General features: G+C 44.1%; 2 protein-coding genes across 2 annotated transcripts; both read right to left on the bottom strand.

Moving 5' to 3' along the window:
- Positions 1–6,784: 6,784 nt before the first annotated feature.
- On the bottom strand, positions 6,785–22,389 carry LOC130127858 (upstream-binding factor 1-like protein 1). Its single transcript, XM_056297578.1, has 16 exons — positions 22,218–22,389; positions 19,820–19,995; positions 17,580–17,663; positions 15,451–15,606; positions 13,788–13,852; positions 13,532–13,643; positions 13,095–13,213; positions 12,259–12,397; positions 11,687–11,728; positions 11,539–11,568; positions 9,399–9,460; positions 8,650–8,839; positions 8,497–8,544; positions 8,325–8,396; positions 7,833–7,898; positions 6,785–7,750 (listed from the first exon to the last, which is right to left on the bottom strand). Exons 1-16 carry the CDS (start codon positions 22,234–22,236, stop codon positions 7,703–7,705), a joined length of 1,428 nt encoding a protein of 475 aa, XP_056153553.1. The 5' UTR covers positions 22,237–22,389; the 3' UTR covers positions 6,785–7,702.
- Positions 22,390–24,927: 2,538 nt separating this feature from the next.
- Positions 24,928–47,940, bottom strand: slc4a1b (solute carrier family 4 member 1b (Diego blood group)). The gene is made up of 18 exons (XM_056296881.1): positions 47,866–47,940; positions 42,509–42,555; positions 40,297–40,477; positions 38,502–38,637; positions 36,894–36,966; positions 35,865–35,907; positions 35,090–35,274; positions 32,835–33,045; positions 32,306–32,509; positions 30,749–30,897; positions 30,328–30,522; positions 29,849–30,097; positions 29,557–29,646; positions 29,190–29,356; positions 28,453–28,694; positions 28,069–28,238; positions 27,573–27,746; positions 24,928–25,108 (listed from the first exon to the last, which is right to left on the bottom strand). The coding sequence occupies exons 1-18, from the start codon at positions 47,912–47,914 to the stop codon at positions 25,028–25,030; spliced, it is 2,646 nt and encodes an 881-aa protein (XP_056152856.1). The 5' UTR covers positions 47,915–47,940; the 3' UTR covers positions 24,928–25,027.
- Positions 47,941–57,096: the final 9,156 nt, after the last annotated feature.

The following is a 57,096-nucleotide window of genomic DNA, read 5'->3' as shown; positions in this document are numbered from 1 at the left end:
GGGGGAAAAATCATTTATCTAACAAGACTATTGCATAACACCTAGCTTCGGGGTAAAGGGTAAACGCGTCTAAGCGGTTTCTCCAGCTTTGTGTAGGGCTGTCATGTATCTTCATTACACTAATTCAGACTACATAACCGCAAGCAAGCAAACGTTTATATAACACTTTTAAAACCGTACAGTTACAAAGTGCTTTACACTCAATACAGTAAATAGTACCACACTTATGAGTTACAAAGAACGGTGTACTTAAATAAAACACATTAATGCTTTTTTCTTTTTTTAATATCACCTTTATTGAATTAATGATAATCACTGATTGGAGATCAGTTTTCCCACCTAAACTATTACATCACTGGTAATAGCTGCAGAAGCCACTACCATGGGGCGGCATGGCTCAGGGGTAGAGCGAGTTGTCTAGTAATGGGAGGGTCGCTGGTTTTCCCCCCGGCTTCTGCAGAGAGCGTGACGAGGTGTCCTTGAGCAAGATACTGAACCCTTAAACTGCTCCTGGTGAGCAGGTTAGCGCCTTGCATGGCAGCCTCCACCATCAGTGTATGAATGGGTACGTAAACGGGTGAATGTGAGGCACACACTGTAAAGTGCTTTGAGCGGTCGGTAGACCAGAAAAACGCAGTCCAATCCATTTACCATATTGTCTGAGCAGCTAGGTGACCCTCCTGCTTCAACAGCACAAGCTGTAGTTACAGCAGAATTTCCAAATGTCTTTCCCATTTCTCTATTTCAGGAAGTTTTTAATCTACTACTACCACTACTACTACTTTTGGCTGCTCCCGTTAGGAGACGCCACAGCCGATCATCAGTTTCCATTTTTTCCTGTCTTCTGCATCTTCCTCTGTCACACCAGCCACCTGCATGTCCTCCCTCACCAACCTCCTCTTTGGCCTTCCTCTTTTCCTCTTCCCTGGCAGCTCCATATTCAGCATCCTTCTCCCAATATACCCAGCATCTCTCCTCCACACATGTCCAAACCATCTCCATCTTTCCTCTCTTTCTTTGTCTCCAAACCGGCCAACCTGAGCTGTCCCTCTAATATACTCCTTCCTAATCCTGTCCTTCTTCATCACTCCCAGTGAAAATCTTAGCATCTTCAACTCTGCCACCTCCAGCTCCACCTCCTGTCTTTTCATCAGTGCCACTGTCTCCAAACCATATAACAAAGCTGGTCTCACAGCCATCCTGTAAACCTTCCCTTTAACTCTTGCTGATACCCTTTTGTCGCAAATCACTCCTGACACTCTTCTCCACCCACTCCAACCTGCCTGCACTCTCTTCTTCACCTCTCTCCTGCACCCCCCGTTACTTTGGACAGTTGACCCCAAGTATTTAAACTCATATGCCTTCGTCACCTCCACTCCTTGCATCCTGACCATTCCACTGTCCTCCCTCTCATTCACGCATAGGTATTCCGTCTTGCTCCTACTGACTTTCATTCCTCTTCTCTCCAGTGCATACCTCCACCTCTCCAGGCTCTCCTCCACCTGCACCCTACTCTCACTACAGATCACAATGTCATCCGCAAACATCATCGTCATGGAGACTCCTGCCTGATCTTGACCGTCAACCTGTCCACCACCATTGCAAACAAGAAAGGGCTCAGAGCCGATCCTTGATGTAATCCCACCTCCACCTTGAACCCATCTGTCATTCCAACCACCCACCTCACCACTGTCACACTTCCCTCATACATATCCTGCACCACTCCTACATACTTCTCTGCTACTCCCGACTTCCTCATACAATACCACACCTCCTCTCTCGGCACCCTGTCATATGCTTTCTCTAAATCCCCAAAGACACAATGTAACTCCTTCTGGCCTTCTCGATACTTCTCCATCAACATTCTCAAAGCAAACATCCCATCTGTGGTGCTCTTTCATGGCATGAAACCATACTGCTGCTCACTGATCATCACCTCTCCTCTTAACCTAGCTTCTATTGCGCTTTCCCATATCTTCATGCTGTGGCTGATCAACTTTATACCTCTGTAGTTGCTACAGTCCTGAGTCAGGACCTCCGTTTAATGGCTCATCTGAAGGACGGCATCTCCTACAGCACAGCGTCCCTGTCACTCTACTGGGGGCATTGGGATATGATATTTTGTAGTTTTTATTAGGACCACAGGGAAGACTGTCCCCTATTGGCCCACCAACACCACTTCTGGCAGCAACTCAGTTTTCCCCGGAGGTCTCTCATCCAAGTACTAGCCAAGCCCATACCTGCTTAGCTTCCGTCACTTGGCAGAGCCAGGGTACATGTTGGTACGGCTGCCAGCATAACACCAGGCGTTGCTTTGCAGCACTTGACCGAATAAACATCCCAAACAAACCGGGGCAGTAAAAGACGGCAAGTTTCAGGACACCATAGAGCAGTGGTTTCAGTAGGTCCTCATGGACTCACATTCTGCTGGGCCAGATAGTTCATTAGGCTCGCCTGCGGTTTCGGGTGTAAAGCCTCTCTGATTTTAAGCTGGAATAAGTGGAACAGGTTGAACGTAAGTGAAGGCCAGGACTGTGTCCGGAATCGTTCCCTCATTCACTATCCCCTAGACATGAAACACTCTATAGGGAAGAATGGAGATTTCAGAAACCAAGAATCACTGTTTTGCGGCTACTTCTCATCCAGTCATGTGGTGCTTAATAGTGAAAAGAGTGCACGAGCAGAGCAGGAAGTAGTAGTGCACGTGTTGGACTCTACATACTCATTTGCACTGTGGGAATCTTTGAGGGCACTATACAGTAGATCATTTTTACAGCTGGAATTTGGTCATTCAAAGTGGAGGAGGGTGCATATAGCACACTACATTAGCAAATAGGGAACCCAGCCACTGAGGATGCACAAGCCAGTGCATTCGTAGTGCCGGTCCCAAGCCCGGATAAATGGGGAGGGTTGCATCAGGATGGGCATCTGGCGTAGAACCTTGGCCAAGTAAAATATGTGAATCAGAAATCAAATATCCTTTTTTTTTTGGTGGCTTTGTTCTCTGTTTTTGGTGGTGTCGTTTTTGGGAAATTGGGGAAACTGCTGTGGGCTGGGGGAAACGGAATTTTGTTTATTTTGTGTAAGCAAGGTACTGGTGGCCAGCAGGGTGCTGGTGGAAACTATGCTGCTGTTGGGAGAAGGAGAGGGGGAAGGCATGTCCAGAGGCAGTGGGAAAGGAGGAAAGGTAGGAGTGTGGAGGTGAGAGTTGAAACTTTGAATGTTGGCATTAAGACTGGTAAAGGGAGAGAGGTGGCTGATATGATGGAGAGAAGGAAGGTTGGCATACTGTGTGTGCAAGAGACCAGGTGGAAGGGAAGTAAGGCCAGGAGCATCGGAGGTGGGTTCAAACACTTCTACCGTGGTGCGGATGGGAGGAGAAATGGGGTGGGGGTGATTCTGAAGGTAGAGTATGTCAAGAGTGTGGTGGAGGTGAAGAGGGTGTCGAAGGGTGACGAGTATGAAGCTGGAAATCGACGGTGTGATGAATAACTGATTATTTCGAACATGTTAAAATAACAAAAAATAAAATATGTAGGCAGGAATGCAAAAACAGATGGAAATGCCAGTGACCATATTTTTGCGAACGCTCCGTAACAACACGAGTAATAACTAGTCCATGTTCGAAAAGGGCGTAGGTTGAAGTTAAAGGACTTTTCTGGTCCTACCCCTTTTTTTGTACATTATAAATCAAGTCAAACCAAAACAAAACTTTCAAAACAAAACAAAAGTGAAAAAGGAGAAGAAAGACCAATGCATAGAGATCAAAATAAAAAAAAAAACAGCACAAGTTAAACAAGGCACCTTACACGTCATGTATCACTTCATGTATTTCCACTCCACCTCTTTGTTCCTCCATCCTATATCTGTTCATTATGTTCTTTTTAAAGAGTTGTTTTAACTTGTGCTGGTCGCTGCACTAGCATCTCCTCCAGCTGGTCGGGGCGCCTGTTTGGGGGGGGGGGGAGGACTGGGGGAGAATAGCATGATCCTCCCACGTGCTACGTCCCCCTGGTGAAACTCCTCACTGTCAGGTGAAAAGAAGCGGCTGGCGACTCCACATGTATAGGAGGAGGCATGTGGTAGTCTGCAGCCCTCCCCGGATCGGCAGAGGGGGTGAAGCAGTGACCGGGACCGCTCGAAAGAGTGGGGTAATTGTGTAAGTACAATTGGGAGAAAAGGGAGGAGGAGGAGGGGAAAATAAAAAAAAATAGTGCTTTCAGTTTGATAAATTGTGGGTTTGTAGGCTCTCTGTAAGTGGTTTTGTTTACAGTTCTTATGGATCTTTTTTTTTTTGGAGGATGAAAATTGGACCTGTGTTTGTTTTTTATGTGTTCCCCCACACTTCCACACAGTAGGCGATGTAGGGCAGTATGAAGGAACAATACAAGGTGTATAGTGCTGGTTGACGCAGGAGATCTTTGACTTTACATAATATTGCAATTGACTGATATTTTTCTTTTAATATACTTTACATGTGATTTCCAATATAATTTATTGTCTATTATTACTCCAAGAAATTTGATTTCTGACACTCTTTCGATGTCTAGTACATCGGTTATCGTGAGCTTCTTGTTTGAGTTTTTATGACCGATTCCCAAATATTATAAAATTTGTTTTGCGTAGATTTAGTGTTAGTTTATTTGAATCAAACCGACTCTTTAGTTTCCTCAATTCATTTCCTACTGCATCCATAAGTTGTTCCAAGTTGTCCCCACTAAAAAGTAAGTTTGTGTCATCTGCAAATAACATTATCTTTTAGTGTTTTGGAAACCTCACATATATTATTAATGTACAAAATAAACAACAATGGCCCCAAAACTGAGCCTTGAGGAACCCCACACTTAACCTTCATTAACTGTGATTTAAAATGATTAATTTGCATATATTGGTTCCCATTATTTAGGTAACTGGATAACCAAGAAAGAGTTACTCCTCTGATTCCATATTTCTAAGTGGTGGTCAACCGTATCGAATGCTTTTTTTTTTTTGATCTAAGAATACTCCTACAGCACATTCTTTATTTTCTATAGCAGTTGTTATCTCTTCCACAAAATCAATGAGTGCAAATGACGTGGTCCTGTTAGTTCTAAATCCACATTGTTGTTCACACAGTACAGCTTGAATCGAACATTTTTTCCAGTATTTTAGAGAATTGTGAAAGCAAAGAAACAGGTCTGTAATTTCAGCGTGTGTCCATCTCCAGCCTTGTATATGGGTAAGAATTTAGCCGTTTTCATTTTACATGGAAAAACACCAGTTTTCAGAGATTGATTGCATATACGTTTTATATATATATATATATATGTAAGAGATTTCACCACAAATTAAATCTTAAATCTTTTGACAATGTCAGTAATTTCTATTTCATCTGTTCCCTTTAAAAACAGAGATTCTTTTAGCTGTACATCTTTACTTGCCACGTCATTTCTACAGCCAGTGCTTGCAGTGTCCCCAGCCAAACCAGGGCTAACAACAACAAAATCACTGAACTCATTAGCAATTAAGGCCACATCGTTGATAGTTTTATTTTTGGTTAGGAAGTAATTTGGGTACCAGTTTTCCCCTTTAATTGTTTTGTATTTTTAATAATATCATTCAATACCTTCCATGTATTTTCATGTTGTTTTTATTGTCCTCTAGTAATTTGCTGTAGTAATCCCTTTTGCTGCTTCTCGTAATTTTTGTCAGTTTGTTTTTATGTTATATTTGTGTTCTAATTCTTTTGTTCTCTCTATATTATACATTTTTCTTCTTACATGTGTTTTATATTCCCTTAGTTAGCCATGGCTTTTCAGCAAATTTTTGTTTTATTACTTTCTTAACTGGAGGACAGTTTTTTTTTCATAAAGAGCGCTTCATCTACATCGTCCACATATACTTTATTCCAGTCTTGTACCATCAGATCGTTTTTAAAAGAATTGTCCCTTCTGTTTTTTATCTAATTATTTTGCGTGTTGTAACATCCTTATTTGCCCCTGTGCAGCTCTGAATGACTGCAAACACTGGCAGACGGTCACTTGTGTCATTTATTATTAGCCCACTTATTACTTTCCTATCAATGACATTAGTGAATTAATTATCAGTTAGTGTAGCACTGTGAGTTGTCATTCTGGTCGGACGTGTGATTGAGGGACACAGGCTCCTACTGTACACTGAATTAATGAATTCCGTAGTAGTACTGTGTTCAAGTGGGTTTAACAAACCAATATTGAAGTCCCCGCAAACAACAACCATTTTCTTATTATTTATGTTCTCAAACATTTGCAATAAGGTTTCCCTAAATGTATCGATACATGACCCTGGAGTTCTTGTATACACAGCTTATTAGCATGTTTTTTGGTTTCTCTAGTTCTGTTTCTACAGTAATGCATTCCATGATATTGTCTACTACTACTCGTGACATACTATTGACAGATCTACTATTACAGTTTTGGTCAACGTATAAAGCAACTCCTCCACCCTTGATGAATGAGCCGATGACGAATGTTGTCAGTGCACATGCTCCGCAAGACGGACGAGAAAGAAGAATTCAGGAGTGAGTTGGATGAAGTGGTGGAGAGCGTACCCAAGGAGGAGAGAGTGGTGATTGGCACGGACTTCAATGGGCACATTGGAGAAGGGAACAGAAGTGATGAGGAGGTGATGGGTAGGTATGGTGTCAAGGAGAGGAAGGTGGAAGGACAGATGGTGGTGGATTTTGCGTAAAGGATGGAAATGGCTTTATGCGTGCTCAATAATCCAGGTAAGAAAATCAAAGAAGGTTGAACTAGTTCATCTGGACACGTTTATTGAGAAAGAAACATTTCATCACTCATCTAATGCCCCTTTTCCACCACGTGGTACCAGCACAACTCGACTCAACTCGAGTCGCAGAGTGTCGTTTTCCATTACCGTAACAGTACCCCTTCAGTGTAACTGGTCTGCACTGATTTTGGTACCCGTGCCAGTTTTTTTGGAAGCTCGACAAAGGTGGTGCCAGAAAAGTGGTATCAGTTATCATAATGTCGACACTTTCCAGTAATGGAAAACGAAAAAAACTGAGTCGAGTTGAGGCAGTACCACGTCGTGGAAAAGGGGCATTAGTGACCCCTTAAGTCTCAACTGACTGCAGGTATCCCCATGCTTATAAACAAAACAGTTGTACAACGAACAAAACCAACGACCAGTTTCATATGCAAATAAGGGTGTGAAAATTAACTATAGTTACAACGGCCATGTGTACTATTCACAGAGGATTTGGCAATTTTTGCAATCACAACATTGTAAAATTTGCGACAGATGTACGAGAACGGAGTCAAAGAGGCCATCTAAGTGAAGAGGGAACGACCATCCCTGAACCGAGGGGGAGGGGGGCCTAAGAGCACATCTGCCGCCATTAATGGATGTGGTGAGGGAGGAAATGCAGGTGGTTGGCGCGACAGCGGAAAAGGCAGAGGACGGGAAGAGATGGAAACAGATGATCTGCTTTGGTGACCCCCTGACAGGAACAGCCAAAAGAAGACGATATAGCAAATAGGGGGCAATTTCGAACACAGCTCAGTAGTACTGGTGGTCCCCAAGGATCTGCTTGAAACCACTACAACAGCGTCACACCTGAGTCGTAAGCCCCGGATCACAGGCTTACTCTCAAAGGCGCTCCAAGACGGTCAAGAGTCCACATCTGAGCCGAAGGTGGCTCCGGAGCTTCCGTTGCAGTCCATCATCTCATACCCCAAAAAGTCATCTCAAACTCTTCTGACTCTTGCTCCTGCACAGCAACACACAATTATTCTTCACACTCAGGACAGATGTTTGCAAAATAAGAGGCGGGCTGTGTTCCTGCTACTAACCTCAGCTGAATCAGAATATTTCTCTTCGTTGCTGCTGATGTCCAGAATGTCTTCGTCTTCGGAATCCTGTGTGTGATGAACAGACATGGATTTTTATTCTGGAGCTTCTTTAAACCTCAAGAGGAATGTTGTGTGCAAAGACCCAGCAGTGCACCCCCCCCCCCAGTGTACACAGTGTTTATTCACACCATAACTTAGGGAATAAGTCATCCATTCAGTACTTACAATAGATAGAGTTGAACCGCAAACTAAAATCTCAAATGGAGTGATCAGGGAGCCAATCCAATTCCCTTTTTTAACATTTGTGATAGCTGGTTACAATCTAGCTAAGGCCAGGGGGGTGGTCTCTTCGGCTACAATGCATTTTACTTCAAACCTGAGGCGTCTTGCACAACCAAGACCGACTGTTAGCGGATATTCATCCTTGCAGATGATCGGTTGGGACTGTTATATCAAGACATTTATCATCCCGCTGTGCACGTGTCAACTTACAGATGTTCTGTGTGGCCTCTCTTCTTTTTTGAGACAATCTTTCTTTTTTTGAAGTTTAAGATATCTTGACTTCTGGAATGAGAAATGCATCACAAAATAAAAAAAAAAACTAAAACAAAAACCCAAATAAAACACCCTTCCAAAAATTAGGTACTTGAATGTGTATTCTTACTCGTTGGTTTTCCTTCACATAGCGTGCCTGCTCCTCAGCTGTAAGTGCCTGAAAAATGCAAAGATTTGACCGTTACCTTCCTGAGGATAAGAGTTAGGCCTACATCACCACACATGTAATCTACTGGAGTGAGATGGAAGTGTTTCCTCCTACATCGAAATACTGCTGTTGATCAAGTATAAACTTCTGGAAGTTCTTCCGTGATGCCTGATAGTACACGCTCTTCTCCGCGGCAGAGAGGTTCGCCCACATTTGAGTGGCCTCGGCAAGACGTTCCTTCGCATTCGGGAACCGTTCCCTCAGGAGTTCAATTTTCTCTCTATAGTATAAGGCACTACCTAACCTGCATGAAGAAGAGCAATTCAGTTAATAAATAAATAAATATATATATATATATATTCCCCCTTTTTCGCCCCAAATGCATCCGGCCAATTACCCCACTCTTCCGAGCTGTCCCGGTCGCTGCTCCACCCCCTGTGCCGATCTGGGGAGGGCTGCAGACTACCACATGCCTACTTCGATACATGTAGGGTCACCAGCCGCTGCTTTTCACCTGACAGTGAGGAGTTTCACCAGGGGGACGTAGCACGTAGGAGGATCATGCTACCCCCCTCTCCCCCCCGAACAGGCAACCCGACCGACCAGAGGAGGCTCTAGTGCAGCGACCAGGACACCTACTCACACCCGGCTTCCCACCCACAGACACGGCCAATTGTGTCTGTAGGGACGCCCGACCAAGCCGGAGTTCACACGAGGACTCGAACCAGCGATCCCCGTGTTGGTAGGCAACGGAATAGCCACCCAGATGCCCCAGATGTTCAAATTTTATTACAGATATGCAACCATCTAACTGAGGCATGGTCCCTTAGTTGCATTGTCAAATACAAGGCAGTAGCACTCACAAGGATGGCATCTTCGGTCCACTGCAAGATTTCCTTAACTGGGGCACTGCTTTCAACGAGTGCTGCAAAATTAACCACAGACAAGTTTATAACCAAGTGATCACTTTACATCGTTCTTTTGGAGATCAGGAGTGCAGTTGCCCTCCACATGCCATTCCCCCTAGTTATCAAGCAAGAAGGTCCAGGATTCGAACCCCAGGTTTGTCCCACCTTGGGGGTCATCCCAGGTCCTTTCTGTGTGGAGTTTGCATGTTCTTCCCGTGTCTGTGTTTTTGCAGTTTTCCTTCCATTTTTAATCGATTCCATCATCTGAAGTCTAAAGCAACTGCCAGGGTTCTTCGAGAATCCATACACTGTGAATCCTGCATTTGGGTGTTGGTTTTTATTATGACGGATGCTCATTGCAGCCGGACTGTAATGTCATTTTACTTTATAGCTGCAGTCAGATCACATTATAAATACTGATGAAATAAATATCAGAGACGCTTCGCTACAAGCAGAAGCTGCAGGAGCTACCGAGGATGTTGCGTGTTACTCCTCTTGATGGTATTCCTCGGTGGAAGGGTGGTCAGAGCACTCGCATTGCAGTGAACCCTTCTGCGTCTTCAGCAGGTATCTCGGGGTCACAAGTGTTTCGCCCCTTAGCCTGTACGCCTCGCCTGAGTGGGGCAGCAAAGACCAAATTAGCCTTCACCTGCAGAAGGGTTCCAACTGCGGGCTCTCATCAACCACAACCGTCTTGAGCTGGTCTCAGCTGCCGTGGCTATCGCTCCAATGGCTTGCCTCAGTCGTCTGGGTTCCAAACCCATCTTCTGCAGGAAATGGCGCACTGATGTTGCTGGGAAACCACGGCTGCCGACTTCGATGGGAAACAAGGTTGCGTACCATCCGTTGACAAGAGCTTCATCAATCAAATCCCAGTACTTGGCTTTCTTCTGTTGGTGAGAGATGGCTAGCCTGTCCCTCCCTGGGCACTGTGAGTTCGGCTACTAAGATAGTTTTTGTGATCCTGGATAGAAGGACCATCCCAGATAGCAGACACATTTGGGCCTAATCTGGGTTACTTGTGGTACTTGCGGCTCAGTTAAGGTACGGGAAACTGTTGTGTGGGCCAGACGTGGCCCAAATGTAATGAACCGGGCTTGACTTGGGTTCCAGCACATACTATGTGGGCCATATAAGGTGGACCTGTGGCTGAGTCAACGTTGTCATTCAAGTCTAAATGTGGGCCATAAGATAACTGCAGACGTGGACCATATTTGGGCCAAAGATACTTTGCTATCTGGGATGTCTGATCGGAGTGACTAAAATATGTCAGATGACAGTGGGTCTACAGCACCAGGGCTTTCTCGAGGATACTCTTCTGGACATTCCAGACATTACTTTTCAGTATGGGAACTATGAACTGATGAGTCAAAATCACTGACCAGAGCTTGTTCAAGCCTCCCAATGTCAAGTTAAGTCAGTTTTACTTGTACAGCCCAATACCGCAAATTACAAATTTGCCTCAAGGGGCCTTACAGCAACACAACACAAGGTTCCCACTCTTTCAAGGAAATCATTTTCCAGGATTTTTCAAGGACATAGTCAAGGGCTTATATACATGTTTGCTGTTGCTCACAGTTCACCTAAGAGTGATGTTTTAAATGTAAAAACATGAACATGCTAACAACAGGCTAACAATGCACAAAATGTGTTGATGTTGCATAAACACCGTGTTAATCAAAGCCTTGTTTTGCATGTTTAATACCTGTTTTGCCTTCCAAACACAGGTGGCGCTGCAGCTGTGAGCCCTGTATAACTGTATAATTTTATAATTTTCCAGGATCTGATGACTCTTTCCAGGACATTTTATACGTTTTTGAATTTACAGGTGTTTTCCATGACTGGAAAACTAGTCTAAAAATTTCCAGGATTTCCAGGTTTTCCAGGAGGCGTGGGAACCCTGACAACATCCTGCCCTTTAGACCCTCACACCAGATAAGGAACAAACAATCAATCAACAACAACAACAAACCTCCCAAAAACAAACAAAACAACAAAAACAAAAAACAAACAATTCAACAAACAAACAATCAACAACACAACGACAACGAATCAGAACCAAAAAAAAAATCAGAACAAAGCCATTTTCCTTTACCATTTTCTGCTGCTCTTCCTCCGGCAAACTCTAGAAGGACAAACACACACCATCAATTTTGCCATTGTGCAACGTCATTACATATCTACATCAAGATTAGCCTACATGCAGCAATCAGCGAGCCGGCGCTTCATTAAATATGACTTACACTGAGATATTCCTTCAGCTTGACGGCATATTCTTCCCTCAGCTGCAAGACACAACCACACAATAACATGCCGAGCATCACTTGTTTTTACGACAACACAACGGGATAAACGTCAGGTCATTTGATGAATGTAGTTGGAGAAATAACTTTGTCTTATGCCCCTTTTCCACCACATGGTACCGGCTCGACCCAACTCGACTTTTTCGTTTTCCATTACTGCAAAGTACTGGCGTTTTGGTAACTGTGACCACTTTTACTGGTACCACCTTCGTCGAGGTTCCAAAAAAAAACCAGGAGCGGGTACCAAAATCAATGCAGACCAGCTTGTAGGGTACTCCGGGGGCGGCCGGGAATCCGCCGCAGCCGGGACGCGAACCCGGGTCTCCCGCACCACGGGCGACTACGTTAACTAGTCGACTAAAGGGGTCCGACCCTTTAGTCAAGGGCTAACGACTCTAGTTATCCGTGCGAGTCGGTACCATGTAGTGGAAAAGGGGCATTACAGCGATGTGTGCACTGTGTGACAATTGATAATTTGGAATTCAGTCCTACGGGTCTGTGTGCGTTCAAACCTTTAAACACAGTCCATTATACTTGTCCCTCTGTTGGTTAGTCAGTTGTCGCCAACGTTGGGCGCAAACGGTTGTCGAAACTTTACCGGAGCAGCTTTTTGAGGACCGGAGCTTCTTACTGAAGATGACAAAGCCGTTGCTAAACATGTCCATGCAAACACACACACACACACACACACACATACACACTTTTAACAGCAGCACCATCTGGCTGCAGGGCCATCAGCCCCTAGTTTCCTGCAATGTAAATAAATACACTGTGGACTAAGTGTAATTGCTTTGTGATTTAGCTTGCTGTAAGTGTAACGCTGGGTTTCACCCCCCCCCCTTTTCTCCTCAATTGTACTTGGCCAATTATCTCACTCTTCCGAGCCGTCCTGGTCGCTGCTCCACCCCCTCTGCCGATCCGGGGAGGGCTGCAGACTACCACATGCCTCCTCCCATACATGTGGAGTCGCCAGCCGCTTCTTTTCACCTGGCAGTGAGGAGTGTCGCCAGGGGGACGTACTGCGTGGGAGAATCACACTATTCCCCCGAGTCCCCCCTCCTCCAGGACAGGCACCCCGATCGACCGGAGAAGGCGCTAGTGCAGCGACCAGGACACACGCCAACATCTGGCGTCCCACCCGCAGACACGGCCAGCTGTGCCTGTGGGGAAGTCTGACCAAGCCGGAGGTAACACAGGGATTCGAACCCGGCAATCCCCGTGTTGGTAGGCAACGGAACAGACCGCCACACCACCCGGATGGCCAGCATATTGGATTTCATTAACGGTGAGGTCAGGCTTTGTGGTGTAAATATCTGAAAGAACTTCGCCAGTGCCAGATAGTGCTCACAGAGGAGGTTTGACAGGCATGCCCCCTCCGGAGGTCAGTGGTCCCGTGTCGCTGCAAGAACTCAGAGTCTCCTCCTCGGTGGAAGTGTCAGTCTTACACTTAACATGCTGGTCTTGCTGCTGCCAAAAGAGGAAGATTATTGTGAAAATTTCTGTTTGAGACTATTATACCTTGAGAGTCAATTCAGCAGTATATCTGGAATTTGCTTATTCTGTGTGCATACATGTGTGTGTGTGTGTGTGTTCACCAACTCCACTAAGCAAGAAAAATGACTACTTTTGAAATCTCTTTGTCTGCCTAAGAATGTGCGTTTTTAGGACCTCTATTGCCCAGTCACTCATACTTTACCGGTACAAATAAACAGCGATTTACCAAAAATAAAGATGAAATGCGAGCCATCTCTGAGAGGAGGACTGTCCGATATGACGTTCACTTACGTTGGGACCGGTAGGCGGGACAGCTCTCTCGAGCTTACGAGGTGTAACGGGTGTTTTGGGTGTTGGGGCTAAACAGCGCTTCTGCAAATGTGCACCTGGGCGAAATTGTTTCCTGAAAGAAAAAAAAAGATTCCGTAGGTGCTGACGCGAAGCATAAAAGGGTATAGCCAAGTTCCTACAGCATTACTGAAGCAAAATGGAAGATCTCCCCAAAGAAGCAACAACCCGAGTGAAACGTTGGTGTGACAGTAGCTACCTGAGCTGCTGTAGCCTCTCCTGATATTCTCCATCTGCAACCAGGAATTTATTGACATACTTGGCCTGTGGGAAATAAATAGAAGAAAAAAATTATTTAGACACCTCGTTGAAAAGATCCATACTTGAGCTTTAAAGTTATTTTGAGCAGCATCGCTGGAAAGCTGCGTAGTAGATCCACTCCAACATCGGACAGGGTGGCAAACAGACAGGATATGATGTAGTTGAAGGTCTCGACGCATGCTCAGTAATCCAGGTAAGGAAATACCAGAGAGTTGAATCAGTTCCTCCTGAGGAACGTTGGTTTAAATGGGGGGGGGGGGGGGGGTGTGGGAAGATGACGGCGCGGACTCGCGTTTGTGGCGGCCTCACCCGGTGCCGATTATGCAGCATCTTCGTCCACATCTATACGTCTTGCATCTCAATGTGTGTTATCGCGTGAAGTTTTTATTTTGATCATTGATTTCGTCTTGCTGGGAGAGCTGGCGCTGGATCGGCTGCGAGAGCTTGGTCTGCTGCGGGGCAGGCTAAGCTAACCGCTAGCCCACGGCCCTGCCCCGAGAGGAAAAACCAAGACGGTCTGGCGGCGGCCTCGCCTAGCATCGACTGTGCAGCGTTTTTCATCTGCGTCTGCGTTTGTGTCGTCGTGTGGAGTGCGGGGGAGGTGTGTCGAGGGTGTCTGGCTGGAGAGCTGGCGTTGCAACGGCTTGGGGAGCCTGGTCTGCTGCATCCGATAGGCCCAGCCACCTGTCTGGAGCTGCGCCCGAGGGGGAAACACTGCTGAGGGCAGTTTGACGGGACGTGGAAGCGGGGCAGGCTAAGCTAACTGCTAGCCCATGCAGACCGGCAATTCCGACAGTCATCCTGGCTGGTCTTCCTTCTCTGGACAGCGGAGTTTTTGGACTGTGTTGCACTGCTGTGGGCTGGGGAAACGGAATTTTGTTTCTTTTGTGTATGTAATATGAAATGACAAATACATTTTTCCTGATTCCTGAGTCCAAGAGGCCATCTATGTGTAGAGGGAACAACCACCTCTGAACCAACGGGGGGTTAAGAGTACATCCGTTGCCATCTTACAATGCTGTGATTGCAACTATTCCCCAATCCTTTGTAACTCTACTTAATGGTCACGGTAATTTGCGTATGAAACTGATAATTGGTTTTGGTCGTTGTACAACTGTATTGTTTATAAGCGTGGGGATACCTGCAGTCAGGTGAGACTTAAGGGGTCACTAATGCCCCTTTTCCCCTATGTGGTACTGCCTCAACTCGACTCGACTTTTTTCGTTTTCCATTACCGGAAAGTGCCGGCATTATGGTAACTGATACCACTTTTCTGGTACCACCTTGGTCGAGCTTCCAAAAAAACCGGCGCGGGTGCCAAAATCAATGCAGACCATCTACACTGAGGGGGTACTGTTACGCTAATGGAAAACGACACTCTGCGAGTCCAGTTGAGATGAGTCGAGCTGGTACCATGTAGTGGAAAAGGGGCATTAGATGAGTGATGAAAGATTTCTCCCAACAAACGTCGTGTCCAGATGAACTGACTCAACTCTTGTAATGCAGTTTAGATATTTAGTAACAAATTATCAAAGACGCTAATAATCTGTGACACAATAACCAGCAGGAACTGTGATCTCTCTACAGCTCTCAAACTGTACCTTTTTATGTTTGGGGAGCTTGTAGTATTCATAATTTGCCAAGGTCCGAAGTTTTTGTCGGCTCAAGCGTGGGTTCTTTCTCTTCAACTTCTCCAGATTTTCCAGCATAAAGATCTTATTTGAAGGATAGGGTTTCTTCGGGAAATCTGGATAGATCTGCAGGAAAGATTATTCACAATCAACTTGTAAAATATCTGATATCTCACTGAATAATGTACAGCTGCTGTTGGTGGTCCTTAGGTCATGCAGTCAACTCTTAAAGTAAAACATAAATAAATAAAGCTGAACAGAATAAATGTAGTAGCCAACCATTTGGAGTACCAGGGTCAAGGACTCATTTCACTGCATTGTCTGCAAGGACGTTAATATTCCAGACTACATTTGTAATGTACAAGTTACCAATTATAAACCTCCTTTATGTAAACCCCCACAACATTTCAAACACGAAACAAACCTCCCAATCAAAGAATCGGTTCCTCTGGACACAACCTCTATTGATAGATACGTTTCATCACTCATCTAAGTGATATCTTGAGTTTCAACTGACTGCAGGTATCCCCACCCTTAAAAACAATACAGTGGCATAACAACCGCAACCAACAACCAGTTTCATATGCAAATATGGGTGTGGCCGCTCACTACAGTTTCAATGGCCATGTGTACTATTCACAGAGGATTTGGGAATTTTTGCAATTACAGCATTGTAAAATGGCGAAAGATGCACTCTTGCCCCCCGCGGTTCAGGAATGGTCGTTTCCTCTTCACATAGATGGTCTTTTTGACTCCCTGTTCCAACCGGTGTTCCTCCCTATCGAGGATGTGCGCATCCCCCTCCTTGAAAGAGTGGCTACTGGCCTGTAGATGGGTGTAGACTCCAGAGTCCTGGCCTGACTCGTTCCGCCTTATGTTCTAATTAACTGAACAATATGGTGACTAAATAGCATTAACGGTATCTAAATATAAGTAAAGACAAGTATCAAACGGAGAAAATACATACAGACGATGCCACGAAGGATGAAAGCAGATGTATATGGACTGTGGATTGTGGAGAAGTCCATCAGCATGTCACCTCAATGTAAATAAACATCCTGTGTCACGACACCTTTGTCACAGCATTGTGATAAAGTGCCAGGAGGATTGCAGCGACTTGTACATTGGGAAACTAAATAGCCAGCGGCCAAGAGAATGGCACACCACAGGAGAGCTAACAAGACAGGCCAGGACTCCGCAGTCTACACCCATCTACAGGTCTCTTTCAAGGATGAGGATGTGCACATCCTTGATAGGGGGGGGAATGCTGGTTTGAATGGGGAGTCAAAGAGGCCATCTACGTGAAGAGGGAACGACCATCTCTGAACTGGTGGGGGAGGGGGGTGGCTAAGAGTACATCAGTCGCCATCTTACAATGCTGTGACTGCAAACATTCCCAAATCCTCTGTGAACAGTACACATGGCCATTGAAACTCCAGTTAATGGTGACGCCCATATTTGCATATGAAACTGGTCGTTGGTTTCAGTCATTATGCATCTGTCTCCATCTTAGGGCCCTGACACACAAGGCCGACAATGTTGGTGAGCATCTGTGACCCTAGTTTTTGTGGTGTGTCCCGCACTGTTGGCACTAATCGGACCCCTGTGGGCAGCTTTTCGGCCGATTCAGCGTGCTGAATCGGCTGAGCCCATCAGTAAGAGCGCTCACTCCGATTGGCTGTTCAGCTTAGCTAATCGGTGCTAAGATAGCGAAACAGGGCCGTTGGCTGTAGTCTTTGTGGTGCGTTCAAGTGCTACTTTTTTTGCCCAGACGGCAGGCGAGGTGAGGCGACGTAACAGTAGGCCCTCATCGCTGCTAGTCGGTTTGGTGTGTGTGGGCCCTTACAATGCTTTGACTGCAAACGTCCCTAAATCCTGTGAATAGTACACATGGCCGTTGTGACTCGAGTTAATGGTCACACCCATATTTGCATATGAAAGTGGTTGTTGGTTTCCGTCGTTATGCAGCTGTAGTGTTTATAAGGGCGGGGATACCTGCAGTCTGTTTAGGCTGGAAGAGGTCAATTAGATGAATGATGAAACATCTGTCAATAAACGTCGTGTCCAGATGAACTGATTCAACCTTCTTTGATTCTCACCTCACAGTTTGTCCCCCTGAAAGGGTTGGCAATGGCACCCTCGGCGTGACCAATGAGTTCTGGGAGACTGCGAATCTTGCTGATCTAAAAAAATAAAGGCACGGGTTACCCAATTTCCCCTCGGGGATGATAAAGTATTCTGATTTAAAGGGACACCTTCACGTGTTAAAGAACACTTGTTCCTTGATTTACATGCAAACAAGTGTCCTTCATACTTTCCATGCCTGGCATACTTAAGACAATGGCTAATTCATGGATATCGAGCTGTTCACGTTAACAGCAACAGTTGGCCAGATTTTCCTTGGAAAAACAATACAGCGTTTCGCGTATTCACCATAACAGCTAATAGTAGGGGTGGGACGATTTTTTGTTGTTTAGTTGCTTTGTTCTCTCTGTTTTTGGTGGTGTCGTTTTTGGGGAAATTTCGGACGTGTGTTTTTTGTGTTGCACTGCTGTTGGCCGGGAGAAACGAAATGTCTTTTCTTTGTGTACACAACATGTAAGAAATGACGGTAACACTTTAGTATGGGGAACGTAGTCACCATTAATTAGGTGCTTATTAGCATGCAAATTAGCAACATATTGGCTCTTAATTGGTCATTATTACGTACTCATCAATGCCTTATTCTGCATGGCCTTATTATACAACCAGTAAGCCATTAACTATGAGTTTTCCCTCTATAACCTCAGAATTATTGCTTATTAGTAGTACCATCTCAATATGCTTTGCTTAGTATGGCCTTTATAAGGTGGTAGTACCACAAGAAGAGTTATTCTCCCTTACTAACACTTAATGAATATGGTCTGTTCTTACATAACAACACACAAAACTACAAGTGTTCATAGTGTTACATTACTCTAAATTAAGTTGTTGTTACTTAGAATATGTTCCCCATACTAAAGTGACATCTTGATCATTACTAATTCACTAGTAATTCAGTTTTTTTATGTTCCCCATACTAAAGTGTTACCGAAATGACAATAAATTGTTCCTGGAAATCCCAGCCGTTCAAATAACACACGACCTCGCGAAACGGGGTGCGTCTCGAACCGTGAAGGCCTTATCGAACGGTTCGGAATTCGAGCCATTATCGTCCCACCCCTAGCCCTAGCCAATACTAAAGAAAAACAAAAATAGCAGCAAGTATGAAGAAGCAAAGCTGCTCAGACTAGCAAGCAGATATGGCAAAGCAAACTTATAGGAGACGTTTGCCAACGTGAAAAGCGAAAGTCTCCGGTTCAGTCCTGCAGTGGGGATGGAGCCGACAAAAAAGCCCTGGCAACTTGGCTCCATTTTTGAACGGATCTCTGAGATTTAAAGTCGTCTGGGATTTAGAGTGGTCAAACCCCAACGGAGTTTACAGCAGTGTTGTAGTCGAGTCACTAAACCTCGAGTCCGAGTCGAGTCTTGAGTCCCCAGTGTTCGAGTCCAGGACTCGAATTAGAGTCCAAGTCCCCATTACCTGAGTCCAAGTCCGAGTCATCAAGGTTGAGTCTGAGTCGAGTTCCAAGATGGGCTCCAGTGCTCCACTCTGACACCGTAAAAAAGCTGACATACAAATAATTATTACAATTAAAAAACGAATATAGCTATCAATATCGTATGCCAAATTATTAGGGCCTATTACAAAAAACAAAACAGTCTTGATCAATTAACAAGTCAGAGTACTCATCTCCAACTTCCGAGTCTGAATGCAGTCAATGCTCGAGTCCAAGCCCACATCCGAGTCATCAGCGCTCAAGCCCAAGTCAAGTCACGAGTCCTGAATATCAGGACTCGAGTCGGACTCGAGTATCACCATAGAAGTCAGCAAGTTTTAACAAAGCCGATGACCTTCAGGAGCGGAGGCCATTAGCAAGTGTGGCATTATTATACTAAAATATCACAAACTCTCTTTAAGCATTGCTGCAAACAGAAAAACAGACACACAAACCGAAAGTTCTTAACCGAAATATCATTTGATGTCAAGGCGATATTTCCCAATGGTAGGGCACCTTTACTTAAGGTTGTGAATGACCATTTATACCGTCAGCCCCACGTGTCCATATTAGTATCAGTCATTTGATTTCTAAACCCTGATCTAACTTTCCAGATATTTTTGGACTTGATTTGACCTTTTACATGGCTGTGATTTTTTTTTAATCACTAAACATTTCCAAAGCAGTCAATGAAAGCAGTAGGTTATTTACGGATTTATCTGAAGATACGCTATAATGTCAAACTTCAACCTGTGACTTACCTTCTGAGAAATCTGTAGCCACTTTTTCCAACATTCTTCAGAAGAAAAAGGGCCGAAGGCCACCTTCCGCCAGTCAACACTACTCTGTCCCTTGCTGTATGGGCTTCTTCGGAAACTTCCAGGTAAGTTCTGTTTCATAGCGTGCAGGAGCCTTTCCAGGTCATATTTGGTCCAGACTATATAGCCAAATAACAGTCACAGAAAGAGAGCAGACAGAGTAGATATCCATGCCCAGACGTAGCATACTCGACAGATGTTAAGGCTAGAAACATCCATCCATCCATCCATCCATTATCTGAACCACTCTTCCTGCTCTCATGGTTATGGGGATGCTGGAGCCTATTGCAGCAGTCATTGGGCGGCAGGCGGGGCGACACCCTGGACAGGCTGCCAGGCCATCACAGGGCCCACACACACACACATTCATACCTAGGGACAATTTAGTACAGCCGAGTCACCTGACCTACATGTCTTTGGGAGGAAACCGGAGCCCCCGGAGGAAACCCATGGAGAACCTGCAAACTCCACACAGAGGATGACTCGGAATGACCCACCGAGGTTGGACTACCTCGGGGCTCAAACCCAGGACCTTCTTGCTGCGAGGCGACCACGCTAACCACCGCACCACCGTGCCGCCCGGCTAGAAACATACTTGACGCAAACACGCAAACGCAGGCATCACCGGAAGGCAGACGTAGGGCGGACGCAGTCATGCGTTGATCTGGCGGTAATAAACGTAAGATACTGAGGGGGCGCTATTGGGGGCTTTGTTGGTGGAACGTAGGAAGTTCTGAGGAAGTAGGAAAGTTCATTGATAGACATGTCAACAGCGGAAGAGTGCGTTGTTTTGTATTTGCTGAATAGGAGGGTGGGGTGGGGTGGGGGGGACTGAAGCGCACAAGGGCTGTCAACGGCGAATATACCAGCCTCATCCATCCTATGCGCGAGATGGACGAGACGAAGCACCTCCGAGTATTTCCGGGGGCCAGTGAGGAAATTCGACGAGCTTGCTCCACCTCGTGCGACTGCTCATTTCATTTGTTACGCCTCAGTATACAAGAGAGTAAAATTCTTGTGTTATGTATGTAGCCTTTATAAGCTGATTTGTGATTTCTGTTAATGATCTGGCCCCCATGGCACTGTTTTCTGTATTTACTATCCATCCATTATACAAGCCGCGTATCCTGCTCTCAGGGTCGTGGGGATGCTGGAGCCTATCCCAGCAGTCACTGGGCGGCAGGCGGGGAGACACCCTGGACAGGCCGCCAATCCATCACAGGACCCCCCCCCCCACACACACACACACAGACAATTTAGTACGGCCGAGTCACCTGACCTACATGTCTTTGGACTGTGGGAGGAAACCCACGCAGACACGGGGAGAACATACAAACTCCACACAGAGGACGACCCGGGACGACCCCCAACGTTGGACTACCCCGGGGCTCGAACCCAGGACCTTCTTACATCCTATTGTCATGTACCAAAAATAGAATTATTTTACTCAAATGTGACTTGAGACCTTTATCTACCTAAACTATAAAGGGTAACAGGACTTTTTTCTCTAATTACATCTGTTTCACAAGTGTAATCTATTGTATTTTAATAAGAGATCTCGCTCCCGTTTGCATTGTTAAAAGTTACTGCATAAAAATTCTGTTGTTACATATATCTGAAAGTTACTGAATACATATTCTGTTTTGTTACATCTATCTGAAAGTTACTGAATACATATTCTGTTTTGTTACATATATCTGAAAGTTACTGAATAAGAATTCTGTTTTGTTACATATATCTGAAAGTTACTGAATACATATTCTGTGTTGTTACATATATCTGAAAGTTACTGAATACATATTCTGTTTTGTTACATCTATCTGAAAGTTACTGAATACATATTCTGTTTTGTTACATATATCTGAAAGTTACTGAATACATATTCTGTTTTGTTACATATATCTGAAAGTTACTGCATAAGAATTCTGTTTTGTTAACTATATCTAAGTTACAACTGAAAGCTCTTATTTTTGCCCCAAAGAGTGAATAAATGCTATGATGCAATTTAAAATGCAGTTTCTACTGTTTCTACAAATTGCAACCCCCCTCCCCCAAGATCAGGTGGAGGGGTCCTCAGGGTAGATCAAAAATACGCAGGGGGGGGTCCAGGACCTCAAAAAGGTTGAGAAGCACTGGTCTAGTATATATGTATAGTCTGAGCTGTGGGTTTGCGTTAAGCGTGTTTCTAGCCCAACACGTCATCTCCACAGAGCGAGCACTAACATCTCACGAGCGTCTGCGCGTGTCTTTTCACCCATCGTGGATCCAGGTCGTCTTTCAGACGGGCATTGGTGTTGGTGGCCAGCCGGCATGGCCAGACTGACACCCCATATGAGCCTACCTGGTTCTTCAGCCTCCATCTGAACTTAGTATCCCATCGATCAAAGTTCTGTCACAGCTGTGGAGAATTACTCTGATATAACGCCAGGCCAACCGTTGGTAAGGCAAAATGAAGCTTTCGATAAAGTTCTGATGACAACCAGGAAGAAACGCTAGATAGTCGACCAGTTTATCTGCCGGAGTTTAAAAAAAAAATAATCACGCTGCTTTTGCTTCTTCTTCGTCCGCTTTGGCGTTTGCGTCTTCTTCTTCCTCTTCTTCGCGCTGTTTATTGGCAGTTGGCAAACAACGAATTGGCGCATTACCGCCACCAACTGGTATAGAGTGTGGATCAGACGTCTTATTTATACGCTACCCCCCCCCCCCCAACAAATAAAACAAAAAACCCTCAAATTTTCTGAATCAAAGTAGTTACTCTAAGAAACTGAAACAAGATTTTATAACACTCAACTGAATGCTTCTGTATCTACTAAATCAAATTGTACTTTTATTTTTCTGCCTCGTGTTTCTGACAGCGTATCATAACATGCTGTTTCTTCCTGCCCACAGGAGTCACACCTGCCTGTATTGTGTTCGCCTATTTTGAAAGGTGTACTGTTTAGTCCGGTGTGTCCAAATCTGAGTCTTGAAAGTATTGTCTCATCTCTCCTTCCTGCACACCTCATTTGAACTGTGTAAAACCATCGTCCTTCCTCTCCTCCTTCCATTGCCTTTCCTTCAATCTGTGCTTAACAATGCTCTTTATTTTTGTTTTGTTTAGAGCAGTGTTTCTCAACCGGGGGTCCGCGGACCCCTAGTGGTCTGTGGTGTAATTGCAAGGGGTCCGTGAAAATAAAATATCTTTAAAAGAAAGATCCTATGACATTTATAGAAATAGGATTATTTTACTCAAATGTGACTGAGACCTTTATCTACATAAACTATAAAGGGTAACAGGACTTTTTTCTCTAATTACATCTGTTTCACAAGTGTAATCTATTGTATTTTAATAAGAGATCTCGCTCCCGTTTGCATTGTTAAAAGTTACTGCATAAAAACTCTGTTGTTACATATATCTGAAAGTTACTGAATACATATTCTGTTTTGTTACATATATCTGAAAGTTACTGCATAAGAATTCTGTTTTGTTAACTATATCTATGTAAGTTACAACTGAAAGCTCTTATTTTTGCCCCAAAGAGTGAATAAATGCTATAATGCAATTTAAAATGCAGTTTCTACTGTTTCTATCAAATAGCAACCCCCCTCCCCCAAGATCAGGTGGAGGGGTCCTCAGGGTAGATCGAAAATACGCAGGGGGTCCAGGACCCCAAAAAGGTTGAGAACCACTGGTTTAGAGTAACTACCAAATCATTGTGATTATGGTTTGTAGCCTTCCTTGAAACCTTATCTGTTGTTTCATTTCCCCTTAATGCCAATGGGTGGCGGTACCCATACAAATGATACTGTAAGGCCCATGATTTGAATTCTATATAATGTTTGTTGTACCTCTATCAATATTTAGTGTTTGGCATGCGGCTCCCTCACGCCCCTGGGCGCACGCGCTTCCGATGACCTCATGGTCTCACCATCCCACTTTTGACACCAATGTAGCGAAATCGGGGGATGGGGGGGCGGAGTCCGGGAGACCGTCACCACAGCCGGGACGCGAACCCGTGTCTCCCACTCCGCAAGCGACAACGTTAACCAGTGACCCTTTAGTCGAACCTGTGGGAGACACAGGTTCGCGTCCCGGCCGCGGCAGTTCCTGTGGTTGCCCCCCGAATTCACTGCAATATGCAATATATATATATATATATATATATATATATATATATATATATATATATATATATATATATATATATATATATATATATATATATATATATATATGGCAAGGGGTAAAAGATCCAGATAAGGCTAAATATTTGGGTGTGTGGGTGTGGTGTGATTCAAAATTTAGCCTCCTGTTTTTGGAGGTAGTTTTATTAATCTTAATAAAGAGATGACATAGAGACAAGTATAGGTTTTGACGCTATAAAACTGAACAACACACTAAAGTGCACACTTGTTTTGTGAGATGTAGTTACCATACGGTGGTGTTGACCCCTGCCCCCACCCCCAGCTGCGGGCCATTGTCACCATTTTGATGATATTGCCGGGAATAAGTTTGCTAGAGTACCTCAGAGTCACCTCTGCTCTGCCATGATTCATACATTACTTAATATGTACTTCTGAATATCTCCCAAATGTCATAACATGTCAGGTGAAGGCAACAACAATGCAATAGCATTTTATAAAATATGCTTAAATATTAGCTTTTGAAAATATAATGTTATTTTTCCAATAATACTAATTCAACTACAACATTTTTAGGTCAATAGCAGAGAATTTACACTTGAAAAAAATTATAAAAACTTGCCATTAAACTGTCACCTTTCCAATACCACTGTAGGGTTGTTGAAAATAAAATATTTTTTTACTAATATGAGAAACAGAATAAATGGCAACATACACAAAATATTACCTGAGTTGGTGGACAAAAATATGCATTTTGGGGATGTTTGACAAATGCAAATATTAACAGATAAATTAATATCAGTGTAAAACCAAAATACACAACTTTGGCATCTTTTGAAATGAAAAAAATGACTTAATAATGGCTAGAATCCATTATTTGGTTTTTAATCTTTAATTCTTTCAAAATATTTGTGCTTATGCTCTTGGGTATATAAAATAACAATCAAAACAATTTAATGTAAGCTAAAACTGAACGAAGGTCTTTTTCTCAATGCCAGGGGGGATAATGGAAAATGTCATGGGAGTCTCCTACAATGGCATCTGAGATTCATAGTATACGTCCTGTCCTGGCTCCTCCTCAAATGCCACCTTTGCATCGTCAGCATCCAACTAAAACACAGAAGAAACACAGCAGAATGAGAATCATATATACATACATACATATTCACACAACCTCTTGCACATACAAGCCATAAGACTTACATGGACTTACAAGCCACTTACATAACCAGCCACGAGACTCATGAACACATAGACTCTGGACACTTGCACACACACACCGCACGGCAAGGCAATGCATATTTATTTGTACAGCGCATTTCAGCATCAAGACAATTCAAAGCGCTTTACATAAAACATAAAAGATATTAAGGAAAACAACATAAGGCAATAAAGACATTTAAAAACAAATAAAAAGACAGTAAAATTTACAGCGCAGTTTAAGATGATAATCCTCAATTTCCCTTTGGGGATGAATAAAGGTTGTCTTATCTAGTATCTTAAAATCAAAAGCTTCAAATTTCACTTAATTGTAGGCAGCGGCAAACAGGGACGTTTTCAGTCTTGATTTAAAAGAACCGAGAGTTGCAGCAGACCTGCAATTTTCCGCGAGTTTGTCCCAGATATGTGGTGCATAAAAACTGAAAGCCGCCTCTCCATGTTTAGTTTTGACTTTGGGGACAGAAAGCAGACCCGTCCCAGATGATCTGAGCAGTCTGTATGGTTCATAGTGTCGCAGAAGACCAGAAATGTATTTTGGCCCTAAACCATTCAGTGCTTTATAAACCAAGAGCAAAATTTTCAAATTGACTCTGATGGACAGGAAGCCTGTGTAACGATCTCAGAACTGGAGTGATGTGATCCACTTTGTTGGACCGCTTTTTTTTAGAGAGACGCGTAAAGACACCGTTACAGTAGTCTGGTCGAATGAAGACAAATGCATGGAAAAGTTTTTCTGAAACCTGTTGGGACATACATTCTTTAAATCTTGATATATTCTTCAGATGATAGTAAGCTGACTTTGTACTTGTCTTAATGTGGCTATCTAAATTGAGGTTTGAGTCCATGACTACACCAATATTTCTGACTTGCTTCATGGTTTTTAACATTATTGACTGCAGCTGAGTGCTGACTTTTAATCATTCTTCTTTGGCTCCAAAGACAATTACTTTGGTTTTATCTTTGTTTAATTGAAGAAAATTCTGAGACATCCAATCGTTGATTTGTTCAATGCACTTGCTCAGTGCTTGTATGGGATTATAGTCCCCTGATGATATGGTTATGTAAATCTGTGTGTCATCAGCATAATTATGGTAACATATTTTGTTGTTTTCCATAATCTGAACTCGTGGGAGCATATAGATTTTAAACAGAAGAGGCCCCAGGAGGGAGACTTGGGGAACTCCACAGGTCATTTTTGTATGCTCAGATTTGTAATTACCTATAGACATGAAGTAATTCCTGTCCTTTAAGTAAGATTCAAACCAGTTTAGTGCTGTGCCAGAAAGTCTCACCCAGTTTTCCAATCAGTCTAGTAATATGTTGTAGTCGACTGTGTCAAATGCAGCACTGAGATCCAATAATACTAGGACTGAGATTCTGCCACTGTCTGTGTTTAAGCGGATGTCATAAAGACCTTAACAAGAGCAATGTCAATGCTGTGGCGTGGTCAAAATCCTGACTGGAAGACATCGAAACTGTTGTTTAGTGCCAAAAGTTGCTGCTGGAAAACAGTGTTTTCAATTATTTTACTTAGAAACATGAGGTTTGGTATGGACCTATAATTGTTCACTAGTGAAGTGTCTAGATTATTCTTTTTTAAGAGCGGCTTGATGACTGCAGTTTTCAAGGCCTGTGGGAAGAGACCTGAGAGAAGAGACGTGTTGACAATTTGTAGAAGATCTGAGGCCATGCAATTAGAAACCTTTTTGAAAAAGCCTGTTGGCAGAATATCAAAAACACACACACACAATCTCTCTCTCTCTCTGCCCCCCCACCTTGCAAAATGCACACGCCTCACTTCATTCTGCACTGTTCACTTTCTGCCATACCACTCCTGCACTATGTACAGACACATTTAACATCTATATTATAACTCCATACCTCTGTATATACTGTTACATTTCCATGTCAACTGTTACATTTTAGATTTTAATGTGTGATTTTTATTTAGTTTAAATTTAAGTTTATCTTTCTCCGGCCTATAGACGTTGTGAAAAAGCTTATAGTTTATTTTTAGTTACTTTTAGTTTTAAATTTCTCATGCTGGAGTTTTTTTTTTTTCATTTTTTAATTTTTAGTTTTATCTTAATCTGATGTGTCATACTATTCTTTGGGGGTTTTTTTTAGGTTGAACTGATGCCTAAGCATTTCATTGCCAGCAATGCCCGCTACACTTTATTGTTGTGCATTTGACAAATAAAACAACTTGCACTTGAGCTTGAACTTGAATACACAAACATGGACACAGCCACAAACCTACTACACAACACTTTTTAGCTTTTCGGGTATCGGTCAGCTTTACACATCCATAGCCGTCATGTGTTGACCAAAATGAGAAGAAATGACCACCTACACATTTCATCTCCAGTTCGGTGAAGAGGCGTCCAGTCATCAACATACGCAGGGGTATGGTGAGGATCAGGATGAAGGGGAGCGCCAGAGAAGCTGGACTGGACTTAATAATCCACAGGATTGCAAGGCACACTATCTGGATGGCCGTGTATAAGTGCATTCTCCCTGTGCTAACCTATGTCAAAAACACAGAAAGATTGGCCAGTCACAGATGGACACAGACTTGCTTCATCGGTTGGCGTTATGGTTAAATTTGTACAGTAATGACATGAAATTATGATTTAAGTAACAGTTAGTGTCACTTAAACATGACATGACATTTCCATTCACATCACATTGTATATGCGATTACAACTGGTGGACCTTTTTACTGAAAATGCCATCGTAGATGAGCGCAATGGTTACAAATGTGATCACAGAAAGAATCAAACAGCCTAACATTACAATGTTAATGAAGTGTAGTAATTATTAGTGATATGTGAGAATAGGATTCTCACCCTAGTGGCATACGGTTCGTCAGGGTGGTATTTTTTAGGGATGAGGAGAAGCAGCATGCGATCCCACAACTGGATGCCATTAAGTGAAGTGATACCCATGTAGAGGAAGATCCCAAATAGGGCAGCCATCGGAATCATCTTCAAGATGGGCTCCATTAGAATGGATAGACCTTGAGATGAATAGAATGAAAGTGGTTTTTTTTTCTTTCTTCATGGGTAAGTCATGATATAATCACTTTTACCTTTGTGAGTTGTAAAACACATCTAAAGTCTTCACATATCATTTTATTGGGCGAAATTTCCAAACTGACCTGACTCTGGACAAGTGGATACATGTTTTTATACTGCATAACAGAGGAGAATGAGTGAGTAGACTGCACTTACCAACCAGCAGGGCCACCAGAATCCCACTGACCCGCTGCTCCATCACCTTCTCAATCTCAGGCTTTGGCCCCTTACTCATGACTGTCAGGGCATTGGCATGAGTAACGGAGCGCACTGTTGCAGCGCTGAGCCAGGGCACCCCGAATATGGCACCCAGTCCTCCCATCCCTACCAGGACCAGCAGGTCAAAATGGAACCCAGAGCCCTTGACCATTTTCCGCTCTGGTTTACTCACAATCAGGCTGGTGGTGCAAGACATAAAAAGGCATACGTTAGATTTGAAGGGAAATTTCTCTGCAAATAATTGGTACATTCAGTAAGTGTTGGCGGCCTAGCTAGTTGTAGGTTCTCCTGCCAAGAGAGCTGTTCTACATTTCCTACATGTACCAGTATAAGTTACGTGAGGATTTCAATGATGGAGATTAAAAAACAAACATCTCAGCCAATAAGGTTTTTACTATAGTTCGTCTGCCATCCCCATCCATTTGTGTCAGTGGGTGGTGGAAGTAAGCTAGTTTGCTATAGCGGGCCATGATGATTCAGACAACATCGGCAAGGACTGTGTATGTTATAGAGGTGCCACTCCCCTATGGTTAATACATGGAAATAAGGTTTAAAATTAAGTGAAATTTCCCTTTAAGTGAGAAGCAAAACTGCATCAAACTTGTCCTGTGAAGTTGCTGATCCTCTTGTATCCCCCAGTATGAGTGGTGCTTGGAAACACGACTTTTACTCACGTAGTGATCTGAGATTCTAGAAAGATCAGGATGAAGACAAGTATGGCCGGTACACAGCAGGCAAACATCAACCACACAGGGAAGGCTTTGTGTTCCCCGAAGGGATTGATAAGCCAGCCTCTTTTGTCTGGGTTGGACACCATCAGACCTTTGGGGACAACCAGTTTCTGTCGCGAAAAACAACACATTTTGGCTAAACCAACAACAACAACCCTGCCCTGTGAAGACTTTGTGTTAAGTTTAACTTAAATAAACAGATTGTGTGTCATCTGTAAAGGTCAGCAGTACAATTTTTTAAACTTAAATTGTTGGTATTGTAGATATATCCCGGAGTAAAAACTGGAATGCCTTGCAAGCACAGACCAACCTGGGTATAAGTATCGTCAATGCTAATGTCCACAACAATCATGAGGAAGATGGCAATGGGCACACCAAAGTCACCCATCAAACGTCTGACCTGAAAATAACAGATAAGAAACATTCTTGTTAATTCAAAGATTTTTCACCAATTTTGAGTCCACGATGCTCTTGTCAAATGTTACTACACCATTTGCAAAAAGTTACTTTGGTGGTGATCGTTCCAGAATACATAAATTTCTCTATTGAAACCAGCAGTAGTTTTATGTAGGGAAGATAAAATAAGTTGTACTTTCGTTTACCTTTCCAGGCAGAAAGGTCCCATTTTTGAACTGGCGCAGGAAGTAGGCGATAAAGAAGCAGCCGAACATGAGACACATGGAGAGTAGGGCGGTGTTGGGATAGGCTCGGTTAACAGTGGTCGTGAGCACAGTTAAATTACCAGTGGCATTGTCATAGATTTGCTCCTCCACTATCACTGGGTACCAGGGGTTTTCCACTGTCGCGTTCAGATGGTCGTAATTCAAGATCAGTGGGTGGGCCTTGAAGATCTAGGAGGGTTGAGTCAGGGCAGGGTAGATGAACAATCGTTACTCGATCATTGTAATCTCAACATCAAAAGTACAACTCAGGTTTCTACGTCCACTAATTTCAACATGCAACTTCACTGGAAGGTCCAGCACATGGCCCAGGGCAAAACACACTAGTGAAAGCGAACACCGGTTAATAATGGGATTATAATGAGAAGAACAGATTTGAGGATGGGATGAAAATGATGTACCCTGCCCAACTTGGCAAACGTTTCGTAGATGAAGATGAGCGAGATGAGGATGGAGAAGATCTCCTGGGTGAAGCGGGAGATGAAGCGCACCAGGAAGCTGCCCTCACAAGCCACGATGAGCACCACAATGATGACCAACCACACGCCAACCCACACTCTGCCCACAATATACTCAAAGTCTTGAGACTTACAGAACTGAAAAAAAAAATGGCAAAGGGAGCCTGAATTAAATACAGTTCACCTTTGGCCATGACCAAACCATTCAAACTACTCATATAAATTTTCTCTGTGTGAAAGAAAGTACAAGAAATGGAAATAATGAAAAAAAAAAATTTTTTTTTATAATGTTTCAAAAAGTTGCGATCAAACTCATTTCAATAAAATGAGACGGGTTGAACACGGATATTGTGGCATAACTCACAGCAAAGAAAGCCTCCTCAAACACCAGGAGAGGACCGGAGAAGCCAATGACCAGGACAGGCTGGGCGGCAACAAAACAGAAGATGATCCCCTGGACACAGGTGGAGATGAGGAGCTCAGGCACGCCCATCATATTTTCCACCTTGTCGGCTGCAGGAGCAGAGGTGGGAGAACTCTTTTAGTAGGACCAATTAAAGCAGGCTAAAGCAAATACAATACATGCAAAATGCACACAAATATTCACACACACACAGGGCCGACCATAAGAAGGGGAAGGCCTTCTGAGGACCCGCCGCTAGGGGGGGCCCATGGAGGCCAGCAAATACAAGCAATGATAATGGCTAAAAAGATGGACTTTAAAGACATTATAAAGGACGCTGCATCCAGTAAGAGAAGGATGATGGCTGTATAAGAGGCAGAGATGAAGCCATAGGTCAGAAATTGCATTTTCTACTAAGAAATGTGCAGCGTAGGTGTATCAGATCTTTGTTGACCTTGGTGTGTTGAACACTTCCTCCACCAGAGTATTATTTTCAAGTTGCCAGCCACCGCCAGCATACTCTCTAATCTTTCAAGACCCCCAGAATATTTTGTTCTATGAATATGTCCATCCATTATCCAAGCCACTTATCCCAATCGGGGTCACGGGATGCTTGAGTCTATCCCAGCAGTCATTGGGCAGCAGGCGGGGAGACACCCTGTACAGGCCGCCAGTCCACCACAGGGCCGACACTTTCACACCTAGGGACAATTTAATATGGCCGATTCACCTGACCTATACACGTCTCTGGAAGTCAAGTCCCAAGTCATGTAGTTTGGCGGCACGGTGGCGCAGTGGTTAGTGCTGTCACCTCACAGTAAGAAGGTCCTGGGTTCGAACCCCAGTGTTGTCCAACCTTGGGGGTCACCCCAGGTCGTCTTCTATGTGGAGTTTGCATGTTCTCCCCGTGTCTGCGGTGGGTTTTCTCCGGGTGCTCGGGTTTCCCCCACCATCAAAAAGACATGCATGTTAGGGTTAATACTCCTGTCTGTGCCCTTGAGCAAGGCATGGCAAGACGAACTGGAGTTGGTCCCCGGGTGCTGCACGACGTCTGCCCACTGCTCCTACCTACACAGCTAGGATGGGTCAAATGCAGAGCGTAATTTCCCTCCACGGGGATCAATTAAGATTTTAACAACATAGTAATAATGAACATACTACATTTATGTAAGTCATGAAACTTTTTAAAAGTTTTATCCATTACAGGTTGATTCAAGTTGGATATGTAATTATGGAAATGGAGAGCTGATTGGCTGCACACTTTGTAAAAGCATTTTATGTTTGTGCCTGGGGAGGGTATCAAACCTTTCGCGTCAAAAAGCCCAAGTCTAAGTGAAGTCGCGAGTCGCTGGTGCTCAAGTCAAAGCCAAGTTGGAAGTCTTTTTCAATGATGTCAAATCAAGTCCAAAATGATTAAATTTGTGACCCAAGTCTGGCTCGGGTCCAACTCGTGTGACTCGAGTCTACACTTCTGACACACACACACACACACACATACAAATACACAAAAACACACACCCAGCAGTCCTCCAAAGGTGATGGCAGGTGACAGGGCAGCGAAGTAGATGAAGATGACAGCAGCAAGGACCTGGGCATTAAGAGCGTCCGTGATGTCACTCTTATAGTGTTGGTAACGCCTCCTGATGTCTCGCATCATCCCCCCGAACGGCCGACCTGTGCGGGCCAGCGGGTCCTCAGGTGGAGGCCCAGAAGCTTTGGACACTGGAGGAACATGACACATGCAGAGAGAGAGAGAGAGAGAGAGAGAGAGAGAGAGAGAGAGAGAGAGAGAGAGAGAGAGAGAGAGAGAGAGAGAGAGAGAGAGAGAGGGAGAGAATGAGTGTGCATATTATAGTATTGAAATATGTCCATCAATTCTTTTGCTCTTTCTCATTTTCTCAATGTTTTCCAACTGTTTCAGATCACAGTCCTGATTGTGTGTTGAACAAGTTTCGGTGTGTGTGTGTGTGTGTGTGTGTGTGTGTGTGTGTGTGTGTGTGTGTGTGTGTGTGTGTGTGTGTGTGTGTGTGTGTGTGTGTAAACCCACGCCTGCGAGGTTTGACATCCAGGCGCAGCTGAGGGTCAGAGGGCCGCATCCTGTCCTGCAGGAGCTTCTTCTGGAAACCAATGATGGAGGTGAGCATCGCCTCGTTCTGGATCTCGGTGGGAGGGATCACAATGCAGCAGTCCATGAAGTCGGCCACGGCGTCGATGAGCTCGCTGGCATCCTGTGCCTGGAATACCGCCTGGTTGAACACCTGGGGATGAAGACGAGTGGGTTGGGGATGGTGGCAGTTGTTGAAAGACTTTTAGCAATCTGTCCATTAACTGTGTATGAACAAACATGCTTCCTGATAGTGTGTGTCCTTTAGCAAGCCACTAAACCTATTCAAGTTTATTCAAGGGTTCTGGAGAAGGGGATCAGCAAAATTACTGCCTTTGCTGTGAGAGGGTCTGTGCTTCAAAATCCTCAGAAACTGGTGTAACAATGTTCCATTGGCATTCGCACCGCATATTTCCTGCATCACATCGGTGTGAAAACTTCTTACAAAATTCCGGCATTTGCACATTGATCATGCTGTGCTTGGCACAGTACAATAAACATGCTAGGGGTTGCACGGAGTACTCGAGCATTCGAGTTCTCGAGCAGTTACATCAAGCCTCGAGTTTCTACATTAACGTCGAGTGTTTGTTAATCTCGTGTTGCTACATCTCACGCGCACTCAGTTTTCAGTTAGAGCCAGTTCCAGTTAGTGCTTTGTCCTCACATCATGGATTACTAGCTAAAATGACTAAAACTAAACTAAAACTAGGATTACTAGATTAAAAAGACTCTTGGCCTGAGTGGAGACAGGTGTGGTGACTCCAGCAATGGGGAGCGAGCAAATATTAGTTTTTGAGAGTGTATATTTGGTGCCAATGAGGAGTAGCTCAGTTTTACTACTGTTGAATTTCAGATAATTGTTATTCTTCCATATCTGTATATCATGGAGACACAGCAGTGAGGGTACTGGAGGAGAGAGTGGACGTGGGCCTAGTGGACACATAAAGCTGTGTATCATCAGCATAACAGTTGAAATGGATACCATAGTGCAGGAGGTTGTGGCCAAAAGGGAGGAGGTAAATAATAAACAGGAGTGGCCCAACACTGTCCTGTGATGGACTGGCGTCTTGTCCAGGGTGTCTTCATGCCGGCCGCCCAATGACTGGTGGGATAGACTTCAGCGTCTCACGACCCCAACTGGGATAAGCGGCTTGGGTAATGGATGTATGGATGGGTCGTTGATTACCAAATGCGTGTTTGATTTATTGCTGTAGTTCGCCGTGCAAATGTTCTTTCCCGACTGTCGTTGTGATGAAATAAATGTGCAACAATTGTAAGTTGTGGAGAGATTTCTCGAGGATGGCTCTAACATATAATGTGTAACTTAACAGACTAGGCTGCCACACTAACATGGCTAAACAAATTAATATTGTTAAAAATAGATGCAAGCAAATATGACTAATTTTATTTTTAAGTCAGTTAGGCTTATTGATGACCAGGTTTCATTTACAAAAAAACAGTTGCTATATCTAAACACGGTAAGAACACTTGGTGGAAAAACCCACTTTGTTGACTGAACTTTCTACCTTGGGCTACTGGAGAATGTTGGTAACAACAATGGTAAAATATTATCAGTATCATCCATACTTCACCACTATGTAAGGTAAGACCAAGTGTTATCTTCACATCATATTATTAATTTTATGCTTTGCTCTATGTGCCGAGACCAACACCATCACAGTTGCACCATCTTTTAATTGATGCAAGACACCTCCTGCAACCCCCCCACCCCCCGCCCCAACTACTCCAGAACTCGAGTTTTTCAGGAAAGGAGTCCTCGGGTTGTAGAAGTATGCACTTATGCAACCCCTAAACATGCAACCACTGAAAATGCATACACAGATTAGGATGTAAATAAAGAAGTCGTCAGCATAGTATTTCTCATGGCCAAACGGTTCTCCCCAGTCTGCTGCACGATGTATGTGCAGCTGATGCAATAACAGCAGTGACCAAACAACTGCATTCTGCGCAAATTCTGGCAACAAATCAAAAACCACAACACATCAGAATGTTCTAGGTCACCCGTCATTTTTTTCAATCGCAGCGTGACAAGGAGGGGACATTGCAGAGGTGATCACTGGGCAAGACGGCATCTGATGTGACTAACATCCTTAGCTCTGCTGGGGGTATCTTAAATGGGACTTTCAAGGGTAGAAAGGGTTGGAATTGATCTGATAGACACATGACAGCAGACTAACTTTATCAGCGAGGAGGGCCGCCATGGCTCGGCCAGTCTCATGGTAGTCGATCTCGCTCTTGCTGGGGCCCACCAGGACGAAGACAAAGCGGACAGGTACAGGGACCTCCAGGGCAGAGTCCAACACCACCGGCTCCTTCAGCCGCACAAACGCAACCGTTGGCCTCTCCAAGAAGTCCAAAGCTCCTGCTCCCAAGAGAAGTCACGTCAAAGATTTATTGTCATTCAACCATATGCAGTGTACAGTATGAAGAGGGATGAAATGGCATCCCTTCAAGACACGCCCACACACACGTGCAGGTGCTTTACTAAAACTGATGCAAAGCAGTCATCCGGGTAGCCTAGCAGTTTATTCTGTTGCCTAGCAACAAGGGGATCGCCGGTTCGAATCCCCGTGTTACCTCCGGCTTGGTTGGGTGTCCCTACAGACACAATTGGCCATGTCTGCGGTTGGGAAGCCAGTTGTGGGTATGTGTCCTGGTCGCTGCACTAGCGCCTCCTCTGGTCAGTCAGGGCGCCTGTTTGGGGGGGGGGATAGCGTGATCCTCCCACGCGCTACATCCCCCTAGCGAAACTCCTCACTGTCAGGTGAAAAGAAGCAGCTGACGACTCCACATGTATCAGAGGAGGCATGTGGTAGTCTGCAGCCCTCTCCAGATCGGCGGAGGGGGTGGAGCAGCGACTGGGATGGCTCGGAAGAGTGGGGTATTTGGCCAAGTACAACTGGGCAGAAAAAAAAGGGGGGGGGATACAAAAAAAACTGATGCAAAGCTCACCTACTAGCACCATGGAGGCCTCAACACTTTCAGATGCGTCCCTCTGAAAGAGAATTCATGGACAGGAAGCGAGAAGATAGAGTTACTGAATTAATCCTTACCATGCGTAACTTGTAGAATTGACATTTAAAAATAAACTGGAGGCTTTCTTGATGTTCTATGTTGCTCTAACATGAATTTCATCTCCTCAGATGCATTTTCCAATGAACGTGATGGCTCATTTAGACACTTCATTCGAAGAAATCACATTCTGGTAATCAACTTGTTATTAAATAACTACCTAAACATAGATAGATAGATAGATAGATAGATAGATAGATAGATAGATAGATAGATAGATAGATAGATAGATAGATAGATAGATAGATAGATAGATAGATAGATAGATAGATAGATAGATAGATAGATGGATAGATATATCTTCTTTTAAACATTTTACAGCGCCCCACCCTGGTTTTATTCCCCCTTTAACATCTTTTTACTTTTTATTTTATTATTTTATATCATATATTATTATATATATTAATATTATATGTTTTCTGTTTTCTTTTACTATAGCCTTTCATCTGTGATGCGCTTCAAGATCTGTCTGCAGATGAGAAGCACTATCCAAACTCAATTTATTATTATTATTATTATTATTATTATAGCTAGCTAGCTAGCTAGCTAGCTAGCTAGATAGATAGATAGATAGATAGATAGATAGATAGATAGATAGATAGAAAGATATGCAAACTTTTAATGGGGTTTTACGTGCTCTTTGGAACTGAATAGGATTGACAGTGTGCCCAGAGGTAATTATTATACTGATATTTAAGAGATCAATGCATCATAAAAACACGGGAGTTTAGAAAAAGAATGGTCTTTAAAAATAGAAACGTCATCCTTTGATATCCCAAATGATTTCCCCAAGTGGTCTGATTTCAGAAGTTAGCTTTTCCACTTGCAGTCATACAAGCTATTGTGTTAACGTCAATGGTTTTTGTCATGTTATCAGCGATTATCTGTTCACAAGGCTGCAAAACCTACCCTCTCTCTGACGGAAAACTTCCTCATCTCCACAACGTCGGTCAGGGCTTGGCTCTCTGGGTCGGTGGTTTGGCTAATGGGGCAAAATGTGACACGGGTCATCGCAAATGTCATCGTTAGACCACTGTATTACTGCCCTTTTATTTCTGAACAACACTCCAAATGACCATTCTGTACTTGCTGTTGTGGAGAGACAAAAGCAAAACTCTTTTTTGTAACCTTTCATGTGCCTGACAGAAAAACTTAAATATGATGATACTTTATGAGTAGCTGTAAGACTGATTAATAAATTAATTAATCAAATTAATCAAATAAATTAAATAATAATAATAGTAATTATTATTAATATTTTTATTATTATTAAATAATAATTGGGATAAGCAGTTGGGGTAATGGAATTAATTAATAATTAATTGATTAATAAATAAGCAATAAAGCACTTGTAAACTCCTACAACAAACTTGTTAACATTAGCAGATGGCTTAAAATATTAATAGTCATCTTGTTAATACAGGTTGGACTATTGCATCTCGTGTCTTCTTCCTTTGGTTTATCTAAACTTAACTGCTTAGTGGTCTTAATTGTCCAGACCAAAAGATTTGTCCCAGCCTAAACCATTTTGGACTTTGTGCCTGAACGTAACCTTCAGGTTCAGAAATGTCAGGTTTAAATCCTAACTAAATTTAGTTTTTTACATTTTCTTGTGTTTCTCTTGTAATTCTATTATTAACATTTATTTGATGATAATAATAATAATAATAATAATAATAATAATAACAATAATAATAACTAATTAAATAGCACTTTTCAAAAGAGTCAGACTAAAAAGGTTGAAAACAATGATACAAATTTTAAAAAACAGTTTAAAAGTTAAACATTGGGAATGAAATATAAAAGCAAGAGGAGCAGCATATGAGGAAAAATTAAATAAGTACAATAAAACTGTAAAATATTAAAATAATCATTAATCAATAAATAAATAGTAATAAAATTAAGTTACTAATTAAAATTAAGTTTCCTCTATTAATCCCGTTGGGGAAATTCAGTTACTGCAAATTAACCCATCCTAGCTGTGATCTGTGTAGCGAGGAGCAGTGGGGCTGCCGCCTTTGTGCAGCGCCCGGGGACCAACTCCAGTTCTTTACCCACTGCCTTGCTCAGAGGCACAGACAGGAGTATTACATGCATGTCTTTTTGATGGTGGGAGAAACCGGAGCACCCACAGAAAACCCACCACAGACACGGGGAGAACATGCACACTCCACACGGAGGATGACCTGGGACGACCTCCAAGGTTGGACAACCCCGGGGTACGAACCCAGGACCTTCTTGCTGTGAGGCGACAGTGCTAACCACTGCGCCACCGTGCCGACCAATGTGTCCTGCTTCCTCATTCCTTTGTTTTTCACTTGTCTTCAATAATTCGATTAGTAACCTTACAGTCTGGACAGACAGTCTGGCCAGTCTACTCCGCCTATTTATCCGCAACTGTGACGTCATTATTTAGTTCCCAACAACAGCCAATCTGTGTCTGTATAACGGCCATGCGTCCCACCAACAGCCTTTCTTTACCGTTCCAGTAACTAGTGGGTGATGTTGTGATGATACCTGCGGTTGTGCAGCAGAGATTTCAGCACCCCTTCCCTGTCACCTGGCCTGATCTCTTTCTTGTTGACCATTGCCTCAACCATCTTTTCAGCAATGCTGGACAGGGTCGTCTCCGCACAGTCAAAAATCACCACACCTAAACAAACAAAAAGCAACAACAACAACATAGGAACAAAAATGATATTTACGTGCAGATCATATAAACTAGAATAAGTTAAGGATTTCCAAGATGATTATGAATCAGTTCATCTGGACACAACGTTTATCGAGAGAAACGTTTCATCACTCATCTAAGTGACCTCTACAGTCTCGGCTGTCTGCAGGTATTACAATGGTCATGTGTACTATTCACAGAGGGCTGGGGAAGAGTTGCAATCACAGCATTGTAAGAAGGCAGCAGATGTACTCTTAGGACCCTGACGGGCTGTCGGTGAGTTTTTGCGGTGTGTCCCGCACCGTCGGCACTAGTCGGACCCCTGTCGGCAGCTTTTCGGCCGATTCAGCGTGTTGAATCGGTGGAGCCCGTCGGTGAGAGAGATCACTCTGATTGGCTGTTCAGCTCAGCGAATCCGTGCTAAGCTAGCGAATCAGGACCGTCGGCTGTAGCTTTTGTGGTGTGTTCAAGTTCTACTTTTTGGCCCAGACGGCAGGCGACGTGAGGCAATGCAACAGTTGGCCTTCGTCCGCCGCTAGCCGGTTTGGTGTGTCTGGGCCATTAGGCCCCTCTAGGTTCAGGGATGGTCGTTCCCTCTTCACATAGATGGCCTCTTTGACTCCCCGTTCAAACCAGCGTTCCTCCCTATCAAGGATGTGCACATCCTCATCCTTGGAAGAGTGGCCACTTGCCTGTAGATGGTGTAGACTGTGTAGATGGTGTAGGCTGTGTAGATGGTGTAGGCTGTGTAGATGGTGTAGACTGTGTAGATGGTGTAGGCTGTGTAGATGGTGTAGACTGTGTAGATGGTGTAGGCTGTGTAGATGGTGTAGACTGTGTAGATGGTGTAGGCTGTGTAGATGGTGTAGACTGTGTAGATGGTGTAGGCTGTGTAGACGGTGTAGGCTGTGTAGGTGGTGTAGACTGCGGAGTCCTGGTCTGACGTGTTAGCTCTCCTGTGTTGCGTCATCCTCTTGGCCAGCGTGTTTGGTTTCCCCAATGTACAATTCACAGCAATCCTCCCAGCACTTAACAGTGTACACTATATTGCTCTGTTTTTACTGGGGGACCCGATCCTTGGAGTGGACAGATTTCTGGTACAGCGTGTTTTGGGGTTTGAAAGCAACTGAGATGCGGTGTTTGGAAAATACGAGTCTGAACTGTTCCAACACTCCTGCCACATACAGAATCACCACTGGTTTAGGCTGAGACAGCTGTTGTCCTCCTCCTCTCTTCGATCGGCTGGTGCACTGTTTGGGCGTCTTCCTCGCTTTGACAAAAAGCCCAGTTAGGATAACCACACTTCACCAGGGCCTGTTTAATGTGGGATTTTTCCCATCTTACAATGCTGTGATTGCAACTATTCCCCAATCCTCTGTGAATAGTACACATGGCCATTGTAACTCTAGTTAATGGTCACAACAATTTGCATATGAAACCGATCGTTGGTTTGGGTCGTTATGCCACTGTGTTGTTATAAGGCTGGGGACACCTGCAGTCAGTCAAACATTACAAGTCAATTAAAACAACATCATCATCATGGCTGACTTGCAGAGCACCTCTACCTTTTCAACCGCTCTCTGTCTAGTTCTGGTGAGTTGACTTCACATGGCAGTAGTGATGAATGCGAACTGTGTTCACCTGTGTTCATGGTACGCCGGAGCCGAATGAGGCTCTTGAAGGTGAGGTAGGAGATGTGTGAGGACCCCCAGGTCCCTGCCTGGGGGTCGAAGCTCTCCTCGTAGCCCGCCCATCGGCTCGTCTCCTGCCAGTAGGCCTGCTGGTCCTGGTCCTTCATCAGCTCGTTCACCTCCACGTACACCTGAAACCATTCAGAAACATGAGGTTCTCTTTCATTCATTCATTCATTCATTAATTCATCCATCCATCCATCCATCCATCCATCCATCCATCCATCCATCCATTCATCCATCCATCCATCCATCCATCCATTCATTCATGCATTCATTCATTCATCCAGTCATCCATTCATTCCTTCTTTCATCCATCAGCCGCTTCTCTGAGGTTGAGTCGTGGAGGCAGCAAGCTAAGTAGGGCACTCCAGACGTTCCTCTCCCCAGGGAGAGGGGGGATCCCAAGGCGTTCCCAGGCCAGATTGGACATGTAGTCCCTCCAGCGAGTTCTGGGTCTACCCTGGGGTCTCCTCCCAGTTGGATGTGCCCAGAAAACCTTCAAAGTAAAGCGGCCAGGAGGCATCCTAATCAGATGCCTGAACCACCTCAACTGGCTCCTTTCGACGCGAAGGAGCAGCGGCTCTACTCCGAGCTCCCTCCGGATATCCGAGCTCCTCACCCTATCTCTAAGGCTGAGCCCAGACACCCTACGGAGGAAACTCATTTCAGCCGCTTGTATCCGCTATCTCACCCTTTCGGTCACTACCCAAAGCTCATGACCATAGGTGAGGGTTGGAACGAAGATTGACTGGTAAATTGAGAGCTTTGCCTTCCGGCTCAGCTCCCTCTTCACCACAACGGTCCGGTACAACGTCCACATTACTACTGATGCTGCACCAACCCGCCTGTCAATCTCCCGCTCCATCCTACCCTCACTCGTGAACAAGACCCCGAGATACTTGAACTCCTTCACTTGGGGCAAAAAATGTATCCCCAACCCGGAGGGGGCAGTCCACCATTTTCTGGTAGAGAACCCTGGCCTCAGACGTGGAGGTGCTGACTCTCATCCCGGCCATTCTCCGTCACATTTATAAACTATCATCCGTGGTAGTGGGATTTGTATGTTATCAGAATCTTTTCAGCAGTGTCTCCTTGTTGTATACTCTGCTCAGTATGTATCTCAATGATGTCTGCTTTGTTGTGGTCGCTTTCTTCATATATATGTACGTCACTTCAGCAACTTTTTCCTGGCCAATTACCCCACTCTTCCGAGCCGTCCCGGTCGCTGCTCCGCCCCCTCTGCCAATCCGGGGAGGGCTGCAGACTACCACAGGCCTCCTCCCATACACGTGGAGTCACCAGCCGCTTCTTTTCACCTGACAGTGGGGAGTTTCACCAGGGGGATGCAGCAAGTGGGAGGACCCCCCAGTTCCCCCTCCCCCCTGGAACAGGTGCCCTGACCGACCAGAGGAGGCGCTAGTGCAGTGACCGGGACACATACCCGCATTCGGCTTCTCACCCGCAGACACGGCCAATTGTGTCTGTAGGGACGCCCGACCAGGCCGGAGGTAACACGGGGATTCAAACCGGCGCTCCCCGTGTTGGTAGGCAACGGAATAGACTGCCACCCTACCTGGACACCGGCTGAGGGAAAGTTGAGGTCATTCTGTAAGAGCTGATTAAAACGTGGCCTTTGCTGACATCGTAGGTGCTGGTTTTTCAGCGCGACAGTGTTGGATCCCCTCCGGTTGCTTTACGCTGGCTCACTGGGGCAGTGTGAGTGTAGGACCGGCCCACGTGGAGGGCTGGCAGAGGCCCCGGCACACTCTGTGTCTACAAGGTAAACATGCTGCTTGTTCTGACCCCCGCTGGCTCCGGGCACCGGTCCACTGACAATCTGCTGCAGGGACACGGCTGATGTCCCCTCACTCGCCATGTTTGGACTGTCAACAAACATCCCGTGCCTTGGGTTGAAGTGTGCGTGTGTGCGTGTGTGTGTGTATGTGTGTGTGTGTGTGTATGTGTGTGCACTGTAAGGGTCAATCACAGCAGCACAGCAACTGCTCTACATGCATATGACAAAAGTTCCTTTTGCTTATTGATAGAAAACCCATTTCTGTGTGTGTGTGTGTGTGTGTGTGTGTGTGTGTGTGTGTGTGTGTGTGTGTGCGCCTACGTGCGTGTGTGTGTGTGTGTGTGTGTGTGTATGTGTCATTTACCTGACACTCTCCTCTGGATTTGGCGTTGTTGTTGATGTTCCAGACAGCTGTACACAAAAAAACAACACACACACACACACACACAAAAGCATCAGTCAGAACTCACACTCTCCTGTTTTGAGTGTTCACAGGACAACATCATAACATATACACTAATCATATTAACTACTTACACTACCGTTCAAAAGTTTGGGATCACCCAAACAATTTCGTGTTTTCCATGAAAAGTCACACTTATTCACCACCATATGTTGTGAAATGAATAGAAAATAGAGTCAAGACATTGACAAGGTTAGAAATAATGATTTGTATTTGAAATAAGATTTTTTTTACATCAAACTTTGCTTTCGTCAAAGAATCCTCCATTTGCAGCAATTACAGCATTGCAGACCTTTGGCATTCTAGCTGTTAATTTGTTGAGGTAATCTGGAGAAATTGCACCCCACGCTTCCAGAAGCAGCTCCCACAAGTTGGATTGGTTGGATGGGCACTTCTTTGAGCAGATTGAGTTTCTGGAGCATCACATTTGTGGGGTCAATTAAACGCTCAAAATGGCCAAAAAAAGAGAACTTTCATCTGAAACTCGACAGTCTATTCTTGTTCTTAGAAATGAAGGCTATTCCATGCGAGAAATTGCTAAGAAATTGAAGATTTCCTACACCGGTGTGTACTACTCCCTTCAGAGGACAGCACAAACAGGCTCTAACAGGTACTATTTAATGAAGATGCCAGTTGGGGACCTGTGAGGTGTCTGTTTCTCAAACTAGAGACTCTAATGTACTTATCTTCTTGCTCAGTTGTGCAACGCGGCCTCCCACTTCTTTTTCTACTCTGGTTAGAGCCTGTTTGTGCTGTCCTCTGAAGGGAGTAGTACACACCGGTGTAGGAAATCTTCAATTTCTTAGCAATTTCTCGCATGGAATAGCCTTCATTTCTAAGAACAAGAATAGACTGTCGAGTTTCAGATGAAAGTTCTCTTTTTCTGGCCATTTTGAGCGTTTAATTGACCCCACAAATGTGATGCTCCAGAAACTCAATCTGCTCAAAGAAGTGCCCATCCAACCAATCCAACTTGTGGGAGCTGCTTCTGGAAGCGTGGGGTGCAATTTCTCCAGATTACCTCAACAAATTAACAGCTAGAATGCCAAAGGTCTGCAATGCTGTAATTGCTGCAAATGGAGGATTCTTTGACGAAAGCAAAGTTTGATGTAAAAAAAATCTTATTTCAAATACAAATCATTATTTCTAACCTTGTCAATGTCTTGACTCTATTTTCTATTCATTTCACAACATATGGTGGTGAATAAGCGTGACTTTTCATGGAAAACACAAAATTGTTTGGGTGATCCCAAACTTTTGAACAGTAGTGTATATTAATTAATTATACTAATATCGTAACATTCGCATTAATTAAATTAACTAATTATATTAAGTATATTAATAACATTTATGTTAATTATATTAACTTTGTAACATTTATATTAATTATATTAACTAATTATATTAATATCGTGACATTTACATTAATTATATAATTATTATATTAATGTCGTAATATTTATATTGATATCGTAATTTATATTAATTATAATAATATCGTAACATTTATATTAATGATATTAATTAATTATAGTAACATTGTAACATTTATATTAATTAATTATATTACTATCGTAACATTTATATTAATTACATTAACTAATTATATTAATAACGTTTATATTAATTATATTAACATTGTAACATTTATATTAATTACATTAACTAATTATATGAACATTGTAACATTTATATTCATTAATTATATTACTATCCTAACATGTACTCAGAACACTGAAGGCCAAATAAATGTTCAAATTAACAGACAGTAAACAAGGAAATCCCAAACTGGAGTTATTTTATTTATTTTTTGACCCCCCCCATCCCCATCCCCATCCCCAATTGCACCCTGCCAATTACTGGAGGATCACGCTATTCCCTCCAGTCCCCCCCGCCCCCGAACAGGTGCCCCGACCAACTGACCTGAGGAGGCGCTAGTGCAGCGACCAGGACACATACCCACATCCGGCTTCCCACCCGCAGACACGGCCAATTGTGTCTGTAGGGATGCCCGACCAAGCCAGAGGCAACACCGGGATTCAAACCGGCGATCTCCGTGTTGCTAGGCAACAGAATAGACCGCCATACCACCCGGATGCCCTACTGGGTGTTATTTAACACCATTGGCCACTCAATAGTGTTATTTTTGTTCACTGATTTCAATTTCCCTGAAGTTGCATGTGCTGGTACAATAAATATCTTCGCTAGTATAACACAGGGGGTATCGTAGAAATACACGTGCAGGCATTCATCTTCATCCTGCATCGTTTCCTCTCTGGCACCACAGAGACTAAAGACGTAGCCCCTGGGATACGGAAGAGGGTTGTTTCCACAGAGGGCCTCGTTGTAAAAACGACAGTACTCAATCTGACTCATGAAGGAATGAATGACGTCCCCTCCTCTGATCGGATGAACGGCTGAATAAACGAGTGAGTTGAGACAGACACACTGACGACAGGCCGACCACGGAGGGTTGTCACGATGTAGTACAGTACAGTACAGACAGGCTGTGAAGTGAGCTGCACCACGACGAGCTGCCAGGGCCAGCTTACCGCACACGGCACTTAATCACTGAAGTTGTGTCTGAAAACAACACGAATTATTTCCAAAACAGCCCAGCAAAGAGTCTGATGAGCCAGGCCACACACGCACATGCATATGTGTGTGTGTGTGTGTGCATATGTGTGTGTTTGCATGTGTGTGCGTTTGTGCATATGTGTGTGCATATGTGTGTGTTTGCATATGTGTGGGTGTGCATTTGTGTTTCTGCATATTTGTGTGTGTTTGTGCATGTGTGTATGTGCACATGTGTGTGCATGCGTGTGTGCATCAACTGTATGTGTTTGTGCATGTGTTTATATGTATGTGTGTGTGTGTGTATGGGTGCATTTGAATATTTGAGAATATAGGTGCATGTTTCTCTGTGTGTTCATAATAGTGTAACTGTGTGTGTGTCTGCATGTCATGCAACAGACAGTAAAGGGATCTGTGTGGTATCTGATGAAAAGTCAAGTGTGTGTGTTAAATTACACCAAGATAACAAGAGGTCCTACAACCCGGCAGCTGGTCTTCTAGGTTCTGAGCCCCTCTCAGTCACTCCACCAGCCAGCCAGCGCTTCAGAGTTCACCTCAAAACTTAGTCCACCTGGCCCCAAAGCCTAACACTTCTGCAACACAAAGGCTTATACAAAACCTAACACTTCTGCAACACAACAGCTGATATAGAACCTAACACTTCTGCAACACAACAGCTTATATAGAACCTAACACTTCTGCAACACAAAGGCTTATACAAAACCTAACACTTCTGCAACACAAAGGCTTATACAGAACCTAACACTTCTGCAACACAACGGCTTATCTAGAACCTAACACTTCTGCAACACAAAGGCTTATATAGAACCTAACACTTCTGCAACACAACGGCTTATATAGAACCTAACACTTCTGCAACACAACGGCTTATATAGAACCTAACACTTCTGCAACACAACGGCTTATATAGAACCTAACACTTCTGCAACACAAAGGCTTATATAGAACCTAACACTTCTGCAACACAAAGGCCTATACAAAACCTAACACTTCTGCAACACAAAGGCTTATATAAAACCTAACACTTCTGCAACACAAAGGCTTATACAAAACCTAACACTTCTGCAACACAAAGGCTTATATAGAACCTAACACTTCTGCAACACAAAGGCTTATACAAAACCTAACACTTCTGCAACACAAAGGCTTATATAGAACCTAACACTTCTGCAACACAAAGGCTTATACAAAACCTAACACTTCTGCAACACAAAGGCTTATATAGAACCTAACACTTCTGCAGCACAAAGGCTTATACAAAACCTAACACTTCTGCAACACAACGGCTTATATAGAACCTCACACTTCTGCAACACAACGGCTTATATAGAACCTAACACTTCTGCAACACAAAGGCTTATATAGAACCTAACACTTCTGCAACACAAAGGCTTATATAAAACCTAACACTTCTGCAACACAAAGGCTTATATAGAACCTAACACTTCTGCAACACAAAGGCTTATATAGAACCTAACACTTCTGCAACACAAAGGCTTATATAGAACCTAACACTTCTGCAACACAACAGCTTATATAATGTCACGCCGTGCAGAATTCAGATAAAATCCACAAACTGGAGAAGAAAAGCTCCTAATGTGTCACGACACCTACTGCAACTCAGCTCCCTCCGGACTTCTCTCCATTCTACACAAGGCTTGCTGCAAGACAACTGCAGCCCGATAGTCGAAACTTACTCGTCTGTAAAGCACACGGTCATGTCGTCTGCATACCGCAACACTTTTACGATATTGCCCCTCCTGTATACAACAGCACTCGCACGTATTAACCGAAACAGTTCTTCTCTCTGCTCACCGTAACAGCAAGGAGAGCGGGAATCATACGATATAAAATAATATGGTAGAATATAACATACTTATAATTCATAATTCACCTCCAGTATTCTGTTTATTGCTGCTTTTATCTCTTGTTTTTTTCTTTTTTATTCTTTTTTCCATTTTGTTTTTTTGTGTTTTATATATATATTATATATATATTATATATATATATGCGTAATTACTAGATCCGGAGTCCAATTCCTCGTATGCGTGAAAGCACACTGGGCCGACAGTGGGTCGCCGATGCTGATTCTGGTCTTGTTGATGCTGCAGAAGCTGCAGCTGCGTGCTCTTTATTGCACTATTGTTATTTCTAGCTCTTGCAGAAAAGGGGGCACTTACCTGCAGCAGACACACTAGCCAAGCCCGTGGTAGTGACAAGTGACTGACCCCACACAGGCACGAAAGCATGACTTTATAAACACCACCTCTTCAGACCTGACTCTGTGTGTGTGTGTGTGTGTGTATGTGTGTGTGTGTGTATAGGTAGGTGGATCTATGCTGCATGCATGCATAGATGGATGAGGGTACACGTACACGTGTGCACATCCGCGCACACACACATCCGTGCAGGCATACACATGCACGCACTCAAATTTTTTGCTCAAACTCCTATTTACTAAAACACACACACACACAGACACACACACTGGAGCAATGCGTTCCCCGTCTCACCCATAATATTGATAGTAAATACAACAACTTGATAAGCACAGCAGACCGGTTGCACTGTGGCACTATCCACACCAGCATCTTATCATATTTATTGTGCGTGTTTGGAGGACAACAGAGTCTAGGATTACACCGCCGGGCCCGCCCGCTCACCTTCAACATCCCGGCGATGGACGGCGAACATTTGCCGGAACTCCTCCATCGCCGCGTCCTCTTTGTCGTCCTTGCTCTCCCCCGGCGTGGCCAACGTCTCATAACCCCCCGTCTCGCCAAACTGGGTCCTAAGAGAGAGTGACAGTGGGCTCCAATCCAGCTTTTGGAAAATGTTTTACTGTATGGGACAAGCTGTCCCGTATAGTTCGGAGGGGCGGTGCATCACACGAACAACGCATGGCAAGAACCAGGAGTGGAACTCCCTCTGATCCCATCCCTAATAAGATACACGTCCACCCGTTGGGTCGATGTGACCCAACGAGTAGCGTATTAGCGATGCCGGATAATATCTGCAAAATGCATGTTGGCCTCCTCCAGACAGAGGGAGGATAGCTTAACAATCTCCACATGTAAAGATGAGCTACTACCTCTCAGTTGAAAAACAAATCGTGTGGCGCAGCGGTTAGCGTGGTCACCTCGCAGCAAGAGGGTCCTGGGTTCGAACCCCGGGGTTGTCCAACCTTAGCGGGTCGTCCTCTGTGTGGGGTTTGCATGTTCTCCCCGTGTCTGCGTGGGTTTCCTCCGGCGGCTCCGGTCTCCCCCCACAGTCCAAAGACATGTAGGTCAGGTGAATCGGCAGTACTGAATTGTCCCTAGGTGTGAATGTGTGTGTGGGCCCTGTGATGGCCTGGCAGCCTGTCCAGGGTGTCTCCCCGCCTGCCGCCCAATGACTGCTGGGGTAGGCTCCGGCATCCCCGTGACCTTAAGTAGCCTAAGCGGCTTGGATAATGGATGGATGGATGAAAACCAAAACGTGAGCACTACCAAGAAACGTTAGGTTTCTTGGTAGTGCTCAGTAGAAGAACTGGGCCCAAGTCCACTTCTTCTTTCCATTGCCTTGCTCAGGGGCACAGACAGGAGTATCAACCCTAACAGGCATGTCTTTTTGATGGCGGGAGGAAACCGGAGCACCCCGAGGAAACCCACCGCAGACACGGGGAGAACATGCAAACGCAACACAGGAAAGGACCTGGGGCGGCCTAGGGTTCGAACCTGTGACATTTTGGCTGTGAGGCAACCGTGCTCACCACTGGGCCACCGTGCCGCAGTATCTCAATTACCAAAGAGACTCGGGCACGAACACAAGCAGGGGCGCTGAGATCCTCCCTGCTGGAGGGGAGCGTCCAGGGAGCAAAGCTGATGCTGAACTCCAATACACACCCTCATGCTGGAATAACCATGCGGAGGGACTGGAGGGGGGGTGGGGGGAGTCTTATCTGGAAGTCGTCACCAGACGTGTTTTGAATTGAACCTTTGCATGTGATTTGCTTCCTTCGCCAATCTGGTTTCCAGCTGACCCCCCCCCCCCCCGCTGCATGCATTCTCTGAACTCAGATTTTGGGAGAGTCTTGCGGCACTGATTCGCTTAACTAAGTTCATAAACTCGCTCGGCGTGAACTCTATACTTTCAAGATGCTGTTCAGCTGAAGGACAAATCCCTTTCTGGATGCAACTTTCCTTAAGACGTCATTTTCATCTGCAGTTAGGTCATATATACTATTTCTGCACAGTTTCGGACCAGGTGGCGTCGGAATTTGTGAATGGTGGCACATTACGACTGGCTCCTGTCGTCCCAGCCTGCACAAATGACCCGTGTCTGCACTGTATATCACAGACGGAGATGTGTCCCCGTATTGACACAGTCAACAGAAGAGTAGGGAGGGTTCGCTCCAGCGTGAAGAGGGCAGGATCAGAGAGGAGGAAGGAAACCGGGGACGGTAACCTACCTGACGAAAGGTCTGCCGAGGCTGAAGCTCTGCTCCTCAAAGACACTGCCGCTGCCCTGACAGATTGAAACAGGGTGGATAGATTAACTGAGGGATGGCTGGCAGGGTTGGGCAATACTGACATCATCAACAACGTTTTTGACTGAGCACCTCGGTGTCAGTAATGCGATGATATCTCAAGATATCTCGCAAGAAATTGTCGAGAAATGACCGTTAGTAATGTGGATATGATGACCAAGCAGGTAGAGACATTCGCGGTTCATTGCACTCAGCTAAAGCAGTTGAATAAGTTCAGAAAACTGGTTCACTTTACCGTAATGCGGCCTCGAAGACCAGGAAACGATCAAATTTAAGTTATATCACCGTGTTACCAAATCTAGTCTCATATCACGATGTAAATATTAAATCAGCTCTAACAGACAGACAGACAGACAGATAGACAGATAGACAGATAGACAGATAGATAGATAGATAGATAGATAGATAGATAGATAGATAGATAGATAGATAGATAGATAGATAGATAGATAGATAGATAGATAGATAGACTGACACACAGACAGACAGACAGATAGATAGATAGATAGATAGATAGATAGATAGATAGATAGATAGATAGATAGATAGATAGATAGATAGATAGATAGATAGATAGATAGATAGATAGATAGATAGATAGATAGATAGATAGATAGATAGATAGATAGATAGATAGATAGACTGACACACAGACAGACTGACACACAGACAGACAGATAGATAGATAGATAGATAGATAGATAGATAGATAGATAGATAGATAGATAGATAGATAGATAGATAGATAGATAGATAGATAGATAGATAGATAGATAGATAGATAGATAGATAGATAGATAGATAGATAGATAGATAGATAGATAGATAGATAGATAGATAGATAGATAGTGTACTTACAGTCTGGATGGATGGGCCAGGGGCTTTCACCATGTTTTGTCTCCAATAGTTTTCTGTGTCACTCTTGAAGTTAGCAACAACTCCACATCGCCTGTAACACATCATAGTATATCATCTGCCCTATATTTTTATATATAATTTACATATTATATGAATATATAATATATAACATAATATAATATATAATATATACATATATAATAATAATATATAATAGAAAAGAATATAAATATATACCATAAGATATGATTTATATAAATGTTTTGTCTTTGTGTTGCACTGCTGCGGGCAACAATATTTCGCCTCAGTTCATGTGTGCAGGTGCATAGAATGAAATGACAAATAAATGCTCCTGATTCCTGTTATTAGCAAGGGGGGGGGATACACAAACATACACAAACACACACAAATATGCAAACAACTACACACACATATGCACATTTTGCGCGTGTGTGTAGGTGCTGTGTATATGTAGGCAGAGCCTACATATACACCACAAACTATTTATTTTATTACTGCTTTTTGTTTTGTTTTGTTGTTATTTTATTGCTGTTGTTGCTGCAGTGCTGTGGAGCCGAAACACAAGATTTTTTTACCCTCTCGTACTTAGAGAGACGCAACAGTAAAGGATCTTGATTCTTGAATCTGGGAGGACGTCAAAGTGGCCGCTGGATGCTAGAAGACAGGATGTAGCAGAATGTCTTCTGGCCAGGGGGTTCTTATTTCGCTTTAAAAGTGTTTAATATATTTTTTTTGAACAACGAGTAGTCCACTGAGTTGGACTACTCACTGAGTTGGACTACTCATTCATGAATACTCCATTTCATGACTGTTATTTATGTGCAGCCTCTGTCACAGATCTTACAAATGCAACCACGCACTGAGCGCACATAAATAAATGAGCGTACGCAGGAACTCCCTCCAAAACATCTACTACACGGGCCCTGATGGCCAGAGATCAGCACTACGCCAAGCAAATACGGCGTGTGACACTTTAAAACCTGGACTTCAGAGACCATGAAGCTGCAGGGACTATTTATACCAGAAGATCAGCCTAGCTCTGTCAGGAGGAAGGAGACAGGAAGGCTGCAAGATTCAAACGTACTGAAACCGTTGTGCCCAACTCAATGAGTCCAACAGAATCCCCACAGAATCACTTAGTAAGAACTACTACAACGAATCCAAAGACTCCAGGTTTTAGATTTTCAATTGGTGAAAGGTGCCCAAACCCTGGATTAAATATGATTTAACATCAGGAGGATAATATTGAGTGAAAATGCATTCAAGAAAGACAAAATAACTGAGTTGGAATTGAGATGATGGTGATGGTTGAGGAAAGATGAGTGAATAGGATGATATAGGAAAAGTAGTAGGCTTAAATTTTTTTGTATTAATACCATCAGGTGTGGAGGTGTCCATGCAAGAGCTGGATCTTTAGCTTTTTCTTAAAGATGGAGAGGGACTCAGCGGATCGAATGGAGTTTGGTAACTCCTTCCACCACCGGGGAACTACAGAAGAGAAGAGTCTGGCAAGTGACTTAGGGCCCCGTTGTGGTGGAAGTGCCAGGTGCCTTTCATTGGCAGAGCATAGTGAGCGGGACTGAGTGTAGACCTGAATGAATGGGTTCAGGTAGGCAGGAGCCGTTTTAGTTGCTGTTTTGTAAGCGAGCATTAAGGTTTTGAATTTGATGCGGGTAGCAACTGGGAGCCAGTGGAGGGATATGGACAGCAGAGTGACATTTGCTGTTTCGGGTTGGTTGAAGACCAGACACGCCGCTGCGTTCTGGATCATTTGCAGAGGTTTGAAAGTGCATACAGGGAGACCTGCCAGTAAGGAGTTGCAGTAGTCAATGCGTGATATTACAAGAGCCTGTACCAGGACCCTACCTGCATGCTCAGACAGGTAGGGTCTAATTTTCCGGATGATGTACAGGGCAAATCAGCATGACCAAGCAATCGAGGCCACATGGCCCTTAAAGGTTAGTTGGTCATCAGTCATGACACCCATGTTTCGGGCAGACTTTGTGAGCATCAGTTGGGTTGATCCGGGCTGGATATTGATCTGTTGCTGTAAGGATGGACTGAGTGGGATGACAAGGAGCTCAGTCTTAGACAGGTTAAGCTGAAGGTGGCGTTCTTTCATCCATGCAGAGAAATCAGCAAGGCATGATGATATCCGTGCCAAGACTGTGAGGTCATCAGGCTGGAATGATAGGAAGAATCAGGAACCAGGAATGGTTTATTGTCATTTCATGTACTTGCATACACAAAAGAAACGAAATTTCGTTTCCCCCAGCCCACAGCAGTGCAACACAAAAGACAAAAACACATATCCAAAACTTAGCAAAAACAACACCACCAAAAGCATACCAAAACAGAGAGAAAAAAGCAAAAACACATCAACTGTTAACAACACAGTCCACTCAGTGCAACACAGTCCAAAAATTCCACTTTCCAGAGAACGAACGCCGGCCAGGATGACTGTCGGACTGCATGGGCTAGCGGTTAGCTTAGCCTGCCCCACTTCGGCATCCTGTCAGCCCGCGCTCGGTGTTTCTTCTTCAGGCGCAGCTCGGTGCCAGATACCTTCAACACACCTCTCCCACACTCCGCACGATGACACAAATGCAGGCGCAGACAAAAACACTGCACAGTCAATGCTAGGTGAGGCCGCTGCCAGACTTCGGGCGGGGCCGTGGTCCCTGGGCCCACAGGACACAGCAGTCCAAGCTCTCTCAGCCAATCCAATACCAGCTCTCCCATCCATTAAACGAAATCGACGATCAAAATAAAACTTCACATGATGACACCAACTTAGATGCAGATGTAGACGTGAACAAAAACACTGCATAGTCGGTACTGGGTGAGACCCCTGCAAACGTGAGTTTGCGCTGCCATCTTCCCGCACCGGAAGCGGTGAAGAGCTGGGTATCGTCAGCATAGCAATGGTATGAGAGCGGATGATTGCACCAAGTGAGGTGGCGTATATTGAAAAGAGAAGGGGACTGAGCAGTGACCCTTGAGGCACTCCAGTGGATGAGCCATGCAGTTTGGACACTTCTCCCCTCCAAGATACTCTAAAAGTTCTCCCTGGGAAGTAGGCCATGAACCAGTGGAGGGCAGATCCTGGGATACCAAGCTCAATGAGTGTGGAGAGGAGGATTTGATGGTTAACTGTGTCAAAGGCAGCTGACAGTTCTAGCAGCAATAACGCTGAGGACTGACCAACAGCTCTAGCCAAACGCAGTGATTCCATTACCGACAGTCTTGGTAGAGTGACCCCACTTAAAGCCAGACTTACTTGGGTTATACAGATTGTTCTCAGAAAGGAATTCTGACACTTGGTTAAAGACCGTGCGCTCAAGTAGTTTTGATAGAAAGGGTAGGAGTGAAACCGGTCTGTAGTTTTCAACTTGCGTTGGGTTCAGTGTTGGTTTTTGAGCAACGGGGTGACCCGAGCTTGCCTAAATGCAGTGGGGAACATACCCGTTGTAAGCGAGGAGTTGATGATGTGTGTGACCGCGGGGTTAAGTGAGGGGGAAATGGTCTGTAGGTTGTTGGATGATATTGGGTCCAGCGGACAGGTAGTGGGATGAGAGTCCAGCACAAGCTTGGAGACTTCCTCCTTGGTCAGGGGGGAGAATGAGGTGAGTGAGGCACTGTTAGCTGGCAGCGGCAGACAGAGTTGGTCAGGCTCAGAGAACTGGTTACTGATGGCAGAACCTTATCAGTACAGTACGAGGCGAACATGTCAGAGGTGAGACGAGTGGAGGTCAGAGGAGGAGGTGGATTGAGGAGTGAGTTAAAAGCAAAAAAACCTTTTTCAAGCATCAGTGGTGCCACAGATCTTGTTCTGATAGTAAGTGGTCTTAACTTGTTTTTAAGCTGGAGGAGAATGATGCTAGGAGACACTGATAGTCACTGAGGTCAGTGGACTCTCTGGTTTTACGCCATTTTCTCTCTGCCGTTCTGAACCCGGCCCTTTGTTCTCTGATGACCTCAGTGAGCCATGGGCTCGGGGAGCGTTACGAGCAGGTTTGGATGCTAGAGGGCAGAGATTGTTAAGAGATGAGGCTCGTGAGGAACAGAGTGTGTCTGTAGCCTCGTTGACAGGGAGCGAAAAGAATTCATTATGAGGAGGCCTGGAAGCCAAGACCTCATTGGAAAGCTGGGTTGGTGTGTGGGACCAGAAGTTTCGGCCGAATGAGACCATTTGTGGAGGAAAATTAGGATATTCCACTAAGGAGACGTGAATTGAATAAAGAAGTGGTCTGACAGATGTAGGGGGGGGGGTGACAGTCAGACTTGCGGTGGAGCAGTTCTGGGTCCAAATCACATCAAGAGTATTTCTCGCTCTGTGTGTAGGAGGGGTGGGGACCTGACCTACCATGTGTATAAGGGTATGCAACGGGACGAAGTTAGTGAGAAATAACAGTTTATTGATTAGGAAGACTGAAAACGGAGATAGCATCAAGAATGCTTCCAACTACACGGGAGATTTTGGGGTGTGTGTGTGTGTCTTGGTTGTATTTTGATTTGTGTGTATTCTTGTGGATGTGATGTCTTGGTTCTTAAGTGGACCTACATGATAAATCGGAGGCAAAAACACCTTACGTAGTATGCACTCAACGTATATATATCCATAATAATGATTACAATGCATGTCAAATCTGCTTTATGTGGCACTATCTTTAGATAAAACAGTAATATAAAGCAAATAAATTGCGTTGAATACTTATTTTACTTGGGTTAAACAGGGGGACAGTTCTCGATATTCAGTTATCTGCTGACTTGGACAAAATATTTTGACTCAAAAAGAAATGCCATGCCCAAAGTTATGCACTGACTTACAAAACCTTTACTTGCTTTTTACAAAACCCATTCCTTTCAGATGGTTTCTGCTGAAAATGCATTCATGTACTTCCTCCATCTGAAGATTTTACCAACGTTTGTCTACCAACAGTCAGATGATCAACACACCCGGTTAGTTTTAGCTTAAATAAAGTGACGCTATTGGAATGGCTTACATGGAAAAGAGAAACTACAGACCCACCGTCTTAAGTCTGTTGGTCTACTGGGACCTTCTAATTGGAAAATTAATGCATTCCTTAGTTTTCCACACATGCAAGTTCATCAAGTATGAATAGCAATCTGAATGTACTCGGGCTGGGGTTGATAAACCAGCGTGTCTCGGTTTTATGCAGTCCATTCACTGAACTGCATAAAAAAAGTTGCAAAAACATAAAACATAAAACATAAATCATGCATAAAATTGCAGTTCATTCACTGAACTGCATAAAAAAGTTGCAAAAACATAAAACATGCATAAAAAAAATCACCGAAAAGACATAACTGTGTGATCCACCTCTTCATTATTACGTAAGAGGTACGTATTCTTTACCTCTGCTATCTGTTACCTGCAACAAAGCTCACGGCGCTGCAAAACTTGCAGGCATTGATTACGGGAATGGTCACATTCATTATCTGTCATCATATCACGAACAGACGGCTCACTGCAATTTGATCTTGAGCGAACTCCCGCATCTCTGTGTGGTATGAGCTCGAAGATAAACTGGTGAGGCGTATACATCACCGTAATATTTCACTCACACTCCCTTGGCACTACAATAATAAAATACAAGTAATGACTTGCCATGATAAAAATAACCAATAATACATAACGACTAATCAATAGTTTAATTAAATAATTAAGTATTAATTATTAACAATTAATCAATTAATTAAAAGTGACTAGTAATCATTAATGAATGCTGGTAATAAAAAAATAACTTTTCCATTTCAATTGCTCGAAGCAGCCTTAAACATTATCAAAATAAGGAATCAAACTCAAGAAAATTCGGTTCATGCAGTCTTACCTGTGGACAGAGGTCTTGCAGATCTGGCGTTGGGCCAAGGCGTCCAAAACATTCAGAGTCCTGGGTGTTCAGAGGTAGAGGGTCCTCACACATGTAACACACCACCCACCCTGAGGCACCCCTCACCGAAACCCAAGCGACCCGCATGTCCCGCTTATTGCTGGCCAGTGTGTTCATGCACCACCTTAACTTTGTTAGATAGGAGCTGGCCAGCGGCAAACTGATCCCAGGCCAGTATTGAGGGACCGTGGTTTGTGGCTTGAAAGCCCATAACAAAAACCACTAACACACCCATCCCTTCCACGGGAGATAAACTCTATCCAGCGGCTATCAGCCCTCCACATGTGGTTCAAACAGTGGGGCTTCACCACCAAAGATCACCCCCTCCCTAAACTACCACCCCACCCATCCAGGGGCCAGGTCTTAGAATTAATGGCAAGGTCAGAAATGTACTTAATGTCAAACACCGAGCATAAACAGGGCAGCTTAGGAGAGTTTGGGGCCGTGGAGAGTGGACAGAAGCGGGACACAACAGCTTCAGGTTTGGGTTTGTACATCGTCTTGGCTTTGAGCCATTGGGATTCCCTCAGTGAGGAGCCAGGTGAGGATAGCCGTGATCAAATACTGCTTCC

This window comes from Lampris incognitus, chromosome 17 (genome assembly GCF_029633865.1).
Source record: "Lampris incognitus isolate fLamInc1 chromosome 17, fLamInc1.hap2, whole genome shotgun sequence".
NCBI lineage: Eukaryota > Metazoa > Chordata > Actinopteri > Lampriformes > Lampridae > Lampris > Lampris incognitus.
Note: the sequence above shows the minus strand (reverse complement) of the source record. Positions and strands in the feature narration are given on the sequence as shown.

Coding starts and splice junctions, on each gene's coding strand:
- LOC130127858 (XM_056297578.1), bottom strand. Junction 9,461..11,538: donor AGGAAGAGCAGCAGAAAATG/GTAAAGGAAAAT, acceptor TTAATTTTGCAG/CACTCGTTGAAAGCAGTGCC. Junction 8,397..8,496: donor ATGTGAAGGAAAACCAACGA/GTAAGAATACAC, acceptor TTCTCATTCCAG/AAGTCAAGATATCTTAAACT.
- slc4a1b (XM_056296881.1), bottom strand. CDS start 47,914: ATGGAGGAGTTCCGGCAAATGTTCGCCGTCCATCGCCGGGATGTTGAA. Junction 33,046..35,089: donor CGGCCCTCCTCGCTGATAAA/GTTAGTCTGCTG, acceptor CTTCATCCCCAG/GTGTTCAACCAGGCGGTATT. Junction 28,695..29,189: donor CTAGAATCTCAGATCACTAC/GTGAGTAAAAGT, acceptor TTGCACCACCAG/CCTGATTGTGAGTAAACCAG.